We start from the raw sequence: 60863 nt of genomic DNA on the forward strand, positions 1-60863 counted from the left end.
GGTGTAGCGGTACAGAGATGCATGTTGCGACAGTCCAAGTTAAACGATCGCACAGACGCTGGGTCACTATTTGGGAGGCTAAACGACCATCTGTGATCTTGCAGACACAGTCTGGCGTAGTCCCACCACCTCCCTCTCTTCTCTCTGTCTCTGTGTCAGAGGAGGCTGGTGGGAGGAGCTATAGGAGGACGGGCTCAGTGTAATGGCTTGAATGGAATAAAGGTAACGGTTTCCATATGTGTGTTTGATACCGTAGAATTTATTCCATCCCAGCCATTGGAATGAGCCCGTCTTCCTATAGCTCCTCCCACCAGCCTCCTCTGGACTCTGTGTCTATCTGGGGATAGATGTGCACTCAACCAGCAAGTGTAATATCTATAAGCAATCAATGGGACGAGGAGTATAGAGATGTTTTAATGTTTTATGCTGCGGTTCAGCTCTTGCGTTATCTACATGGAAAAAAATATAGTAAAAATACACATGACATAGGCCCTCTTGAGACGGTGCAAAAAGACAAACAGAAACGCTGGCGCTGTAATAATGGGACTAGAAGGAAATACCATTGAGGCTGCACTCTGATATGTGATTAAGACCTAGCTATTGAAAGATAGTTCATGTTCTGACAGGGAGAGAAAGAGATATTGTACAAGGATGGAGGAATCCGGGCCAACTATAAATAGCACTTAAGAGACGTAGGGAGAGGAAAGGCCACAGAGAGAGAAAGAGAGAGAAGAGACAGAGAGAGAGATGTAGAGTACACATCACTGTTACTCGGTCTTGCTCAACCCAGTAAATCGTATTTTATTCAAACAATTGAATTCATACACAACAAATGCATGTGTAACATTCATGAACTGAAATGAACCCCAAGAGAAGTTCATGTACACTGTGATTCGCCAGCCACTTTGAACACGCCAATCCATTACATTTACATGCTCAGAGAAAAGGTATCAATACCGCAAAGAAGCAGTAGCATTTGCCCAGCCTGTCATCAACAATGACATAGAAATGCCTTAGAAAGCAAGTATGTGGGAAGAGCACAGTGTAGATCTAAACACAACTAGATATGCTAGGAGGGAGTCTAAAAAGCATACACACGTTCTATACCAATACTTCTCTTGTATAGAGGTGAGTAACAGCACTACGAGTCACAATACTGTGCTTACTTTGCTCTCTTAACATATTTCTAGAATACCATGTTATCAGATTCAGAACATACAGTATTCTCCAAATACAATGTACATTATAAATACAGCAGTGATAATCAAATGCAAAAGTGATTACCACGTAACAGAATCATAATAGCCATAGTAATAATACTTTCAGAATTAAACTTCAAACACCATAATACAATATTCAAATAAGTTATCATGGTCCTTCACAAGAAACAATACATTCTCAATACTTCTGACCAACTTCATTTTCTTAAAAAAAAAAAAAAAAAAGCATTATCATAGGAATTGAAAACAGAAGATAAAGGACAAGCAGATTAGAGATATGTTGAGAATTACAGTCCCAATTTTGCAATGGACAGCAGAAAGAGAAACAGAGAGAGAGAGGGGGCTTGGGGTAATAGAAACAAGTCGAGGAGAGGAAAATGCCACAATATATATTAGGCATTGATTTTTTTCTCTCTCTCTCCTCAGAGACATTCGTTTTCAGAGCCACCATCAGTATTTCTGCTCCACTGATTCCGGCTCAGGTCATTTCAGCGCGTACTGTCCCACAACAGCCCTCTTGGCTCTCTATAACATGGGGCAACACACCTCATAACGTGATAGGCTAGATTAGAGACCAAATGTGTTTGACGCAACCCATATTATCAGCGAAGGAAATTAGGGAGGCGTTTAGCTGAGAGAATTGTAATAATGGTTCACAATGGCGTGCACAACAGAGTTTTTGTCTGTATCCTATAAGTCCTTTGCCTACAACCTTTTTACACTGAGAAACTATTAACTAAGATAATACTCTTGTACTGCCAAATATGACCGTATTCAATATTTGCAAAACATTATTTGCAAAAGCAGCAATTTCTCAAATGTACACCTCACTAGCCCTATGTATAATTACATACCCTTTTTAATATTGCGTCCGTCCAAGCACTTTCCATTAATGTGTTGCTTTTTGTCTTAGTACTGCAATACTTTACGTCTGTGACATTAGAAAATGGGTCAACCACTTTAATCAGGCAAGCAATTGTTGTTTTAAATGTGTCCATTTCTATAATTCTACCCTTTTCTATTGAATTGTATAAAAACCTAGTAGAAAGCAATTCTAAGCCTACTGGAAGTGCAAATCATCCCAAACATCATCCAATTTCCTCTAGTTTCAAGGTTTGTAGGCTAATATGGGTACAAGAAAATATTGATTTCAACTAAAACATAATGGTCGGCAGGTAGCCTAGTGGTTAGAGCGTTGGACTAGTATCCGAAAGGTTGCAAGATCAAATTCCCGAGCTGACAAGGTAAAAATCTATTGTTCTGCCCCTGAACAAGGCAGTTAACCCACTGTTCCTAGACCGTTATTGAAAATAAGAATTTGTTCTTAACTGACTTGCCTAGTTAAATAAAGGTAAACATTTTAAACAGGGTGACATTCAAAAAAGCTATGAAAAAATATATTATATAAATAAACAAATGAATAAATTATAATATAGATAAATACATACAGAAATAAATAAAGTGAACAAGTATTATACAGTCTTATGCTACAAAATATATTAATACATACATAAATAAAGTGAACAAGTATTAAATAGTCTTATGCAACAAACATTTTGTCAACAACCAAGTTTCTCTCCATCAACACAACTTTAAATAGAGATGTCATTCATCTCAAAAGAAAAATCTCAATATTTTTTCATCTTATTCATAGTTTGATCTCATAATTAGTCAACTATATCATGACTTGATTTACTTTCCATTTGATTGTGTATAAAATGAATGGCAATGTTTGGCAGTCTGTTATACTGTAATTTATTCTATCCTTTAAATAAATATAAAATATACTTTCACTAGATGGCGCATGTTTCTGAAAATCATAATAAATCAAAAACTATACATGACTACAAAAACAATTCAATAAAAGTATTTATTTTTGAAGTAATTCAAAACAATCTCTTCATAAAATACTAATTATATAGGGAAGTCATTTCAGCTATGATTTGTGATCTATTTGGCAGTTTTGTGATACAGTGTGACCATGGTTTAGTCTACCTAGGTTCGAGGGGACCATAAATTAATCAGTAATTCATAAATAATTCATAGTTAAAAGGCAATTCCACCACTTTTCAACCTCATTTTCATTATCTCCAGCATCATACCAGTATCTATATATGTGAAAATACTGCATTTCTATGATCTGTGGTTAAAAAAAGAAGAAGAATAGTCCTAAAAACATGCTTTTCTGGAACATCACAAGCTAGGATTAAAAGTAAACTGCAATGAGTTTCTAGCCAGATGGAGAATATTTTCATACTCCCCACATCACTGAGAATCTGATAGTGTTTGAAAATCACTGTTTCAATGTTTTAACTTTTGATGACGTCAGGTGCTCTTTTCACATATGACACTAGTATTGTTACAGGAGATCATGAAAATTAGGTTGAAAAGTGGTGGAATTGCCATTCAATTCCTCTGTGTATGTACTCTGTTTTCCCCCATAAGCGCTATGGAGTACTATTATATCTGAATATAAATGGTTACAGTGGTAAGTAATACTGGCCCATAATGGGCACCTATTTGTTTTGGCATTTGAATATTAGCTGTGATTGTTTCTCAGCCTGTAAGTAGTCAGTAGGTCAGAACTGTATATACAGTACACAGGGTGCATATATACACATATATACTTCCAATATAACATACCAGTATCAGAGTGTGCATTTCAGTGCCCTTATTCTTCTATCTCCACCCAAAACTACATATCCCATGATGCCACACTGAGTTATGTATTAGGGTTCCCAGTCGTCGTCATGGTGTTGGGAGGCAATGATGACTACCACGGTGAGGATGGTACACAGAACGATGGAGGCAATGCCCACCGCCAGGCTGATGAAGGAGAAGTTACGCGCCTCGCGGGACGCTATCTCTGCCATCACCATGTCCCCCCTGGCCACCGCCGTACGCACCTGAGGGAGGGAGAGAGAGAGAGAGAGAGAGAGAGAGAGAGAGAGAGAGAGAGAGTTTTTCCCCCCCCTCACAAATATGGTTTTTGGAATGCTTTGGCCATATTTATAGAATGTATTTCATGCTATTAAAGCAACTTCTGAATTTAGTTGAGAGAGAGAATGAGAGAATGAGAGAGAGAGAGAGAGAGGTGTTGACAACAGCACATGCCCACACAAAAAGCAACAAAACACAATTTATCAGGCCTTAAATTAATCAAACATACTAATGGTTAAAGCTCTAAGCTTGCAGGCCTATCTACGCCTTGTTGTCAGCTTAGCTCAACAAAAAAACACATCGGAAGCAAGCCCAAAGTGAAAATCTATTTTAACCTGTGTAAACAATGCTGCAATTACATAATGTAGGCTGTTGTAGAGTGTTGTGCATAATGATCAAGCTAACTAACAAAGCCAGCATATAAACAACGAACATAATACTTTAATACACATAGAGATACAACAAAATACTCAATAAATCATTCCACTAAAACTGACTGGCTAGCTAACAAACATACTGTGCAGACTTATCTACAAACGTTTAAGTTTCATACAACATTTGACCCTATTCGATGAGTTTCTAGAAGGAAGGTTTGCCCTGACCCTGATGGTTGTCTTGTTATCCCGTTCCTGGGATGCCAATGTCCATTCTAGTGTTCTGTATGATCATGTGCTAGCCTAATACCAACCTGTACTGCCTTGATGATGGCTATGATTCCTGTTGGCCAGAAGCAGCAAACGGTGGTGAGCACAGCGATTGGCAGGTAGTCGTGAGGCGGGCGCCGTGGCTCCATCAGGGCGATGCCATGGGGCATCTGCATGCCCATCTGGCCCTGGGGCATCCCCTGGTAGGGCTGCCCCTGAGGAGAGAGAGAGAGAGAGAGAGAGAGAGAGAGAGAGAGAGAGAGAAAGAAAGAAAGAAAGGGTGCAAGAGATAGGGGGGGAAGATAGAGAGAGGGAGAGAGAGGACACACAAAGGTATCATATAACAGTGGCTCCCGGAAGTTGTTGTGACCTGGGCTGTATGTACTGTATCAAGCGTCTCAGATTAGGAGTGTTTATCTTGGATCAGGTCCCCCCTGTCCATGTAATCTTATTCACTGTGATCTAGTAGGCAAAACTGATCCAAAACCAGCACTCCTAGTGTGAGATGCTTGATCTCTTTACAGCCACTGACCTTGGAAAAGCCTTTTGAATTTTCCTCTACCCCTCAAGAGGAGCAAACCAATGTTTTCTTTCTACAGCCTTAATCTAAGAACCAGTGCACATTGGCTATGTGGGTGACTCATTCTCCACTACATAATCTATCATGGTGAGGAAGTAAAGGACTGGGGAGCAGTATTATACCTTGTGCGGGCCTTTCCGTTCTTGTATATTTTTGCCCACCCAGCACCGGTTTTCTACAGATTTGGATGAGCATATCATCCTCGTACGCTTTGTTGTCTTTTCGACAAACACAAAATGCTTTGCAATGCAATGACGTATTACATATCATCCATCAATGAAACATTTCTTGTGTTCAAACGATGACTGCTATTGTAGTTGAAGTCATTGACTCACCGACGCCACGGGGTAGACAGGAACGTAGGCTGTGCAGGGCTGCAGCTGGAGAGGGTATCCTGGTTGAAAGTACCCCACAGGGGCATGTGGGACCCCCCCTCCCGGGCCCTGGGTCTGGACTGTGTAGCCCTGTGGGGCCCCTGGGTGTCCGTAGGAGCCATTGTGGAACTGAGTCTCCTGGTAGCCATCGGAGCCAGGGGGCGGGGGTGGAGGGGGGTAGTTGGGCTGGGGGCCACAGCCGGTCTGAGGGGCCATGCTGGGGTGCTGCATGTTGGAGTGTTGCATGTTGGAGTGTTGCATGTTGGAGTGTTGTTGGCCCATGTTAAGATCCTGGGAGGGGAGGTATGGAGGGGGCTGCATTTGCTGCATGGGTTGGGACATGGCCTGGCGATTGGTGTCCTCCAGACCTGAGAGAGGAAGAGATAGAAATTAATTAGCGAGACAAAAAATGAAAGAGAAAGAGAGAGAGAGAGAAGAGTAGGCAGAAATGTTATCTAACTTGCCATCACTTACGTTGGTCTCCGCTTCCGCAATACAAGCACTAGGGTGCAAAGGGTTGGAAACTTTCCAGTAAATTTCCGGAATATTTTCAGAATTTTTCCATGGGAAGTTAACCTGTTTAGGATAGGGGGCAGTATTTTCACGGCCGGATAAAAAACGTACCCGATTTAATCTGGTTATTACTCCTGCCCAGAAACTAGAATATGCATATAATTATTTCATTTGGATAGAAAACACCCTAAAGTTTCTAAAACTGTTTGAATGGTGTCTGTGAGTATAACAGAACTCATATGGCAGGCCAAAACCTGAGAAGATTCTATATGGGAAGTGCCCTCTCTGACCATTTCTTGTCCTTCTATAGCCTCTTTATCAAAAATACAGGATTTCTGCTGTAACGTGACATTTTCTAAGGCTCCCATCGGCTCTCAGAAGGCGCCAGAACGTTGAATGATGACTCTGCAGTCCCTGGGCGAAAAACAGTAGGGGTTTTGGAAAGTGGTCGGTCTGAGAACAATGACACTGGCGCACGCGTGCATGTGAAGACTCCATTTTCTATTTTCAGTGTTTGAACGAAAACAAGGTCTCCCAGTCGGAATATTATCGCTATTTTATGAGGAAAATCGCATAAAAATTGATTTTAAACAGCGTTTGACTTGCTTCGAAGTACGGTAATGGAATATTTTGAAATTTTTTGTCACGAAATGCGCCGGAGCGTCACCCTTCGGATAGTGTCTTGAACGCAAGAACAAAACGCAGCTATTTGGATATAACTATGGATTATTTGGAACCAAAACAACATTGGGTGTTGAAGTAGAAGTCCTGGGAGTGCATTCTGACGAAGAACAGCAAAGGTAATCCAATTTTTCTTATAGTAAATCTGAGTTTGGTGAGTGCCAACTTGGTGGGTGTCAAAATAGCTAGCCATGATGGCCGGGTTATCTACTCAGAATATTGCAAAATGTGCTTTCACCGAAAAGCTATTTTAAAATCGGACACCGCGATTGCATAAAGGAGTTCTGTATCTATAATTCTTAAAATAATTGTTATGTTTTTTGTGAACGTTTATCGTGAGTAATTTAGTAAATTCACAGGAAGTTTGCGGTGGGTATGCTAGTTCTGAACATCACATGCTAATGTAAAAAGCAGGTTTTTGATATAAATATGAACTTGATTGAACAAAACATGCATGTATTGTATAACATAATGTCCTAGGAGTGTCATCTGATGAAGATCATCAAAGGTTAGTGCTGCATTTAGCTGTGGTTTTGGTTTTTGTGACATTATATGCTAGCTTGAAAAATGGGTGTGTGATTATTTCTGGCTGGGTACTCTCCTGACATAATCTAATGTTTTGCTTTCGTTGTAAAGCCTTTTTGAAATCGGACAATGTGGTTAGATAAAGGAGAGTCTTGTCTTTAAAATGGTGTAAAATAGTCATATGTTTGAAAAATGGAAGTTTGGGGATTTTGAGGAGTTTGTAATTCGCCCCACGCTCTATCATTGGATATTGGCGAGGCATTCCGCTAGCGGCACATCTAGATGTAAGAGGTTTTAAGCCCTGGAATTTGGGAATTTGGCATAAATTCATCAAAAAAGTTACCTAATAACAGTGAACCTTTTTTTGTGGGATACACATAAGGCAATTCTAGGTCTTTTGGCATATTTTGGTTAAACTATCCCCAATTCAATGGAATTGCAACCCTCTGCATGTACAGTGCATTCTTCCATCACATGTGCAGTGCAGTCTTCCATCACATGTACAGCTGATTCTCAAGATCTTGCACACTAATGAGATGCTATTAAACCCACACTACTACACTCTCTGAGCCAAGGACTACATGCATTCTGGTAAGTTTTGATTATAATACTAGGTGGGGTGAATATATTTTATTTGACATACATGATTTTTTGTTAACTAGTAAATAGTAGCCTACAGCAAAGTGTGTTTAAATCATTTCTAACTTGCTAACAATTTCTGCTAGTTAGTTTTTGCTACCATGTGGGTTTTAACTTGCTTGAGCCCGCTAACTGTGGAATGTTAACCTGTTTGGGATAGGGGGCAGTATTTTCACGGCCGGATAAAAAACGTACCCGATTTAATCTGGTTACTACTCCTGCCCAGAAACTAGAATATGCATATAATTAGTAGATTTGGATAGAAAACACTCTAACGTTTCTAAAACTGTTTGAATGGTGTCTGTGAGTATAACAGAACTCATATGGCAGGCCAAAACCTGAGAAGATTCTATACAGGAAGTGCCCTGTCTGACAATTTGTTCTCCTTCTAGGGCATCTCTATCAAAAATACAGTATCTCTGCTGTAACGTGACATTTTCTAAGGCTTTCATTGGCTCTCAGAAGGCGCCAGAAAGTGGAATGAGAGCTCTCCAGTCTCTGGGCAAAAAACAGCAGGAGTTTTTGTGAGTGGTCCTGCTGAGAACAATGACACTGGAGCGCGCATGCACGAGACGACTCCATGTTTTTCTTTCAGTGTTTGAATGAATACAACGTCGCCGGTTGGAATATTATCGCTATTTTACGAGAAAAATAGCATAAAAAATTATTTTAAACAGCGTTTGACATGCTTCGAAGTACGGTAATGGAATATTTTGAAATTATTTGTCACGAAATGCGCCCGCGCGTCACCCTTCGGATACTGACCTCAACGCACGAACAAAACGGAGCTATTTCAATATAACTATGGATTATTTCGAACCAAAACAACATTTGTTGTTGAAGTAGAAGTCCTGGGAGTGCATTCTGACGAAGAACAGCAAAGGTAATCCAATTTTTCTTATAGTAAATCTGAGTTTGGTGAGGGCCAAACTTGGTGGGTGTCAAATTAGCTAGCCATGATGGCCGGGCTATGTACTCAGAATATTGCAAAATGTGCTTTCACCGAAAAGCTGTTTTAAAATCGGACACCGCGATTGCATAAAGGAGTTCTGTATCTATAATTCTTAAAATAATTGTTATGTTTTTTGTCAACGTTTATCGTGAGTAATTTAGTCAATTCACAGGAAGTTTGCGGTGGGTATGCTAGTTCTGAACATCACATGCTAATGTAAAAAGCTGGTTTTTGATATAAATATGAACTTGATTGAACAAAACATGCATGTATTGTATAACATAATGTCCTAGGAGTGTCATCTGATGAAGATCATCAAAGGTTAGTGCTGCATTTAGCTGTGGTTTTGGTTTTTGTGACATATATGCTTGCTTTGAAAATGGCTGTGTGATTATTTTTGGGACGGTACTCTCCTGACATAATCTAATGTTTTGCTTTCGTTGTAAAGTCTTTTTGAAATCGGACAATGTGGTTAGATAAAGGAGAGTCTTGTCTTTAAAATGGTGTAAAATAGTCATATGTTTGAGAAATGTAAGTTTTTGCATTTTTTAGGTATTTGTATTTCGCTATACCATTGGATATTGGTGAGGCATTCCGCTAGCGGAACATCTGTCCCTAACAGGTTAATTCACCTGTTTCCATACATGTTTCATTTTAAAACATGTATCTTACAAAGGAGTTGTTTAATCTAACTGCTTAACTACTTATCTGTACATGGAATTGTATTTGTTGTTTTTTTACTAATGTTTTTCTAATCTTTACAGGAAAATGCCACGGGCACTATCTGATGTGTGGAGACATTTCACTGCAGCTAATGTAGAAGGAAAAGCTGTGTACATTTGCAAATACTGTGCCAAATCATATGTGAAGAATGCAACAAAGATGCAGAATCATCTGGCCAAGTGCATAAAGTTCCCTCAGCACTCACAACAAGCAATCTCTGACAAAGTCCTTCTACTTCTATTCGAGATGAAAATGATGAATCAGACACCTTATCGATAGCAACAGCTCATGGTCCTCCTGGAATCAGAAGTTTTTTTGACTCAACGGAGGAAAGTAGTCTGATAAATGCTGATGAATGTCTTGCTCGAGCTGTGTATGCAACTAGTTCACCTCTGATCCTCACAGGCAATGTGTATTGGAAGAGATTTATGAATGTTCTTCGCCCAGCATACACCCCTCCAACCAGACATGCTTTATCTACTCATTTGCTGGATACAGAGTTCAACAGAGTTCAAGTGAAGGTCAAGCAAATCATGGAGAAAGCAAACTGTATTGCAATCATCTCTGATGGGTGGTTGAATGTTCGTGGGCAAGGAATAATTAACTACACCATCTCCACCCCTCAATCAGTATTCTACAAGAGAACAGACACAAGGGACAACAGACACACCGGTCTCTACATTGCAGATGAGCTGAAAGCAGTCATCAATGACCTTGGACCACAGAAGGTATTTGCACTTGTGATAGACAATGCTGCGAACATGAAGGCTGATTGGTCTAAAGTGGAGGAGTCCTACCCTCACATCACACCCATTAGCTGTGCTGCTCATGCATTGAATCTGCTCCTCAAGGACATCATGGCTCTGAAAACAATGGAAACACTACAAGAGATCCAAGGAAATTGTTAGGTAGGTGAAGGGTCATCAAGTTATAGCAGAAATCTACCTCACCAAGCAAAGTGAGAAGAATAAGAGCACCGCATTGAAGCTGCCCAGCAACACCTGTTGGGGTGGTCTTGTCATCATGTTTGACAGTCTCCTGGAGGGGAAGGAGTCTCTCCAAGAAATGGCCATATCACAGTCTCCCGATATGGACAGCCCCATCAAGAGGATCCTCCTGGATGATGTAGTTTGGGAGAGAGTGGTAAGTAGCCTGAAACTCCTGAAACCTATAGCAGCACCCATGCTACGAATTGAGGGAGACAATGTCATCCTGTCTGATGTTCAGACTCTGCTTGCAGATATAAGAGAAGAAATACCTCAAAAAGCATGAAGACTTCTGCCTGAAGCCCATACACGCCGCAGTGTACATGTTGGACCCCAAGTATGCTGGCAAGAGCATTCTGTCTGGCACATAGATCAACAAGGCCTATGGTGTCATCACTACCGTGTCTCGCCACCTTGGCCTGGATGAGGGCAAGGTTCTTGGCAGTCTGGCGAAGTACACGTCCAAGCAAGGGCTTTGGGATGGAGATGCAATATGGCAGTCGTACCAACTTATCTCATCAGCCACCTGGTGGATCTGAGGCTCTTTCCCCTGTTGCCTCCATCATCCTCCAAATCCCACCAACATCAGCCGCCTCAGAGCGCAACTGGTCCTTGTTTGGGAACACACACACCAAAGCACACAACAGGCTGACCAATACAAAATTGGTGGCCATCCGGGCAAATTTGAGGCTTTTTGAGCCTGACAACGAGCCATCCTCAACAAGGTTGGAAAGTGACAGTGAAGATGAGGCCTCAGAGTCTGATGTTCAAGAGGTGGACATTGAAGAGGTCCAGGGAGAAGACATGGAAGCCTGAGAGGAAGACAACCAAAGCTTTCATTTCTAGACTACCATTTTACAGATGTATGTTGAAAATGTTTTTGGGAGACGCAATGGATCATTGGGGATCATTCAATATTGCCTTTCTTTTGTTGTTCAGTGAAATCATCCCATGTGAAGAGTCAACTAATTAATTAAAGTTCAATTCGTAACTAAATTCTTTTTTTATTTCTATTGGAAGGATTTAATCATTTGCAATTATGTCTACTTATGATAAGGTAAAAGGTTTAAGTTTCTGTCTCTATATGATATGGTAAATATATCCAATCCAAAAAAACATCTACATTTAAATGGTATTAATATTAATTCGCATATATTTCCGTTAATTCCCATTTATTCCCACGGAAAGTTTCCACCTCTGAATATTCCCCAAAATGTGCAACCCTAACGAGCACTGTAGTTTTTTCCCCTACCGGTATGTAAACCACACAGACATGTATAGCGTGGGAAAATGTTGAATACATTTCACGCAGAGAGAAACAAAAATCCCCACGTTCACACAGTAGCCAGGTTCACTTTGTACAATACAGGAATTCACAGCATGCTGACTAGCCTATTCAGCAGTTGATGAGGCAGACAGAGAGAGAGAGAGAGAGAGAGGTGGGGAGAGAGCGAGAGAGAGAGAGAGAGAGATGGGGAGAGAGAGAGAGAGAGAGAGAGAGAGAGAGAGAGAGAGAGAGAGAGAGAGAGAGAGAGAGAGAGAGAGAGAGAGAGGTGGGGAGATAATGAGTGATGAGAGATGAGTTGTGCTTGTGGACACACACAGGCATTACATAACCCACTAACACTGTCACCACTGTGAGAGTAAGACCACTCAGACACAGAAGAAGAGGGATTGGATGCTGACACAGAAGGAGGGACACCTGTTAAAGGGCACATGGCACTCAACAGGGACTGAATGCGAAACAGAGAAATCTGATTAATAGGATGAGATGGGAGACATAGTAAAATGGGTGAAAGATAAAGGACAACAGTGAAGAAAAGAAGGGGAATAGTGGATGATTGGGGGACATGTGATACACGGCCAGTTCACTATCAGATCCAAATGAATAATAAGCACTAATGTATACTTTCATTGGCTGTTTAAATTAATGGCCCATTCACAACTAAGCCATACTTTATACCAAATAGACCATTAGGTTCAGTATAGGCCTGCATGAAACCCAGTAGTCTAATGGTGAACTAAAACCAAAGAACATATATAGTTTGATCATTCAAAATGTCTTATGTTGTATACTGAACAAAAATATAAACGCAACATGTAAAGTGATCTGAAATTAAAAGCTTATTTCTCTTAAATTTTGTGCACAGATTTGTTTACATCCCTGTTAGTGCGAATTTCTTCTTTGCCAAGATAATCCATCCATCTGACTGGTGTGGCATTTTAAAAAGTTGATTAATTAAACAGCATGATCATTACAAAGATGCACCTTGTGCTGTGGACAATAAAAGGCCACTCTACAATGTGCAGTTTTGTCACACAACACAGTCACAAGTTTTGAGATAGCATGCAATTGGCATGCTGACTACAGGGATGTCCACCAGAGCTGTTGCCAGAGAATTTAATGTTCATTTCTCTACCATAAGCCACCTCCAAAGTCGTTAGCTCAGGACCTCCACATCCGGCTTATTCACCTGCGGCATCATCTGAGACCAGCCACCCGGACAGCTGATGAAACTGTGGGTTTGCAAAAACTGTGGGTTTGTACAACCGAAGAATTTCAGCACAAACTGTCAGAAACCGTCTCTGGGAAGCTCATTTGCGTGCTCGTCATCCTCACCAGGGTCTTGACCTGACTGCAGTTTGGCGTTGTAACCGACTTCAGTGGGTAAATGCTCACCTTCGATGGCCACTGGCACGCTGGAGAAGTGTGCTCTTCACGGACGAATCCCGGTTTCAACTGACTGCTGATGTCAATGTTGTGAATAGAGTGCCCTTTGGTGGCGGTGGGGTTACGATATGGGCAGGCATAAGCTACAGACAACGAACACAATTGCATTTTGAATGCACAGGGATGCCATGACGAGATCCTAAGGCCCATTGTCGTGTTATTCATCCGCTGCCATCACCTCATGTTTCAGCGTAATAATGCACGGCCCCATGTCGCAAGGATCTGTAATTAATTCCTGGAAGCTGAAAATGTCCCAGTTCTTCCATGGCCTGCATGCATGTCAGCCATGAGCATGTTTGGGAAGTTCTGGATTGACGTGTACGACAGCGTGTTCCAGTTCCCACCAATATCCAGCAACTTCACACAGCCATTGAAGAGGAGTGGGACAACATTCCACAGGCCACAATCAACAGCCTGATCAACTCTATGCGAAGGAGATGTGTCGCGCTGCATGAGGCAAATAGGGGTCACACCACATACTGACTGGTATTCTGATCCACACCCCTACATTTTTTTAAAAGCCATCTGTGACCAACAGATGCACATCTGTATTCCCAGTCATGTGAAATCCATCGATAAGCATGATGAATTTATTTCAATCGACTGATTTCCTTATATGAACTGTAACTCAGAAAAATCTTTGAAATTGTTGCATGTTGCATTTATATTTTTGTTCAGCGTAGATCTATAGGCAAATCATAATAGGTCTCCTTTGGGTATGTTTATTATTAAGGGGAATAGGCTTGTCTATATCTGTTGCCATATCTCCAGTGAAAAATACCTTTTATCTGGCATGTCTTATCATCCATATTGGATTACATTATTCTGTCTATTCTGATACATAAAACAAAACCTCAGAGGTGTGTTTGTGTGTCCAGCACGTGATGAGGCTATATAGCCTATGCACTTCATTCATTGAGATGTGAGAATGTCATGAACATGCACTGTAGGCCTCTCTATACAGGGAGGCATCTCACTCAGTGACATGGCGCTTACCTTGGTAACCTCCTAGGTTACAGTGAATCCAGGGAAGTTAAAAGGGACAAATGAAGCAAATTATTGTAGTGCATTTTTTTATGTTAACATCACACCCTGATACACCGTACACACGCACACGCACTGTCCGCACGCAGGGAAACAACCACATGCACGCGCAAAACGTTACTTCATTGTAGTCATTTAAATAAATGTGCATGCATAGGTGATGAAATAGAGAGAGCTGTCTATTTTGGGGGGGGGGGGGGGGGGGGGGGGCAGTGTACTACAGATGCAGCGCATGCAGATAAGTAGGATGAGTTTGTCGGAGATGTTGACATGGGGAGCTGAAAATGTAGAAGATGGAAACAGAGATATCGTGCGTCACCATGTAGCCAATTGTTACAATAATCCACCTCCAAAATCACCAAAACACCCTATAGCCAAACAATTATCCGAAATATACACATTTATCACAATGCAACGGAGAGAATAGACAGCGGAGGAGTGGAAGAATTGGCTCAATTATCAATTACAGTGCTGACATAAAAGACGCAACAGAACCAGAGAATAAAAGCTTACCGTGTTTTTCCGACATTTCGTGCAGTCAGAATAAAACTCCCCTCCAAACAATTTAATGTAAATATTCTTATTTCTGCAATACGACTTCTGGTAAATCCTCTAAGGGAAATGTGAAATTATTGAGACTTCAATTTCCAGCAATTTTTTATTTTTTTTATCTCCACATCCGTGGCCTATAGTAAAGGTATCACTGGATAACTTTATATGTTAACGGCCAATTGGATTATCCGATTATAACGACCAATTAGGAAAGAAATGTACAGTTTATTCACACTCCATCTGTAGCTGGTACATCCACCTTAATAGCGGAAAGTGGGTTTCTCCAATGCATCTCTAGTTACATTGAATTAATCAGACACAGCTATCGTTGTCTTAAAGAGACAGTCGAGACTGGGAAATACATATGCCACTGAGATGGAAAAGCCGAAACAAATCTATTTTGGAGGCGACCCGATATTGGATTTGAATACTTCGTATACTATGCTGAAAACCTTTCCCTCTTTATCCTCGTGGATGCTGGAGAATCATCTTGCTGTCATGACATGCAACGCTTTTGCTGGACATGGGCATGACTCTAAAACTGATGATAGTTTTGATCAGGGTTAGATGACTGTAAATGACATGAATAGGATTGTTTTACTGTATTTTATAGAATAGGATATGCACCGATTTTTGTTCCTACAGTATACAGCAAGAGCAGTAGTTCACAGTGTCATCATTTAAACCAATGTTAGACTCAAGCATACACACACTTAGACATCACACAAGACCTTGGGGGACAATATATGAAGAAAAAAAACTGTCAATTGGTAGTCTACAGTTGATTTTATTACTGTGCAATACATTACAAACCATTTCCTTCATGTCATTACTATTTTGGTCTGATTTGTTTAAGCACATTCCCTTTCCATGTCAAGCAATTTCATCAGGACTCATGTAAACAATAGTATGTCCATACATACTCACACATACACACCCTCACTTTCATCACAAGCACACTAACTGATCCCTTCCTCACACACTCACCCTCTCTTTCACCATAAACACACACGCTGACCGAGCTTGGTACTTGGCTAAGGCACCTTGGCACTCTCTCACCTATACAGTATCAACACCCCACTTTCTCACCTATACAGTATCGACACCCCACTCTCTCACCTATACAGTATCGACACCCCACTTTCTCACCTATACAGTATCGACACCCCACTCTCTCACCTATACAGTATCGACACCCCACTCTCTCACCTATACAGTATCGACACCCCACTCTCTCACCTATACAGTATCGACACCCCACTTTCTCACCTATACAGTAACACACACTGACTCGCCCTCTCTTACTCTCCACTCCCTCCTTTCTTCCTTCGCTCCGTTGGCACACTTTCACCTACAGTACTATACAAACACTATCTACACCCTCTCTCTCCCTTTTCCTCTCCCCCTCCTTCTCTCCCCTCCCTATCTCAGTGTGTGTAGAGTGAGGCAGTGAACACGATGTCTCTGCGGATGGCCAGGGAGGCCTTCTCCATCTTGCTGCCCAGGACCGAGTCTCCCACGATGCGGGCCGCCTGGCGCACCTCCTTCAGCACCTCGTCTAGTCTCTGGATGCAGCGCACCACCGTGCCCTCCTGGACGTCTGTTAACTGGGCAATCTCTGCAAATGGCTGGGACAGGAAATAGGAAGGGACAGCAGTTTGTATAGACAGAGTGAGTTCAGTACAGGACTGCTGCCTTCTTGATCTCCCCTGTAAAAGAGACTGTGTCTCAATGAGACTTTCCTGATGAAATAAAAGGTTAAATAAAATAAAGTACAGGACAGGAGGTATGGATATCAGTTAGTTTCAACTTTAGATACAATATAGCATGTGTCCCCATACTTTTTTGTCCCGTGACCCCATTTTGAAATTAAAAAAGAAATCCCAGACCACACCATTTTATAAAAGTGATGTAATCAACAGCCAATGTTCACTTATTTTGAAGGGGGCTATGACAGCCTATTACAAATCAGTCTGACAGTACTTTTGACAGTATTTCTATCTGAAGGAAGTATGGTTTGAAGTGACTGAATTGCATCAGAAACTTATTGGGAAGTTCAGAAGATCATCAGGCAATAATTTTGCATGATCTTCTAGGTAGAAAATAACATAAGCATTGATTGTTATTTTTCCCCCAGTCTGATTTAGTGCCTGGTCTTGTCCACTCTCTTCTAACGAGGCTAGTGGGCAGAGTAGAGGTAAACAGAAGACACATTCCTGAGAGTCTTATCTTTCAGTGATAGTGTCGTAATATTTTGTTGCTTAAACCGTTCAAAAGATAGTCACATTTGCAGGAAGAAAACAGAAACCACTCTGTTTATTAAAACCTCGTCTAGTGGCTACCGGAGGCTACTGACATAATCCCGGGTTCTATGAACCAAGCGTGCTTTTTAAAAATGTTTTATTTCAGAGTTCTCTCTCGCAACCCCACACGTGGTCGTGACCCCTAGTTTGGGAAAAGCTGCAGTATAGTTTAGTACAGTGCTTTCATAACTTTGAGAGGCCAGTTTCCACGACCCAGACTAAGCCTAGTTCTGGAGTACAAAGCACTTGAACATGAACATTTAAAAAAATGTGTTTATTCTGTGTGCGGGAAAGTGTTCACGAGTGTCTTGACTGAAACGAGGTCAATCAAGAAGTCCAGCATTTCAGAGATGGCGTACGCCACTCACCATGCCTCTGGCCCAGCAGTAGACCACCTCGGTCAGGCCAAACTTGAACTGGCCCACAAATTCTTCCACTGTCTGGGTTATCCCACAGTCCCTCTGCAGCTCCCCAATACGCTGGGCCACCGCCAGCACTCTCTCAATACCCTGTGGGAGAAAGGAAAGGAGAGCGGGAGGGAGGAAGGGAGAGATGGGGCGAAATAAGAAAGTAATGGACAGGGGACACAGCCAGAGTGGGGTAATGTAAAGAGAAGGGCAAAGAGAAAGCGAGAGGGAGGGGAGGAGAGGGAGAGAGAGAAATGAAGTGGTAGTAATGAAAAGGTGATGGAAGAAAGTGGGGTAATACAAGGAAAGAGAAGAGTTGAGATTGAGAAAGAGATAGGGAGAAAGATAGCAGGGACAGACACAAAATGCAGACACACAGATTAGTCATACAGGGAGCACTTAAACACAACACATTCCAATCACATCTACCCTACTTTTCCCACTGCAACCTCAGCCTCCTCTCTGTTAAAGGGATGTTCCGGTACTTTTGTATACTTTTTAGCCAGTAGTTTGTAAAGTAGCGCTCACGAGCCAAAAGTGATCCCGAAAATTGCACTGTGTCACATATGTGCAGATAAGTGCACGTCATTGCGCTCTCCTCTCTCTCTGCTGTTTGACCATCTTGCTAGCTGTCACTCATATAGTGAGGGGCTGAAGATCATTGGTTGAACTCAAATTGCTTGGGGGCTGGTCCACGTGGGGGAAAATGCAGGGAAATTGGGGCAGCACAGTTTCCCGAAAATCAAGGAATTTCGTGGCCAATTGAGGTAAGACAGTAATTATACGCATAGATTACGCATGTATGAACTACACATCCAGCTCAAAGCGGGAGATTTAAAAAAATTAAACTTTGTAGTGGCCAAAGTTCCGGAGTGTTATGCTGCAGGTCATCAGAAACCCTACTCGGAGCCCTGTCACCAGTGTTGGGTGAATGTGTTCCTGTCAGTGTTCATTGTTCAGTGATGCTCGCCCCTGGATGGCACCCCTATAAACCACTCCAGACAAGGCTCTCGCCTTGGTCATCACTAATTCAGCCCTCTTTAGAGCACTTCCATGTAGTGGGGCTGCTTGACAACACACACTGTGTGTGTGTGTGTTCAGGAGAGTGTGTGTCAGGTGTGGTGGGCATGCTGCGGGTAAGGTAGCCGTGAAGTCTAGCCTGAGCTCATGCGACCGACCGACCGACCGACCGACCGACCGACAGACACTACTACAGCCCAGAAGACAACATATCCATCCATGTACATTAAAGATGACACACTGAAATGTACAGTTAGAAGAACAAATGTATGTACTGTATATGTCAGTTAGAAGAACAAATACAGTTAGAAGAACAAATGTATGTACTGTATATGTCACAAACCTTCACAATTATAACACATAGGGAACAGACACAAACACACAAAAGTGTAACCTCAACTCTTCCCAAGTAGACATCAACAAAGCACATTCTACCACCCCAGCATACACACACACACACACACACACAGGGAGAATCTCAGTTGCATTTCCTTGATTCCCTGCGTCCTCTCTCCTCGCCTCCTTCTTAAAACCCATTGGATGACAAGGTCAGAGGGGAGGGACCTCTGACCTTGTCATCCAATGGGTTTTGAGAAGGAGGCAAGAAGAGAGGACCCAAAGAATCAAGGAAATGCAATTGAGATTCTCACACACTCTCATCCCCACCCCTCTCCCCCCAACCCACCCACCTGCCCCCAGTCCCCCATACCTCCTTCAGTGTGTTGGTGATGTGAGGCTCCACCTGGGTCTTCTGTTGAAAGACCAGACAGGACAGTAGGGCGGCGCTCTCCTCAGGGGCCAGGGGGCTCAGGGCATTCTCAAACAGTAGCTCTGTGAGAAGCAGCTCATGGCTACTGATCTGGCAGGCCACCCTGCCCTTCAGCTGCACCGCACCACTACTGTCCACGTACTGCAGGGATTGGAGCACCTGGGGATGGGGGATAATGCCTTTTTAACACTGGTGTTACATAGTGATGGTTTGTTCGCATACTAAAGACTATATTTAAACATATTTTTGGTGAACGTTGGGAATCGAATCCCATCAGTGAAAAAGTTGTTTATATGGTTCCCTGATTTGCATACTGCTACTACTGATTTTTGAGCCCCAGACAACAATTATATACAGATAAGTTATAAAACATCTCTGAAGACCAGTAGCGGTCGCTACCGTTTAAGATGAGGACGATAAAAAAAATGATGAGCATGGCCTTATTATTATTATTACAGCATATTGGATGAGTGTCATTAATATTCCATTCACCCAGCTCAATGTAACATCCATAGGTTTAGGCTACTACATGATACTCAAATTTTCAGAATACCCATCATGAGGTTTCTACAACCTAGCCTATGAATGAAAGTTTACAACGTAGGTGCACATGTGCTGAGGAAAATTAGAGTAATCAAGTTGACAAACAGTGACACATTCAATACCGCTGATAGGTTTGGATTTCTGAGCTTTAAACATTATTAATCATTAGTTATATTATTAAGCATTAGTTACAATAGAGGCATGAGGGGTGCCATACTTAAGCTGGGAGTTTTTGCTTCCATTTATGAAAATCTTTTCCAACAGAATCGGCGGAATGAATTAACCCCTAATCACACGCAAACACAGTTCACTTTCATAGCAGCCACATAGAAACAGCATTATCAATAATTCCTTGCATCTACGCGCTCTCCTCCTCTCACCTTTCCCGTCGCTTGTGGACTTCAGTGCACAACAAATCAGCTGTCGGTGTGTTTTAATCAATTATTTGGTGACATGTGATCATATTTAGTATAGTTTTATATAAAAAGAACAACTATTGTTTCAGTATTTTCTAGAGGTCGACCGATTAAATCGGCATGGCCGATTAAATAGGGCCGATTTCAATTTTCCATAACAATCGGTAATCGGTATTTTTGGACGCCGATTATGGCCGATTACATTGCACTCCATGAGGAGACTGCGTGGCAGGCTGACCACCTGTTACGCGAGTGCAGCAAGGAGCCAAGGTAAGTTGCTAGCTAGTATTAAACTTATCTTGTAAAAAACAAATCAATCTTAACATAATCACTAGTTAACTACACATGGTTGATGATATTACTAGTTTAACTAGCCTGTCCTGCGTTGCAAATAATCAATGCGGTGCCAGTTAATTCATCATCGAATCAAAGCGTACTTCTCCAAACGGGTGATGATTTAACAAGGGCATTCATGAAAAAAGCACTCTCACCAATGTACCTAACCATAAACATCAATGCCTTTCTTAAAATTAATACACAAGTATATATTTTTTTAATCTGCATACTTAAAAGAAATTCATGTTAGCAGGCAATATTAACTAGGGAAATTGTGTCACTTGTCTTGCGTTCCGTGCAAGCAGAGTCGGGGTATATGCAGCAGTTTGGGTCGCCTGGCTCATTGAGAAATGTGTGAAGACCCTTTCTTCCTAACAAAGACCGTAATTAATTTGCCAGGTTGAGCAATGTAACAGCAATATTTAGACTTAGAGATGCCACTCGTTCGATAAAATACGGACCGGTTCCGTATTCACTGAAAGAATAAACGTTTTGTTTTCGAAATTATTCAATTTGACCATATTAATGACCTAAGGCTGTGTGTGTATTATATTATAATTAAGTCTATGATTTGATATTTGATAGAGCAGTCTGACTGAGCGGTGGTAGGCAGCAGCAGGCTCGTAAGCATTCATTCAAACAGCACTTTCCTGCGTTTAACCGCATCTATTCGCAATACTTGAAGTACAGCGCTGTTTATGACTTCAAGCCTATCAACTCCCGAGATTAGGCTGGCAATACTATAGTGCCTATAAGAACATCCAATAGTCAAAGGTATATGAAATACAAATGGTAGAGAGATAAATAGTCCTATAATTCCTATAATAACTACAACCTAAAACTTCTTAACTGGGAATATTGAAGACTCATGTTAAAAGGAACCACCAGCTTTCATATGTTCTCATGTTCTGAGTAAGGAACTTAAACGTTAGCTTTTTTACATGGCACATAATGCACTTTTACTTTCTTCTCCAACACTTTGTTTTTGCATTATTTAAACCAAATTGAACATGTTTCATTATTTATTTGAGACTAAATTGATTTCTGTATTATATTAAAGTTAATAAGTTAAAATAAAAGTGTTCATTCAGTATTGTTGTAATTGTCATTATTACAAATATATATACTGCTAAAAAAAATAAAGGGAACACTTAAACAACACATCCTAGATCTGAATGAAATAATCTTATTAAATACTTTTTTCTTTACATAGTTGAATGTGCTGACAACAAAATCACACAAAAATAATCAATGGAAATCCAATTTATCAACCCATGGAGGTCTGGATTTGGAGTCACACTCAAAATTAAAGTGGAAAACCACACTACAGGCTGATCCAACTTTGATGTAATGTCCTTAAAACAAGTCAAAATGAGGCTCAGTAGTGTGTGTGGCCTCCACGTGCCTGTATGACCTCCCTACAACGCCTGGGCATGCTCCTGATGAGGTGGCGGATGGTCTCCTGAGGGATCTCCTCCCAGACCTGGACTAAAGCATCCGCCAACTCCTGGACAGTCTGTGGTGCAACGTGGCGTTGGTGGATGGAGCGAGACATGATGTCCCAGATGTGCTCAATTGGATTCAGGTCTGGGGAACGGGCGGGTCAGTCCATAGCATCAATGCCTTCCTCTTGCAGGAACTGTTGACACACTCCAGCCACATGAGGTCTAGCATTGTCTTGCATTAGGAGGAACCCAGGGCCAACCGCACCAGCATAAGGTCTCACAAGGGGTCTGAGGATCTCATCTCGGTACCTAATGGCAGTCAGGCTACCTCTGGCGAGCACATGGAGGGCTGTGCGGCCCCCCAAAGAAATGCCACCCCACACCATGACTGACCCACCGCCAAATCGGTCATGCTGGAGGATGTTGCAGGCAGCAGAACGTTCTCCACGGCGTCTCCAGACTCTGTCACGGGCTCAGTGTGAACATGCTTTCATCTGTGAAAAGCACAGGGCGCCAGTGGCGAATCTTGGTGTTCTCTGGCAAATGCCAAACGTCCTGCACGGTGTTGGGCTGTAAGCACAACCCCCACCTGTGGACGTCAGGCCCTCATGGAGTCTGTTTCTGACCGTTTGAGCAGACACATGCACATTTGTGGCCTGCTGGAGGTCATTTTGCAGGGCACTGGCAGTGCTCCTCCTGCTCCTCCTTGCACAAAGGCGGAGGTAGCGGTCCTGCTGCTGGGTTGTTGCCCTCCTACGGCCTCCTCCACGTCTCCTGATGTACTGGCCTGTCTCCTGGTAGCTCCTCCATGCTCTGGGCACTACGCTGACAGACACAGCAAACCTTCTTGCCACAGCTCGCATTGATGTGCCATCCTGGATGGGTTGTAGACTCCGTCTCATGCCACCACTAGAGTGAAAGCACCGCCAGCATTCAAAAGTGACCAAAACATCAGCCAGGAAGCATAGGAACTGAGAAGTGGTCTGTGGTCCCCACCTGCAGAATCACTCCTTTATTGGGGGATGTCTTGCTAATTGCCTATAATTTCCACCTGTTGTCTATTCCATTTGCACAACAGCATGTGAAATTTATTGTCAATCAGTGTTGCTTCCTAAGTGCACAGTTTGATTTCACAGAAGTGTGATTGACTTGGAGTTACATTGTGTTGTTTAAGTGTTCCCTTTATTTTTTTGAGCAGTGTATATAAAAAATAAAAATAATAATAATAAAAAGAAAAAGAAACGGCAGACTAATCGGTATCGGCTTTTTTGGTCCTCCAATAAATCGGTATCGACGTTGAAAAATCATAAAATCAGTCGACCTCTAGTATTTTTATTTATGAAATTCACTGAGGAGGATGGTCCTCCCCTTCCTCCTCTGAGGAGCCTCCACTGCTGAAGATAGTAATTCCTCACTACATGAACAATACATTGTGAGGAGAGAGCCTCTTTCTGGTTCACACACATTTTTGCAGTGTGTAAAAAAACTATTTTTTTGCAGGCCATCTAATAATTTGGTCAGGTAAAAATGTATTTGAACTCAACGTCACGATCTGACATAATGGCAGGCAAATGTGTAGGCTTTACATTAGAGATTGGTTGAAGGTACATTTTTAAGCACTACTGAACGAAGAGATGTTTTTTTCTTCCTGTCGAGGATTGGGGGCCTGCGCTTTATATCCATAAACCATGTTGCGAACCGCTCTAAAACTATTCGCGGGCCATTAACCATTTTGTTTTACACCTTGTCCAGTCATGTTTGTTACCTCATTAGCTAGCTAACAACCTGGTAACTTTACCAGTATATCCAAACATTTGTGGGCACAGAAAGAAATGAAAAGGGATAGGTTCTCCAGGAGATCAATGATCATAGCAATGAATGAATGACAGATCTCTTGCAATGTTGTTACCATAAACTCAACGCTCTTAAAGTGTACAATTTAATGTAATTAATCTCAATAGGAAAATAGAGCTTTTACATAACGTAGAAACCTAATATTCCACGAATGACTAATTTCAATGACAGGTATTTGTATCAACATTTTAGCTTTTTATAATAAACAAATGTATTTACAGGGTTACATATTAGTTTGTAGAGCACAACATGTGCTTCAGAAGCAGTTAGAACTAATATGCTTTAACCTTAATCAATTTTGTTATGCGGTCCTAACTTTTTAAAGTTGGGCACACCAGTGCTACCAACATTTTTTTTACATTTATTTCGAGGCTTGCATGTGTATGAACTAGTTAAATCAAATGTAATTTTACATCAGCAGTTGTAAAAAAAAGTGCCTAAAACCCCAAAGAGCAAGCGATGCAGAGGTTAGAAAAAACTCCCTAGAAGGTAGGAACCTTGGAAGAAAGCTACTCTATGAGAAGTTGAGAGTTTAATATAACGTGCATTAAGATAACGGGAGTCAGACATACCTTGATTCTCTGGTGGTACTCTGGCAGTAGAGACAGGGACTGGTCTGAGATGAGGAAGAGCAGTTTGTCCAGCTCCTCCTGAACACTCATTCTCTCCTGCACCCGCAGAAACTGACAGATGAAAGAGGTCAACATGGCTATTATAGACAATCACTTTATCTATGCACTCTGAACAGTAATAGAAAAGGTCTGTAGAATTACTTCCTATATAGTGCAACCATTTGATCGCATAGACTGTAAAGCAATTTCACCTCATTTACAATACATTTACTGTAGAGACAAGGTTGTACATGGATCTAGGCTATCACTCGCACATACATTGAATTCGGAAAGTATTCAGACCCCTTGACTTTTTCCTAATTTTGTTACGTTACAGGTTTATCCAAAAATTGATCAAATTAATTTATTTCCTCATCAACCTACACACAATACCCCATAATGACAAAGCGAAAACAGGTTTTTTGAAATTTTAGCAAATTTATAAAAAACAAAAAAACAGAAATAGTATTCAGACCCTTTGCTATGAGACTCGAAATTGAGCTCAGGTGCATCCTGCTTCCATGGATCGTCCTTGAGATGTTCCTACAACTTGATTGGAGTCCACCTGGGGTAAATTAAATTGATTGAACATGATTTGGAAAGGCACAAACCTGTCTACATAAGGTCCCACAGTTGACAGATGTCAGAGCAAAAACCAAGCCATGAGGTCGAAGGAATTGCATCATGCTGTGGGGATGTTTTTCAGCCGCAGGACTGAGGGACTAGTCAGGATCGAGGGAAAGATGAACGGAAAAAAGTACAGAGAGATCTAATATCTCTGGAGCGACCTGAAAATAGATGTGCAGCGATGTTCCCCATCCAAACTGACAGAGCTTGAGAGGATCTGCAGAGAAGAACGGGAGAAACTCCCCAAATACAGGTGTGCCAAGCTTGTAACGTCATACCCAAGAAGACTCGAGGTTGTAATCGCTGCCAAAGGTGCTTCAACAAAGTACTGAGTAAAGGGTCTGAATATTTATGTACCGTAAATTCCGGACTATAAGCCGCAACTTCTTTCCCAGGCTTTGAACCTCGCGGCTTAAACAATGACGCGGCAAATATATGGACTTTTCCCGCTTTCCAAAAAAATGTATACAAAAAAAAACACATTCTGTGACGTGCTCAATTTTTTGGCGGCATGAAGCTTTCATTAGACCAATGAAATTGCCGAACGGGTTAAGGTCAAACAACTTTTTTGTTTACTGTTTAGAATAAATCGAGCGCTCTCAAACTTCCCATCATTCTGATTACAGTAGTCATTTTGTCACCCTCATCATGGCAAAGACACAGAGAAATGCATATGATGCATCTTTCAAGTTGAAGGCGATTGATCTGGCTGTTGGAAAAGGAAATAGAGCTGCTGCACGGGAGCTTGGTCTTAATGAGTCAATGATAAGACGTTGGAAACAGCAGCGTGAGGAATTGACTCAGTGCAAAAAGACAACTAAAGCTTACTGCTAATTTTTTTTTTTTTGTTACAAGCCGTGTTTCGTTAAAGCCTATTTATGTTTGTTACAAGCCATGTTTCGTTAAAGCCTGTGTAAAGTTCATTTGCTTCAATGTACCGGTAGGCACCTGCGGCTTATAGACATGTGCGGCTTATTTATGTTCAAAATAATATATATTTTTTTAATTCAGTGGGTGCAGCTTATATTCAGGTGCGGCTTATATTCAGGTGCGCTTAATAGTCCGGAAATTACGGTAAATGTGATTGTTGTTTTTTTTATATACATTTGCAAAACATTCTATAAACCTGTTTTTGCTTTGTCAAAATGGGGGATTGTGTGTAGATTGATGAGGAAAAAAAGCTATTTAATACATTTTAGAATAAGGCTGTAACGTAACCAAATGTTTAAAAAAGTCAAGGGGTCTAAATACTTTCTGAATGCACTTAAGTTATTGGACCCTTTGATAAAGATGAGCAAAAAATACTTTATAAAAGAAATAATACAAATACTGAGCTATATCGTACACTACAGATAATCGAAAAATGATATTGTATACTAATACAATTGTTTAGAGAAAGAGATTTTGTTTAACAAGTAATATATATGTGACAAAGACAGGAGTTCTAAATAACTACATCACATACAACCATCTCACCTCCTTATAAAATACCCACGTTGGACACTGCATGCCATTAAAGACAGAAGATAGCTCACACACACTATCACCCGAAGAAATTAGAGTCCAGCAGAAGTAGCACACAGGCTACTGTCTGACTGAGCGATGGCTCTAATGATACACAGTCCTAATGTATCGCCTCAGTGAGACAGACAGTGGTGATGTGTGACTCTGCACTGCCTACACAGGTAATTATAGAACTCCCTGCTCTGCTGTTCTCATCTCATCCTTCTCCTGGAACAAGGCAGTAGACATGCACGAGCCTTGGCTTGTGCGAGCCAGAACGGCTCATTGGAGCAGGAGCCAATCTTCTGGTTCTGTAGCGTGATGCAGCTTGATGTACAGGTACTTTGCTAGTCTATCGCAGGGCCTTACCCCCAATCGATCTCCTTAATGCTGTGTGGCAAGCAGAGACGCAGCGGGTCCCATTTTTACTGTCTTTGTTATGACTTGGCTGGGGATCAAACTCCCAACCTTCTAATCTCAGGGCTGACACTAACCACAAGGCCACTGAGTTGGCCACTGAACAAGGCAGGGAAATATCTAACAAGGCTTAGTTTTACAATGCTTAGTGCAGAACCAAATAAATGACAGTCTGATGTAATTACTATGAGAAATCAGTATAGAAAGAGGCCAGGGCTTGTATTCAGAAAGAGTCTCAGAGTAGGAGTGTTGATATAGGATCAGGTCCACCCTGTCCATGTCATCAAATTCATGAAGGGATCCTATATCAACATTCCTACTCTGAGACACTTTGTTAATACGGGCCCTGGGCTATAGATTGAAACAAAGAAAGAAGGGAGAGAGAATGAAGTGGAAAAGATAAAGGGAAAGAGAGGCAGACAGAGGAGGACGCAGGTGTGTGGAGACAGTCTGTCAAACATGTCTCTGTTCATTACATGAGTGCTCCAACATCATTACTGCAATGTCAGGACAGCATTTGGAAGGGACACACACACACACACACACGGTTTTCGTAAATCCAGAGCCTGTATAGATCATATCTTCTTGGACTGTACAATAATCAGAAATATTTTACAGGGCCTCCCGAGTGGCGCAGAAGTCTAAGGCACTGCATCGCAGTGCTTGAACGTTCACTACAGACCCGGGTTCGATCCCAGGCTTTATGGAGATTTTTTTTTAAATGTATTAATGATATTATGAATAGAAACGGATATTATTGAAAATATTTGGGAATATCTGCTCAATCCAAACTTACAACCAACTGATTGTAGCACTACCACAAAAATGGAGGCGGCAAGTGGAAAAGGGAGAAGGAAGGGAACTTGTTTGCCTGGAATATACTAAAAACACAAATTGCCTGAAAGGAACTGGTATAAATAGAAAAATATACCAGTTTCATTTGATGACAAAAATGTTGACAGCTGAGACATACAGGTTGCAAATTAAATGTGAAGAGATTTTTAATGTACCAATTACATGGCATATGGTTTATGAACTGGTACAAAAAACTACACTTGATTAAACACTTAAGAGTTTTTCTGTTTAAATGATTATATAAAATTCTTGCCACCAACAAAATGCTATATATATGGGGCATACAACAATCTCTGCTCTGTAGATTTTGCTGCGAAGAGACAGAATCAGTGGAGAATTTATTCTGGTATTGCCCCTATGTAGCTTGTTTCTGGTCACAGGTTCAGGAATGGTTAAAAAATCACAACATCCAAAATTAACCTCACAAATAGCAGTGTTGGGCAATTTGGAAAGCCATAGTCAGTTAATAAATAATATAATAATACTCGTAGGAAAGGTTTTCATCTTTAGCTCAGAATCTGTGGATACTATACGATTAGAAAGGTAAAAAAAAGATGTAAAACATCACAGCCAATTGAAAAATATATGGCACATGGAAACCAAACGAAGTCTATGGTGATAGGTGGGATGGGCTGAGAGTGGCTGAGGAGTGGGATTAAAGAGCTTATGTTTGGTAATGTATTATTGTTATGCGACTGTTTTATATAAAAGTACCATGTATGTAAAATGTATATGTTGCAAAAAAGTCGTAAAAAAACAAAGATATTTGTCCTCTGAAGAGGATGGTGGTGGAGGGGTTAATAATAAGGAAAAAATAAACATGCACGCACACAGGCGCGCACACACACACACACACACACACACACACACACACACACACACACACACCTGTTCTGAGAAGGTGGGCGAGTGGATGCAGCTGAAGTCTTTGAGGCTGTCCTGCAGCACACGCAGCCTCATGGTGCCCTCCACCACATCCACACTCTTCAGCTGGAAGTCGTTCACTGGGTCAAGGGTCATCACCCCGCCTGGGTTGGCCTCCACCAATCGCAGGAGTTCCTGGGTTGCCGTGGAGATGGCTTGACCCGGAGGATCAAGCCTGTGAGAAATGGAGCGAGGGAGAAAGGATGGAAGGAAGGAGAGAAAGATTAAAATAGACTCAAGAGAGGTGGCGCTTTTTTCTGTGCATTCAATGAAATGTAGAGTGCTGTTCAAAAGAGGAAGGTAGATGGATAGACACTTGAGTGGTCATGATGACATAACACATATAAACACCTCATTTGCCTAGATAAACATGGTTGTGTTGGCTCAGGGGAGCAATAATGTGCAAAAAGGCTGAAACATACTGTATACGCTACATAATAATGCATTAATTCACACACACCTGAAGCGAAGCTGCTGCCTCTTGTTGTAGTTGTCGATGATTCGGTCAGGGATCACCTTCAGGGTCTTGACTGTGATGGCTGAGATGTCCTGTAGCTTCAGCTTCTGGACCGTGTGACTGCAGGGACCTAGCCACGGATCATACAGAACGTACACAATCGTTATTGGTTATTCTGTTTAAGCTTATGTGAACTTGTTAGTTAGTGTTAGCATGTTTCTGTGTGTGTTCAAATAGCCGTGTGTGTGTTTAGGCAGCGGTGTGTGTCTTTATTGGTAAATGTGTACAGTACCAGTCAAAAGTTTGGACACACCTACTCATTCAAGGGTTTTTCTTTATTTTTACTAATTTCTACATTGTAGACTAATAGTCAAAACATCGAAATAACACATATGGAATCCTCTAGTAAACAAGAAAATGTTAAACAAATCAAAATATATTTTATATTTGAAATTCTTCAAAGTAGCCACCCTTTGCCTTGATGATAGCTTTGGATACTCTTGGCATTCTTTCAACCAGCTTCATGAGGTAGTCACCTGGAATGCATTTCAATTAACAGGTGTGCCTTGTTAAAAGTTAATTTGTGGAATTTCTTTCCTTCTTAATGCGTTTGAGCCAATCAGTTGTGTTGTGACAAGGTAGCGGTGGTATACAGAAGATAGCCCTATTTGGTAAAATACCAAGTCCATATTATGGCCATATAACAGTTCAATAAGCAAAGAGAAACGACAGTCCATCATACGTTAAAACATGAAGGTCAGTCAATACGGAAAATGTCAAGAACTTTGAACATTTCTTCAAGTGCAGTCGCACAGGGCTTTGATGAAACTGGCTCTCATGAGGCCACAGGAAAGGAAGGCCCAGAGTTACCTCTGCTGCAGAGAAAAAGTTCCCTGCACCTCAGATTGCAGCCCAAATAAATGCTTCACAGAGTTCAAGTAACAGACACATCTCAACATCAACTGTTCAGAAGAGACTGCGTGAATCAGACTTTCATGGTCGAATTGCTGCAAAGAAACCACTACTAAAGGACACCAATAAGAAGAAGAGACTTGCTTAGGCCAAGAGACACGAGCAATGGACATCAGACCGGTGGAAATCTGTCCTTTGGTTTGATGAGTCCAAATGTGAGATTTTTGGTTCTAACCGCCATGTCTTTGTGAGACGCAGAGAAGGTGAACGGATGATCGCCGCATGTGTGGTTCCCACTGTGAAGCATGGCGGAAGAGGTGTGATTTTTTTTTACCTTTATTTAACTAGACAAGTCAGTTAATAACAAATATTTATTTACAATGACGGTCTACCAGGGCACAGTGGGTTAACTGCCTTGTTCAAGGGCAGAACGACAGATTTTTACCTTTCGGTTACTGGCACAATGCTCTAACCACTCCGACCCAATGATCTACCTTCCGCCCTATGATGGTGCTTTGCTGGTGACACTGTAAGTGATTTATTTAGAATTCAAGGCAAACTTAACCAGCATGGCTACAACAGTATTCTTCCACGATATGCCATCCCATCTGCTTTGCGCTTAGCGGGACTATCATTTGTTTTTCAACAGGACAATGACCCAAAACACACCTATTTGACCAAGAAGGAGAGTGATGGAGTGCCGCATCAGATGACCTGGCCTCCACAATCAACCGACCTCAACCCAATTGAGATGGTTTGGGATGAGTTGGACCGCAGAGTGAAGGAAAAGCAGCCAACAAGTGCTCAGCATATGTGGGAACCTCTTCAAGACTGTTGGAAAAGCATTCCAGGTGAAGCTGGTTGAGAGAATGCCAAGAGTGTGCAAAGCTGTCATCAAGGCAAAGGGTGGTTACTTTGAAGAATCTCAAATATAAAATATATTTAGATTTGTTTAACACTTTTTTGGTCTTCACTATTTGGTCTTCACTATGTAGAAAATAGTAAAACAAAATTAAGAAAAACCCTGGAATGAGTAAGTGTGTCCAAACGTTTGACTGGTACTGTGTGTCTCTAATAGGGAGAGGTTGAGCATCAATCAGTGTGTGTGTGTGTGTGTGTGTGTGTGTGTGTGTATGAACTGACCTTCAGGTGTAAAGAGGGCAGTGTTGTAGAGGTGGGGGAAGGCACTGCCGTTGGGGCTGTCCCCTCTTCCCTCCTCATTGCCTTTCTCACAGATGATGAGAGCAGTAAACGTACGATTCACTGAGTCACTGGAAACCTGGGAGAGAAATTACAGAATGGAAGGACGAGAGGAGGAGTGAGAAAGGAGAACGATAACTGCATTACATGCCTTTGTCACCTAAAAGAAGTTGCAGTCCACACACAGACAGACAGACACACACACCTGTAGGACGACTCCGAGGGCGTTGAAGTGCTGTTTGTTGTTGACCACTACCACTCGTCCCACGGAGAGAGCTTTCAACCCATTCACAGACCCCAGAACAGCACACTGAAAGATGACAGATGGACAATTAACAAATCTTAGTGATGTTTAAAAAAAATTATTAGAATAATTATGACACTTTTGCACATTCAATTATATTCAGTTGTTTTGTGATGTGGTTTGAGCTTGAGTGTTATAAGATAGTGTATGTTATACATAGGTGAGTGTCTGTCTGTGGGCACGTGTGTGTCTTTGTGCATATGTGTGCCTTTACAGTATGTTGTGTGTGTACCTGCAGCGCCTCAGCGGTGATGCGTAGCTCAGTGACAGTGTAGTAGTATGACAGTAGGTCAGACAGCTGACCCTCTGTGTCCAGAGGAGGGAGAGAGGACAGAGTCTGTTTCAACTGACCAATCTGCTGCTCATAGGCCTGAGAGAAGGAGGAAAATAAGATATACTTTTATTATTAGTTCATATGCGCTGGGAATTTGTCTTCTGCTTTTACCCAACCCCTCTGATATACACACACAAATACATACAAACACATATTGGAGAGAGACTTTATGTAGGAAGATCTAAAGGAATGTAAATGAATGTAGATCATCAATAAGCATAAATAGATGTGATATCAAATATGTATATTACAGACAATATTCCTGTTCTGACTCCTGTCATCAAAAGCTGAATGGACCTTTGATAAAGAGCTCAAATTATATATTCTATATATATTTTCAAAAAAGATATGTGGGATTGGAAATGATGCAGACAATTACATTGATGGAAGCCACAATCCATCTGCAATATTAAAGCTGATCTCCATTTTTTTTTTTTAAATGTAGTCCATTTTTAAAAAAACTGGTAGTCCTCAACTGTCATCCATTATCTCTAGAATGTGGTCCCAAGTGCTTGTGGGTAATGCAGTACATTACCTGTGTGTCTCTGTGGCTCTCAGAGAAGCTCCTCCTCATCATGTCGGTGACTCGGAGGGCCTCCACACGCAGCAGGTTGAGGATCATGGTGTAGGTCAGCCTGAACTGGGACTGCAGCACTGTGGGCTTCCCCTTGACGACAAAGAAGAAGTGTCATTAAAATTCATGTCGCTACTATGTTGTGTACACTAAAAAGAAGAAGAAATGGAGGTAATGGAGCAGGAACCTTTCAATGTTGATTGAGAAATGTTAGTGCTAGAACACACAGGGTGGAGGTACGGAGGATGAAGTTGAGCATTTCTAAATCATATAGACAGTTACAGTTAGCATTTAGCAATTAGCAAAGCAAACAACTGTTATAGGGAGCCCTACATTCTTTCCAGATGATCTGATCAGGAAAAACTCTGGGCCATAGTTATACAGTAACAGTTAGCGATTAGTTACCGCTGCTATCGAGCAAATGACTGTTAGCATAAGGCTAAAACAATTTTCCCGAAGATTGATCCAACAGTTGATCCACGATGGCAGTTGGCAGCGAGAGGGTGATAGGGAGATATGCTCATGTTTTCTACAGTACAGTTTAGCGGATTTTCATATCCTTGATCTAGCAACAGGAGGATCAATTCAGGAAGGAAATAGTCCACTCCAAAGCCCCACATTAAAGAGGTTGGTTTAAAATAAGGCCCTTGACAGTTTAATGAGGCACTTGTTTATACTGTACAAGCTAGCGTGCAGCAAACCTAGAGGAGCAGTGAATGGCTGTTTCCCAAATGGCAACCTATTCCCAAAACCTACATAGGGCACTACTTTTGACCAGTTCCCTATGGGCCCCAGTCAAAAGTAGTGTGCTACATAGGCTGCACACCAGTTGGCATCCTATGCTCTATGTTCTGTACAATGGAGGAGCACTTACAGGGCGAGCTAGATGGAAACTGTTGAGGGATTTCGGATTTAAATACGAAATATGGGATTTTTATTATCCTTAGTAGAATAGCAATCCCTTTTTAATTATATGAGCTATCCCCTCACCCTTGGGAAATGTAAGCCAAGTAATACCCTTGTATAAACGAAGTGACTGACGTAGTGCAGCGATTCCCAAAATGTTTCTTTCCGGGGACCACCATATCACTGTCAAATGTTGCAGAATTTTTTTTTTTTTTTACATAAAATATTTTTGCGGTCAAATTTAAAATCCATTTGATATGTGAATGTAAGAGATTAAAGGCCTATTATTACAGATGGATGTTAATTAAACAATTTGTATTGCGAAAAGTAAAAAATCATTAATACTCCCAACTGAGGCAGGTAGCCTAGCATTTAAGAAGAGTATTAGGCCAGTAATCGAACAGTCACGAATCCCCAAGCCAGCAAGGTGGAAAAATCTGCTGTTCAGCCCTTGAGCAAGGCAGTTAAACAACAGCAACAACTACTCCCAGGGCACCGATGACGTGGACTTCGATTAAGGCAGCCTATCTTATTCAGAGGGGTTGGGTTAAATGCGGAAGACACATTTCAGTTGAAGGCATTCAGTTGTACAACTGACTAGGTATCCCCCTTTACCTTTTTGGAAGAAAAAATTTAATAAAAATAGACTTGAAAAATAAATACGATCTGCCTGGTTGTTAAATTGTATATTTTATTTGCAGCTTCCTTCTGCTTTATGTGCTTACAGAGTACCCTGGGGTTCAGATCAAGTATTTTATATTAACAGCAAGGTAAGTCAGGGCATAGTCTTCACCAAATGATATATATTCCTGCTCAAAGCAACATATCACCAATCAATTCAAAACAGAACTAAGATATACCAACAGTAGATATTAACTGGAGTACCGTCAGGTCCAACATTAACATTCTCATCAAGAAACACAAATCACCAAATGACCCACTACCATTTGGCACACGAGTTATGAGACTCTTTTTCAGATGAACATAAATTCAACCCCCGTCTGTATGCTCTTCCCCCATGGTACAAGTCCTGGCACATTCATTCATATGGTCTGGGAGTTCCCATAGGTTTTTTCCTTTTGGCAAATCTGTGGCTTCATCATTATCAAGCATTTTGTCTAAATCCATCCCCAGTCTTCCCAATGTGCTACTGCTTAATGATGACTTCACTGAACCTAACATACAGGCAAAGAAGGATTTGGCTTGCCGGCTTAACAGCAGCCAAGAGAATGGTTGCCTTACACATTCTGCCACATCAGCAACGGATTTCCTCATTCATGGACGTTGCACAACTTAAACTGTCAATCTCACGACTGCATGGTGCAAAATCTGAAAATATTAGCATGTGGACTACAACATTCAACAGTTTAAAATCAGTACTTTGATATATGCACTCAAGTAACCAGGTCCTGCAGGTGGGAAGGGGGATGGGGGGGGGTTACATGTGTATGTGTGTAATTTCTGTTGGTTTGTCCTGTCAACCCAAAAAAATATATAAACTTCATCACAAAAATAGATAAAAAAAAATGTATCACAGACCATTGAATGGAAGAAGACAGTACAGTCTGATGGAAGCCTTACCAGCATCATGACATTTAGGTCCCCCATGTCATGTACCCCTGACTTGCAGAGGATGATGACAGTGCCTGTGGCGTCCAGACCTCTCCTACCTGCTCTACCAGCCATCTGGATATACTCACCTGAGAGAGAGAGCGAGAGATAGAGCGAGAGAGAGAACGACAGAAAGAGAGACCGACAGAGGCAAAGAGGTTAGTCATACGGAACTAAGAGCTCTTAAAACATGTAGAAAAACATCCATTCTATTTTCTCCTTTCCACTCAAATATCAGAGAGAAAGCGAGAGAGAGATTGAAGTGACATCAGATTAAAATACTGCCTGTAAGCATCATGCTCTGCTTTTCTATCAGACCGACAGAGGCAGGCAGAGAGACAGACACAGACAGAAAAAGTCAAACTGACAGAGAGAGAGAGAGAGAGAGAGCCAGAGAGAGCGAGAGAAAGCGAAAGAGAGAGAGAATGAAAAGGATTTTAAGTAGGGCTGTAACGGTTCACCAAACCCATGGTTTGGTAGGTATGGCAGTCATGGTTCGGTTTCGGTACAGCAGGAAAATGAAGTTGATTTTTGAATACCAACACTTTATATTTTCTTAAATGAAAACACAAGATTACTCAACAACAACAACACTAAAATAAAGTGCAATATCTGTGTGAAATCAATATGTAAACATGGCTCAAACATTGTATTGGCCTTTGCTATAATGTTTTCTAACAAAGAGAAAAATATGCGCACTTGTGTGACTCATAAAGGGTGAGTGTCTGTAGCACGGTACTTCTCACTCCCCGTTCCGCAAAAATGTGATGGGCTGTTACCTATAAGTAGCTCTCTGTAGACCTGGACGTCCATCCATCTGAAGTAAGCGCAACACAGGGTGTATTGGCAAATTCATTGACAACTTTAACTTGCTTATTTAGAGGTGGTACGACCCGTTTGCTGAAATGGGTGTGAGAGGGAGAAGTTCGTAACGTGGCTCGAGCACTTTCAAAAGGTGCTGAACCTCTCTATTCTTAACCACCGACAATGGGTGCATATCCGTGGCTATAAACATAATGTTACCTATCGCTCTTTTAATTTTTGGGGGCCTGGTCAGAATCAGCTGCGAAGGGCTGCTTGAATGCAGAGGGGAGACAAATTTGTGTTATTCTTTTTGTGTTTCCGACCTGTTCCGGTGGTAGGAATACTGGGGTGATGTCGGCGTAAATGTGTCAACATGTTTGAAGTATTGGCAGCTGCATAGGTTATTCTCGTTGAGCAGTGGAGATATACTCTCTAGTAAAGAACTAGTAAAGAACTAGATCCCGGCAGCCCCTCGCAAAAGGACCGTTTGAAATGCGCCAAATTAAGATTTGAATTTCGATTACAACTTGCACATAGGCTGAAGTTGCTTTAATTACTCAAGAGACTTAGAAAGTAGAGTAGGCATACCCTATAGGCCTAGTGGGTTTATTTGTATTATATTTTTATTCCGGATAGAGGTCCCCGTACCGAACGCTTCGGTACTAATACGTGTACCATTACACCCTTAATGTTGTGTATATAAACGTGTGAGGAGGGAAGAGAGCGTACCAGGCAGCAGGTTTCTGAAGCCGGTGCCATCGTGTTTCCGTATGCTGTCAAACACCACTGTCCTCGCAGGCATGTTCACTCCCATAGCAAATGTCTCAGTGGCAAACAGAACCTGAGGGAGACACATTTATTGTAAAGTGTGTTAAGACTTTGTTAAACGCACTTTAAACACATTTTGAGTTGATGACATAGGTAGAGGATGTAAGTTGGGACTTGTAATCAGACATGTCATTTCAAGACATTGACAAATCGTCACACTGATTCCAAAAACGGACCAATAACATTCACCTTTACTAGTCCCCGCGAGAACAGCATCTCAATGACCTCCTTCATGATTGGCAGGATGCCACTGTGATGCACACCGATACCCCTCTTCAGTAGGTCCCTCATAAACAGGATCTACAACATAAGAGGGGTTGGTAACAACAACTCCTAGGTTATATGTCCAAAAGTTCAATCTACATGCTACAATTGGCTATAATGTGGAATTAATAATTCCACAGTCCTGTGAGCCGATTTCATTGCATTGCTGATGGTTGCATGAAACATTTTCCAAGGAACAATGGAACATGATAGGCAGGTCTTAGTTCTCCCAGACAACAGGCCCCAGCCAGAGTGCACCCTACCTGGGGCAGCTGGCGGTCCCCTCCCCTGAGGCGTCTCAGGCTCTTCTGGAAAAAGGAGTGGATCTCGCTCTTCTCCGCCGAGCTTGTGAGGTCCATGGAGGCTAGAGAGCGGGCGTTGTCGTCGCAGCGCGTCCTGGAGAAGGTGAACGCCACCACGGGGGTCTGCTGGCGCTGGGACAGGAAGTGGAGGAGGGAAAGCCACACCGCCCGGTCCTGGTGGAGAGAGGGGTGAGAAAATGGAGCGAGAGGGAAAGAGTAAAGAAATGATACAGGGAGAAGATGGCCCATGGAGAAATGGCAAAGTAGAGAAGATGTTCAAAGACTGGCAGAAGTCCTACGATGGGCATGAGTGACAGAGAGGGTAAAGGAGACAGAGAGAGAGGGCTCTATGTTCGGCTGGCATAAAGGCGGTGCTAGTGTCAAACGTATGTTCATTGGCAATTTCGACCTGTTAAAGCCAGCTCTCTTTTATTTTCAAACTTGCACAAGGATTGGTAATTTACCTGTCTTTTATCAGCTCGCTTTTGCTCAGATGGAAGGGGTGGAAATATTTGAGTGCCAAAGTGCTAATTGCAGGCAGTGCTGGTAGGGATGTTTAAGAACCACCAAAAGCTGGTTTAAGCGGTAACGCGGTTGGTTATGGCATGAATTTTGACAGCAGAGGCATCCTATCCAGCTGTGAAGCACACTGCCCATTTGCACATGGAACAAGAGTAATGTGCTTTCGGTGCCTGTATACTATATTTTTTCCAATTTCATTTTATTTGATTAAAAACCAATATAGCCTGAACAGCTCTCAATGAAGGCAATTGTTTTGGGGGTCCTGCCCATTGCAATCGCCAAATAGTCAAGACTGTCGATAAATGGTTTGGCTCGTGAGACTGCTTGGAAATGAATCTTAAATCACAGAAGCTTTTTTTAAAACAAAGTTTCAGGGGAGCAAAATTGTGAGCTGACATTCCCTTTCAATCTACAGTGCTTACGGAAAGTATTCAGATTTTGTTACATTACAGCCTTATTCTAAAATGAATTCAATAGTTTTCTTTCTCCTCATCAATCTACACACACCCAGAGTTACCTCTGCTGCAGAGGATAAGTTCATTAGAGTTAACTGCACCTCAGATTGCAGCCGAAATAAATGCTTCACAGAGTTCAAGTAACAGACACATCTCAACATCAACTGTTCAGAGGGACTGAGTGAATCAGGTCTTCATGGTCGAATTGCTGCAAAGAAACCACTACTAAAGGACACCAAGAAGAAGAAGAGACTTGGTTGGGCCAAGAAACACGAGCAATGCACATTATAACGGTGGAAATCTGTCCTTTGGTCTGATGACTCCAAATTTGAGGCAGAGTAGGTGAACGGATGATCTCCGCATGTGTGGTTCCCACTGTGAACCATGGAGGAGGAGATGTGGGGGTGCTTTGCTGGTGACAAATTTGTCAGCGATTTATTTAGAATTCAAGGCACACTTAACCAGCATGGCTACCACAGGATTCTGCAGCGATACACCATCCCATCTGGTATGCGCTTAGTGGGACTATCATTTGTTTTTCAACAGGACAATAACCCAAAACACACCTCCAGGCTGTGTAAGGGCTATTTGACCAAGATGAGAATGAAGGAGTGCTGCATTAGATGACCTGGCCTCCACAGTCACCCGACCTCAACCCAATTGAGATGGTTTGGGATGAGTTGGACCGCAGAGTGAAGGAAAATCAGCCAACCAGTGCTCAGCATATGTGGGAAGTCCTTCAAGACTGTTGGAAAAGCATTCCTCATGAAGCTGGTTGAGAGAATGCCAAGAGTGTGCAAAGCTGTCATCAAGGCAAAGGGTGGCTACTTTGAAGAAACTCAAATATAAAATATATTTGGATTTGTTTAACACTTTTTTGGTGACTACATGATTCCATAGCTGTTATTTCATAGTTTTGTTGTCTTCACTACTTTTCTACAATGTAGAACATAGTAAAAATAAAGAAAAACCCTGGAATGAATAGGTGTGTCCAAACTTTTGACTGGTACTGTATGTCTCAACATCCCTCCCTTCTTATCTCTACATTGCATAAGTCAAAGTATTTATGACACATTTTATGATTTATGCAACCTTAAAAGAAACGTAGCCTAAAACGAAAGGGGCAGTATGTGATGGAGAAGATTTGAATTGAATTTGAATTCAAAGATGGAGGAAGCAGGCTCAAATCAGAGCAGTGCATAATGTCTTCACTATTATTTTACAATGTAGAAAACAGTAAAAATAAAGAAAAACCCTGAATAGGTGTGTCCAAACTTTTGGCTGGTACTGTATGTAAATGAGTTATCTGTTTTATAATCTTGCAAAAAATTCTAAAAACCTGTTCTGCTTTGTAATTATGGGGTATGTATTGTGTGTAAATTGATAACGGAAAAAATCTTTATTGTTTTTTTTAGAATAAGGCTGTAATGTAACAAAATGTGGAAAATGTCAAGGGTTCTGAATACTTTCTGAATGAACTGTATGTATTGTAGGCAGGCCTACATTATTTGAGCCATGCAGTTCCATTTTAGACGTGTGTAAAACCCCCTCCTTGATGTAGGCTACATGTGTCCATGTCCATCGTGAAAAGACAGATGAGAACCTCTGTGAATACCGGTGAACATTGTTTTTAGAAATGATTTTCCTGTAACAATTGCTTGTTTTCCGTTTCATATGTTCAAAACCCAAGCAGGCTGGTTCAACAGCAATGCGTTGTGTCTTTTTTATCCTGCCGATTTTAGAATAATAAAAAAACAGACTGGTTTTAATAAAATTAAACAAAAAATAAGCAAACTTATTAGAATGATTCACCGTCCTAGTTTTAAGGTGATAACACTGGTGGCCACATGTTTTTATTTAACCTTGATTTAACTTTTGACTTGCCTAGTGAAATAAAGGTTAAATTAAAAAAACTAGGAAAGTCAGTTCTTATTTTACAACGACGGCCTACCCCGGCCAAACCCTAACCTGGACAACGCTGGGCCAATTAGGCGCCGCCCTATGGGACTCCCCGATCACGGCCGGTTGTGATACAGCCAGGGATCAAACCAGGGTATGTAGTGACGCCTCTAGCACTGAGATGCAGTGCCTTAGACTGCTGCGCCACTCGGGAGCCCACATGCAATGCAACTTCTAGAGAAGTGTGAATGCGATCTGTAAGATGGTTCTAATATGTTTATAAAATATTATATTTGGAAGCAGTATTAGGGAGAGTGGACATTATCCCTTTCTCCTTATATTGGATCTTTATATGGCTCCTGTGAAAAGTTTGGATGTCTGTAAAACCTTCTATAGTCTGTGTTGCCTTGTCTGTATTATACGCCCACGATTACGGTGCCTGCAACTGTATTTAGACATAGCCTATTTGAAAGAAGTTGTTGTTTCGTTTTTATTTGAATTTGATTGGACTGCAAACATGCTCAAAATATTGTGAAAATATGGGCCAGGCTATTTAACGTACTAGGCTATAAACGGACTAACATTTCGATTGGAGTTGATGACAACACAATACAGGAAAGACCGTAAATACACAACTTGAAGCAACCACATATTTAGCCATGAAGCACGTTCTGATTGGCCAGTGAGGGGGCGAGCCTCGACACACTTACAACTTGTTTACTCATCAGAACCCAGCCGTTTCGGGCCACCGCAAGGAACTGCTCCCACAATTACGGTTGTGAAAATAGCAACAATATTTCTGACACACCACCGAACCTATAGCGCTACTGCCAGCGCTTATATTTACCATCGTGTTAGGTTTGTTAAAATAGAGCCCAGAGAGAGTAGGGGTGATATTCTGTACCTGGTTGGGTGTAGTGTTCTGAGATGGATTTTTCGTGCCAAAGGACTGTGCGTGTTTACTGGTGCGTTCCTTTTTGGCATCTATAGCAGCATAGTACCTTAAAAACAAAGAAGCCACCAACATTAAAAAGTGATCACTACATTACTCTCCATGACAACTAGAGCTGGGCGATCTGGACAAAAAGCCATATCACTATATATTGACTGATTATCACGATAACGATAAATTGAACGATAAGTTTACAACATTCATGTGCACCAGTTCCTTTTTATATTACCTTTAAAACTACTACTGCTACTACTTTGAATGCAGTGGCTATCAATTGTCCTGTTAGCAATAGTAGCAGACATTTCATTTCAAACGTCACATTCCTCTAGTAAAAGGCTACTTATCTTTATTATCGATATCAGTAAAACGTCCTGGATAAATTGTCGGTTCGGTCAGTATGGATAATTTTCGGATTACCATTCAAGCTGTTATGAGGCGTGTGTGTGTGCGAGTGCGTGTACGTACCCTTTGGTTTGCAAGTTGCCCGAAGGGTCCAGCAGTAGGAACATCTCCTTCTGGGTCTTGGTGCTGTTGCCTGTGTACAGGTAGTGCTCCAGAGGCACAGGTCTCTTCGCTGTGCTGATCACATAGATGTGCTTCTTTTTAATGCGCCTGGAGAGGAGATAGGAAGGGAGTGGAGAAACTAAAGCATCCGTACACAACTCAAAGACATCATTCCATTCATAGACTACAGGCCAACCACAACACACACTGTACATGCTCCATACTGTGGCCATAGCAACGGCTATTACTGTACTTTAACTAGGGTCAGGAGTTTTTTCTAACCACATGACTTGACCAACAAATACTCTGGGTCCTAGTTTTAGACTCAGTAGGTCATGTACTCACAAAAACATGCATGGTTTAACAGTGTCTTTCCCAACATACACTAAGGGGCCTACATGACCAAAAGTGGACACCTGTTCGTCGAACATCTCATTCCAAAATCATGGGCATTAATATGGAATTGGTCCCCCCTTTGCTGCTATAACATCCTCCACTCTTCTGGAAAGGCTTTCCACTAGATGTTGGAACATTCAGCCACAAGAGCATTAGTGAAGTCGGCACTGATGTTGTGGGTGATTAGGCCTGGCTCGGCGTTCCAATTCATCCCAAAGGTGTTCGACGGGGTTGAGGTCAGGGCTCTGTGCAGGCTAGTCAACTTCTTCCACACCGATCTCAACAAAACAATTCTGTATGGACCTCGCTTTGTGCTCAGGGGCATTGTCATGCTGAAACAGGGAAGGGCCTTCCCCAAACTGTTGCCACAAAGTTAGAAGCACAGAATTGTCAAGAATGTCAATGTATTCTGTAGCATTAAGATTTCCATTCACTGGAACTAAGGGGCCTAGCCCGAACCATGAAAAACAGCCCCAGACCATTATTCCTCCTCCACTAAACTTTACAGTTGGCCACCTGCCTTCCTCACCATCTTAAATAAGCATGCCCCATTCAAGAAATTTAGAACCAGGAACAGATATAGCCCTTGGTTCTCTCCAGACCTGACTGCCCTTAACCAACACAAAAACATCCTGTGGCGTTCTGCATTAGCATTGAACAGCCCCCGTGATATGCAACTTTTCAGGGAAGTTAGAAACCAATATACACAGGCAGTTAGAAAAGCCAAGGCTAGCTTTTACAAGCAGAAATTTGCTTCCTGCAACACAAACTCAAAAAAGTTCTGGGACACTGTAAAGTCCATGGAGATAAAGAACACCTCCTCCCAGCTGCCCACTGCAATGAGGATAGGAAACTCTCCAATAAATCCACTATAATTGAGAATTTCAATAAGCCTTTTTCTACAGCTGCTGGCCATGCTTTCCACCTGGCTACCCCTACCGCGGTCAACAGCACTGCACCCCCCACAGCTACTCGCCCAAGCCTTCCCCATTTCTCCTTCTCCCAAATCCAGTCAGCTGAAAGAGCTGCAAAATCTGGACCCCTACAAATCAGCCGGGCTAGACAATATGGACCCTTTCTTTCTAAAATGATCTGCCGAAATTGTTGCAACCCCTATTACTAGCCTGTTCAACCTCTCTTTCGTGTCGTCTGAGATTCCAAAAGATTGGAAAGCAGCTGCTGTCATCCCCCTCTTCAAAGGAGGGGACACTTTTGACCCAAACTGCTACAGACCTATATCTATCCTACCCTGCCTTTCTAAGGTCTTCGATTGCCAAGTAAACAAACAAATTACCGACCATTTCTAATCCCACCGCACCTTCTCCGCTATGCAATCTGGTTTCAGAGCTGGTCATGGGTGCACCTCAGCCACGCTCAAGGTCCTAAACGATATCGTAACCGCCATCGATAAGAAACAATACTGTGCTGCCGTATTCATTGACCTGGCCAAGGCTTTCGACTCTGTCAATCACCACATCCTCATCGGCAGACACAATAGCCTTGGTTTCTCAAATGATTGCCTCGCCTGGTTCACTAACTACTTCTCTGATAGAGTTCAATGTGTCAAATCGGAGGGCCTGTTGTCCGGGCCTCTGGTAGTCTCTATGGGGGTGCCACAGGGTTCAATTCTTGGGCCAACTCTTTTCTCTGTATACATCAATGATGTCGCTCTTGCTGCTGGTGAGTCTCTGATCCACCTCTACGCAGACGACACCATTCTGTATAGTTCTGGCCCTTCTTTGGACACTGTGTTAACAACCCTCCAGACAAGCTTCAATGCCATACAACTCTCCTTCCGTGGCCTCCAACTGCTCTTAAAAACAAGTAAAACTAAATGCATGCTCTTCAACCGATCGCTGCCCGCACCTGCCCGCCCGTCTAGCATCACTACTCTGGACGGTTCTTACTTAGAATATGTGGACAACTACAAATACCTAGGTGTCTTGTTAGACTGTAAGCTCTCCTTCCAGACTCACATCAAACATCTCCAATCCAAAGTTAAATCTAGAATTGGCTTCCTATTTCGCAACAAAGCATCCTTCACTCATGCTGCCAAACATACCCTTGTAAAACTGATCCTACCGATCCTCGACTTCGGCGATGTCATTTACAAAAAAGCCTCCAACACCCTACTCAACAAATTGGATGCAGTCTATCACAGTGCCATCCATTTTGTCACCAAAGCCCCATTTACAACCCACCACTGCGACCTGTACACTCTCGTTGGCTGGCCCTTGCTTCATACTCGTCGCCAAACCCACTGGCTCCAGGTCATCTACAAGACCCTGCTAGGTAAAGTCCCCCCTTATCTCAGCTCACTGGTCACCATAGCAGCACCCACCTGTAGCACGCGCTCCAGCAGGTATATCTCTCTGGTCACCCCCAAAGCCAATTCCTCCTTTGGCTGTCTCTCCTTCCAGTTCTCTGCTGCCAATGACTGGAACGAACTACAAAAATCTCTGAAACTAGAAACACTTATCTCCCTCACTAGCTTTAAGCACCAGCTGTCAGAGCAACTCACAGATCACTGCACCTGTACATAGCCCATCTATAATTTAGCCCAAACAACTACCTCTTCCCCTACTGTATTTATTTATTTATTTTGCTCCTTTGCTCCCCATTCTTTCTATTATTTCTACTTTGCACTTTCTTCCACTACAAATCTACCATTCCAGTGTTTTACTTGCTATATTGTATTTACTTTGCCACCATGGCCTTTTTTGCCTTTACCTCACCTCATTTGCTCACATTGTATATAGACTTATTTTCTACTCTATTATTGACTGTATGTTTGTTTTACTCCATGTGTAACTCTGTGTTGTTGTATGTGTCGAACTGCTTTGCTTCATCTTGGCCAGGTCGCAATTGTACATGAGAACTTGTTCTCAACTTGCCTACCTGGTTAAATAAAGGTTAAATAAAAAAAATTACAAAATAAATGGAACACTAGTCACTTTAATAATGTTTACATATTTTGCATTACTCATCTCTACGTATACACTACCGTTCAAAAGTTTGGGGTCACTTAGAAATGTCCTTGTTTTTGAAAGAAAATCATTTTTTGTCCATTAAAATAACAGTGATGGTTGCTGATAATGGGCCTCTGTACGCCTATGTAGATATTCCATTAAAAATCAGCCATTTCCAGCTACAATAGTCATTCACAAAATTAACAATGTCTACACTGTATTTCTGATCAATTTGATGTTATTTTAAATGGACAAAAAAATTTGCTTTTCTTTCAAAAACAAGGACATTTCTAAGTGACCCCAAACTTTTGAACGGTAGTGTATACTGTATTATATTCTATTCTACAGTATTTTAGTCTATGCCGCTCTGACATTGCTCATACAAATATTGACATATTCTTAATTCCATTCCTTTAGATTTGTGTGTATTGTTGTGAAATTGCTAGATATTACTTGTTAGATATTATTGCACTCTTGGAGCTAGAAACACAAGCATTTCACTACACCCGCAATAACATCTGCTAAACATGTGTATTTGACCAATAAAATTGGATTTGATTTTGATTTGTATGGCCTACCACTTCGCGGCTGAGCCGTTTTTGCTCTTAGTCGTTTCCACTTCACAATAACAGCACTTCAGTTGACCGGGACAGCTCTAGCAGGACAGAAATTTGACGAACTGACTTGCTGGAAAGGTGGCATTCTAAAAGTCACTGAAAGTCACTGAGCTCTTCAGTAAGGCTGTTCTGCTGTCCATGTTTGTCTATGGAGATTGCATGGCTGTGTGCTCGATTTTATACACCTGTCAGAAACGGGTGTGGCTGAAATAGCCAAATCCAGTAATTTGAAGGTCTGTCCACATACTTTTGTATATATGGTATATATGCTTTGGGTTTGGTGATGACAGGTGTAGGCAATAGTTGGCAACGTACCCGATCCACTCACTGAACTCCACAGCGTTGGGGACAGTAGCACTCAGAAGAATAATGCTGACGTGGTCGGGTAACATGATCAGAACCTCCTCCCACACCACTCCTCTCTAATAGGGAGAGATAGACAGAAAGGGAGGGAAAGAAAACGGAAGAGAATGAGATTTAGCCACACGTGTGCTTGACTAAAACAGCGAGAGAGGAAGGTTTTGAGAGTGAGGCTTCTCCGTTACCTCAGCATCATTGATGTAGTGAACCTCATCAAAGATCACCCACTCTAAATCTCTGATGACCTCCGAACCGTTATAGAGCATGGACCTACAAGAGAGAGCGGGAGGGAGGGAGAAAGTGTCAGTCAAACAAACAGTACATGGGAAAGAATCACTCAGTGTTACATAGTTAGTAAGCTGATGTATAGGCCTACATGGATAGGGGTATGTAAAAATATAACCATGGTATGCGTTCAATTAGACAGTATAAAAACAGTGTTCCATAGGGTTAATGTGTGATATAATGTGTCATTTTATATTATAATGTGTAATGTTTGGTGTATATGATGTACTGTATATGTTACAATCCCCCATAGAGCGGAGCTTGGTCCTAGAGGCGTGGAGGTATAACGTGACAGTGTGATATAATGTGTACAGTTATATAATAATGTGACATGTTTTCTAAGTGATTGATATGATGTACTGTATATGTTACGTCACCTCAATATCTCAGTGGTCATGATAAGACAGGAGGCTTCAGGACTCAGCTGTACGTCACCGGTCAGAAGCCCCACGTCCCCAAAGGTGGTCTTGAAGTCCCGGAACTTCTGATTGGACAGCGCCTTGATGGGGGAGGTGTAGATGGTCCTATCAGAAGGTGCAAATAGATGGAGAGGTTAGATTGCACCAGAGGCGATTAGATGGCCTAACATGGAAAACCAGGAACAACTCAATTTCCTATTCGTCCATTTCAATGATTCAGGTCAAAACATCAGGAATTTCTAATAAATCCCATATTTTTACCCTGTTGGATTAAAGATTTTAGAGAATATGACAAATGTGTAAATACACACACCTGGTCATGTGCTTCTGTGAGAGTGCTATGGCGTATTCTGCCACCACGGTTTTGCCTGCTGATGTGTGAGCTGCCACAAACACAGAGTCATGGGCCTCCAGCCTCAACACTGCCTGCTTCTGGAACACGTCCAACTCAAAGGGATACTGGGAGAGGTGGGGATCACATTAGTATTGTGGGATGAACAAGGTTCTGTGCCAATAAGGGATTAGACTAATGTCATAACACTACAAAATAAAACTACATGGGACTAATCAACACATTCATCATCGACATATTCAACTTCATTTATCAAACCAACAACATATTTTGTCATTACAGCACAGTACCTTGAAGGCAGGGTTAGGGATACGTTTGTAGAAGTCACCGCAGGGGGTGTTGATGTTTATTGGGATTGCCCATCTCTTCTTCTCCTCCTGGCCCTCTGCTGGTTTGGTCGTTCCTCCATCTTTCTTCTCTGTAGAGGTGGTCCCAGGTGTAGAGGGAGAGTCCTACAGGAGGAAATAAACAACCACCTTTTAGTATATGAACATGATAAACCACAGAAGCTAAGTTAGAGGGGAAACTACATTTGAGATGTAGATTGTATTTGTCAATAAACAACAGAAAAAATATATATATTTATTGAATACCTTGATCCCCAGGTCTTCCAGGCTGTTGGTTCTGGGCAGTTTGGGTGCGTTTCCACTTCCGTGGCCTTTCTCCTTCTCCTCTGCCTCAGGCTGGGAGTCTATGATGTCATCAAAGGTGGACAGCAGGGACAGGAGATTGATTTCTCCCTTTGTGGTTTTGGCATCTTCATAGAGAATTTTAAAAAAAGAAAGAAAACGTATTATATATTTGTCCAAGCCAAGAGGATAACCTTTAGGAACAAATGGCCATTCAAACCTTTGTCACTGAAGTCCATCCCAACTTTCAGTCCAGGGGGCACTGTGAGTAACCCTAAGGTAAAGGGAAATACATACTGTATATTACTTACATACACATGAAATAAGCCAAGCAAGAAACACATATGCTCAATAACAAAAAGATCTGTCTAATCACTAAAATCTGTATTCTGATTTTTGAAGAGAACCATTTGGTTCCTAGGGAACAGCACACACACTGTTTTTTTTTTACTTCAAAGATTCCTTCAGTCTGCATTTTCATTGTAAAGCAAGCATCCCGCCTCACAATAACCCCCCTCACTGTGCACAGGCAGTCTTTGGTATGACAATTGCCCCTTCACCATTTCAACCCCATAAAAAATGTAAAATCACCGTTCTCAAAGTCTATGTCCTCCTCCAGCTCGGATTTCTTCTTGATTTGTTCCAGTGTCAGCTCCTCCATACCACCTATGTGACAACATAAAGATATAATATTTATATTCTATATTTGACTAAAGGGAAGATATAATTTACAACAAACATTTATTATACATCTCAGAGCCATATACACATACACTACATGACCAAAGGTATGTGGACACCTGCTCGTCAAACATCTCATTCCAAAATCAAAGGGGATTAATGATTCTGCGAAGGCTTTCCACTAGATGTTGGAACATTGCTGCGGGGACTTGCTTCCATTCAGCCACAAGAGAATTAGTGAGGTCGGGCACTGATGTTGGGCGATTAGGCCTGGCTCGCAGTCGGTGTTCCAATTCATCCCAAAGATGTTTGATGGGGTTGAGGTCAGGGCTCTGTGCAGGCCAGTCAAGTTCTTCCACACCGATCTCAGCAAACCATTTCTGTATGGACCTTGCTTTGTGCACGGGGCATTGTTATGTTGAAACAAGAGAGAACCTTCCCCAAACTGTTGCCACAAAGTTGGAAGCACAGAATCGTCTAGAATGTCATTGTATGGTGTAGCGTTAAGATTTCCCTTCACTGGAACTAAGGGGCCTAGCCCGAATGATGAAAAACAGCCCCAGACCATTATTCCTCCTCCACCAAACTTTACAGTTGGCACGATGCATTCGGGGCAGGTAGCGTTCTCCTGGCATCCGCCGAACCCATATTAGTCCGTCAGACTGCCAGATGGTGAACCGTGATTCATCAATCCAGAGAACGAGTTTCCACTGCTCCAGAGTCCAATGCCGGCGAGCTTTACACCACTCCAGCCAATGCTTGGCATTGCGCATGGTGATCTTAGGCTTGTGTGCGGCTGCTCGGCCATGGAAACCCATTTCATGCATCTCCAGACGAACAGTTATTGTGCTGACGTTGCTTCCAGAGGCAGTTTGGAACTCAGTAGCGAGTGTTGCAACCGAGGATAGACGATCTTTACACGCTACGCGCTTCAGCACTCAGCGGTCCCATTCTATGAGCTTGTGTGGCCTACCACTTCGCAGCGGAGCTATTGTTGCTCCTAGACATTTCCACTTCACAATAACAGCACTTACAGTTGACCGGGGAAGATCTAGCAGGGCAGAAATTAAACAAAGTGACTTGTTGGAAAGGTGTCATCCTATGACGGTGCCACGTTGAAAGTCACTGAGCACTTCAGTAATGCCATTCTACTGCCAATGTTTGTCTATGAAGGTTGCATGGCTGTGTGCTAAATTATATACACCAGCCAGCATGGATGTGGTTGAAATAGACAATAATTTGAAGGGGTGTCCACATACTTTTGTATATATAGTGTATATGGCTCTGATAATATACTTAGGTAATGAGTCAGACCCACCGGGCATAAACGGGTAGTTGGTGTTGCTTCCTCGTAGGCTCTCAGAGGGATTAGGGTTTGGTGGACGTTGCAGGGACATAGAATTCTTAGCAGAGATGCCTGTGTCCCCCAGTAACACCTGGATAGAGAGTGACATTTAATGACACTGGGTTTCAAAATGTGTATGAAAATCAAAGTAGACCTTTCAATAAGATTAGTAGATCCCCACTCAGGGAAGTGCTACAATTTTGAATGTTCCCATTGAGTCACATCATGATCATAGCTGTATGATTAGGACACACAGACTAAGACAGCATAGCTAGGTAAGATCTGACTCCTAGTATGTACCTCAGTGAAGTCCAACAACATTCCTGTTGTTGGATCTCTGACTACTGAGATGCCAGAGTGCAGAGGAGACAGAGCACAATGGAGAAGAGAGTCTATATGAACATCTCTCTCAGCCAGCCTAGAGGAAAACAAGTCTGTTACCGCAAGTTAATTCTGTGACCATTTGGTACCACAGCCTCATCTGGACCACTGAATTCCCCTTATAAACACCACTTCGAAAGAAAGATTTACATTGCATCAAAGCAATAAAAAGTAAAGAAGTAAAAACCCTAATAAGAAATGTAAGCAGACTTACTTCAGAAACCTGTGGAAGGCAGCGTCGGTATCGTGTATGGGAAGCCAGGCAGGGTCGCGTAGAAAGCGCTTCTCTACCTCTGTCTCCAGGCTCACACTAGTGGGAGGGAGTCCATGAGGGAGCTGTAGATAAAAGAATGATAGAAATACATAAGGAATATAATGGGCTGGAGAGATTGGATAGTTTTCAACCTTTCCTCTAAACTTGATGGCGGGCCTTTGCGGATCTGAAGGACACGGGTAGGTAGGTAGGTGAGACCTACTGTAAAAACTTAACTTAGACAAATAGATAGGTAGATGGAATATATTGCTTGGCAGTCCTTTTCATATCTGTAGAAATGGCAGGGCGAGTTTTCAAATAAGAATCCAACCACACACTGAGACTCTCATACTGACCGAACTTTGTGGAGGCAGGGGCTGGTCATTGGGCTGTGGATGTGTGATGAGCTCAAACCTGCCAGAGCAACCCATCTCCAGCAGGGATATAGGGAGGTCTGTGGGGCCCACAGCGGGCAGATCTATGGAGAGAGAGAGAGAGAGAGAGAAATGGGATTGGGATGAAGAGCCTAGTTTCTGTGGACTGTCCTCTATCATACAATACAATAGAGTCCATTGTATATATTAATGCACATACACATATTGCAATGTCATCATGTACTGCTTTAGCTGATAAGATTCTGCCTATAACAGGTTGGACATATTGGGAGTGACTACATTTCTGCTACATGAATGACAGCTGAGCTGGCTACTGTAGTTAACGTTAGCTAGGCTAACCAAAGTTGTCATATTCGCCAGTAAACTGTACTGCTAGCAAGTTTAGTGCAAGTTACTTTAAAGCAAAGCTTACAGCAATGGTCTTAAACGTATGTCTAATGCATTAACTGTAAATATTATCTAACGTTTAATTGTCCTTTACCTATTCTTTCCATTTCTCCACCGCAGATGAAAGTCGGAAATGGCCAAGTTTGGTATGCGGAAGTAGGTAAAATTGCCAAACGTAATATAAATATCTCAATATTAATGCATTATTTTACTAACTGTTGTCAAGTGTATGCCATGCATTTCTTATAATTGACTTATTCCCGCAATTTTAGCAGGTTAAATAGTATTTTTTCTTATTCATGCACCCCTACCAACATTATACGTCATATTCATGCGCCCTTTGTTTTTGTGTTCATGAAGGAGCGAGTGATTAAAAGTAGCTACAATAAGGTTACAGAGGTAACAACGTAATTAAATTTCTAAATACAGTAGTGTGAATGTAGTATATTTATTAATTGCTGTAGTCTGAACGCTACATTACCGTATTGTTGATAAGCAATGTAATACTTTCCACTGCCCTGTGTAACACATAATGTAACTAGCTAGAAGTAGCTAACTAGCCTTAGCTAACAATCTAACGTAACGCTTAAAATGTTGTCAGATGCATGCAGAATGTAGAAAGAGAAACTCCTGTGGTCGTGAACAACGTGTATATTATCGTTTTTGAGTTCATACTATAGAGTTGAATTCAACCACACTTGTGTATTTATGTGCATTGTGTTGTGCAAATGTGTCCACTATTCTGGTCCTTTTTCACAATGCTTTCCAGCTGGGTTCAACATGGTGGTGTTCCCAAGCTCCTTGACAGAGGAAGAGGAGTCTCTGCAGAAGAAATATGCCAAACTCAAGAAAAAGGTGAGAAACTCAAAGAATCTCCTCACTCCACTTGATTAGAGAGAACTCTATCCATGTAACTGTATCCTGCTGCTGACAATGAGATGTGACACTGCACCCACATTTGCAGATGTGATTAGGGGTAGGCCTTTATTAAATCAATATTCACCTGTCAGCCATCATCATCATCACACTCATAATGTTGAAAGTTAGATATCATCATTATAATGTTACCAAACTCTGATTGTTCACCTCTTACTCTCGCTCTCTCCTCACCTATAGAAAAAGGCCCTGCTGGCTTTGAAGAAGCAGCAGAGTTCAACCAGCCAGACCAATCAGAGTGGATTGAAGCGCAGTATGGGCTTTGTCTTCACTTTTTAAGAAGTTAACTCTTTAAAACTGTATTACTAAGCAGATATTTGGTCTAAGTTGATTAAGTTGCATCTACTTTCTCTGTCCTCTAGCTTTGTCAGACCAGCCTGTGCTAGATACAGCGACAGCTACAGAGCAGGCGAAGATGCTGATCAAGTCTGGGGCCATCAGTGCTATCAAGTCAGAGAACAAGAACTCTGGCTTCAAGCGCTCTAGAACGCTAGAGATCAAGCTCAAGGTAAGATACAACATGCAATATGTAAGGATGTGTAATGTAGTAGTAGGAATTGATCATAGAATAAATTATTTATATAATGAATATACATTAATATGTATAAAGCTGAAAGGTGCAAATGCCTCTTAAATGTGACACATACACTAGTCTGATGGAACTCAAACTTATAAATGTATGGTCTAGTAATGATTTGTTATATTTTCTTTCCGTTTACCAGGATCCAGAGAAAGTCCCAGGCCCTGTGGCTTTCCAACCATTCCAAAGGAGCATGTCCACAGATGATGAGCTTTCTGAGGTAAAGTGAGAATGACATGACATCCCATTTTAAAATCATCGAATGAATTGATGTACTTTACCTACAAAATGGCATGCTTTTACAGTATTTTACCAATGCTGTCTGACTGTATTGTGGCCACAGAACCAGTGACTTTGAAAAAATATGTTCTTGAGAACTGATGCTGCTACTTTACATTTGACATTTCTACTTCAGGCTGGCAAAAGAGCCCACAGAAAATCTCTGTACGAGAGGTAAGCCTAAAAGCTCTGATGAATAATAGAGTAGGTCATGTTTTCTACACTGGTTCTCTGTATAAGGCGGTTTAAAATCTTTTCCTCTGTGGCTCTCCAACAGCTTCATCACTCCAGGCGACCGGGCAGCTCGTGATGAGGAGGAGGAAGGTGGCCTGTCCACCAGCAAAGACATAGAGCGAGAGAGAGACAGAGGAGACCGAGAGATGGACAGAGAGAGAGAGCGTGACAGAGAGAGGGAGAGAGACCGAGGCAGCGGCGACCGGGGCAGGGACAGAGAGCTGCGAGACCGCGAGAGGAGCGAGAGAGACAGGAGCCGGGACAGAGAGCGTGACCGGGAAAGGGGAGGAGACAGAGAGTCACGTGAGCGAGACGGACCATTCAGACGTGAATATTCTTTTACTGAACTTCTGTCTTTTATGTCTTTAATCACTGGCATACTTAAAAGGATGTTCCAATCAAAATACAAGTTCAAAGAGCGAATAATGGTACTTTTTTTCTTCCCCCTTATCTTCTCTCTCTCTCTCTCTCTCTCTCTCTCTCTCTCTCTCTCTCTCCCTTTCCCTCTCAGGATCAGACTCATACCCGGAGCGGAGGGGGGTGAGGAAGGGGAATACGGTGTATGTGTATGGAACTGGCCTTGTGGAGGACAGCCTGCGCTTAGCCTTCTCCCAACATGGCACCATCATTGACCTGTCCATGGACTCCCAACGCAAGTAGGGCTACATAACTACAATGTTGAGATTTTACATCCATGTGACAGTGTGTGATTGTGTTTTTAAATGTTTTGTAATTGAAAACTAGTCCAGTAAGTCCCTTACTGTTTTGTTGTTTGATGGCTAATGAACACAACCCTGTTTTTCTCTTTCTAGCTGTGCATTCATCACCTTTGAAAAGATGGAGTCTGCAGACCAGGCTGTAGCAGAGGTAAGTATAGCTCTAGCTCCCTCTCCCAACTTAATTCATTATAGTGTAAAACCTATAATCTATACACTCTTCTCCCAGTTGAATGGAAGCACAGTGGGAGATGTCCCCATAAAAGTCAGCATCGCTAGGAAGCAGCCCATGCTGGAGGCAGCCACCGGCAAATCTGTCTGGGCCACTCTGGGTAAATATCAGAGTCAAACACAGATCGGAATAACAAGCAGTGTGACAGTGTCAACTCTGGATTCATGTATTCTTTCTCTCCCAGCTGTGCAGAACAGTGCCAAAGGCTCCTACCGAGACAAGAGGAACCAAGTTGTGTACAGTGAGGATTTCCTATGAGCTGGGGGGCGTGCTGCATTGGAGATCTGTAAGGAGTAGTAATCAATGATTTAGTGTTAGCTTTGTTTGTATGCTTTTTTCTATATTGCATTTTGAGTTTGTTGTTGATTGCCTGTTAGTCCGATACAGCACCACGTGTCAGTTGTTCTGAGTAGGTGCTACATTTCTATTCATGGCCAGGATGTGTAATGGCAATGACCACGTGAAAAGAGATGTGGTGGTTGGCATGGTGGCCTGGTCTTGCTCTTGTAACCAGGGGATTCATTGTTTTGGGGAGCTCAATAAATCACTTCAATACATTTGTTCATCTGGTTGTCTTGCTTTGAATCAAAGGGGCCAATTAGATTTGGCACTGTATCAATGTAATACAGTGTAATTGTGTTATCAGTCTCATAGTTGTAGGCCTCACATGTATCCATTATATGGTTCCTTTGGAATAGCACATGATACAGTGCAGAGATATACTTACATTAGCATGTCTGCTGAGCACACCAAGTCACATGTAATTTCATGCACAACAGTACACAAGTGTCTCACGAGTCATATGTGTAAGCGTGCATTGCACAAAGTGTATGGCAAATTACTATTTGTCCTTTGTGATGAACATGACTATGGAATAACTGAGCCTACTGTATTTTGGATCCCTCTTTAAATGAAGTGTCTTAGTAGTAAGTACACGTTGTTACAAATAAGTGTGTAGCTGTAATTACACATTACGAATCAGATTGTATGCACCAACATCCAGTGTTTAATAAGAAGCTCACCTTCTCAAATACACAAAAATATGTTATTGTTCAGCCAGTGAGTTAAAATGAGACAGATCTAAAACTGAGGTTTACACAACTCCAGTCCTCCAGAACCACGGTCGTGTAGGTCATCGTTCCCCCCTTCAATTAAATAAGATAAAAGATAAATAATCAATCCATGTCATTGACTGGCCAGATAAAACCAGCATACACGTCGGCCCATTAGGAGGACCAGAGTTGTGCACCCCAGGTCTAAAAGGAGGGGTTTTCCCTTTCAAGTTCTTAGTTGGTCCCTCCAGCACACACCTACCTCTTCTCCAGCCCTCAAATCTGAAGGCACACTCCAAACCACTCTTGGCCATTAGGGCAAAAGGCACACAGGCACATATCTGCTTGCTTGAATAACCCCTCTTTACCTCCAACCGCAACCTGTAATGCTTAGTCAATGAGAGTACACTTTGGCCAGTGTTCTTGTCAAAAGTCAAATCTGTCCTGAGTGTCTCCCTCTCCTTCCCCTGGCCCTGCCACTCTCTCCATCTCAACCTGTGCCTCCAGGCTGTTCTGAGCGGTTGTCTTCCCGTGCTGCTCTTTGAGGTGGCGCCGCAATGCCGGCTTGTGAGCAAAGCGTGAGTGGCAGTAGGTGCAGCAGTGGGGCCGCTCGCCGCTGTGCAAGTTCATGTGATCGCACAGCGTGGACTTCTGCGTGAATGTCTTGTCGCAGAGCTGGCAGCGGTGGACTTTGGCACCGCGGTGCACGGTCATGTGGCGGTTGAGGTTGCTGGAGTGGTTGAAGTGCTTGCCACAGCAGGGGCACACGTACAGCAAGTGGGTGGCGCGCGAGTGGACGGCCAGGGAGTGGGCAGAGGGGAAGGTCAGGCTGCATTGCTCGCAAGCCACCGGCCCCGCTGTGCTGGAGGTGGAGCCTACCTCTGCGACAGACTCATCCCCCACCTCGTCACCACCTGTTGGCACAGCCGACATCCCCATATTACCCTCCCCTCCATCACCACTGGGGTCGTCCAGGCTGTAGTGGATCGGCCCATTCCCATCCCGGGGCACCAGCTCCTCTCCCTGAGAGTCCCCCATCCCGTAGTCTAGTCGTGGGAGCTCGCTCCCCGAGAGGAACGCTGACCTCGTGGCTTCCTGGCTGAAGTCCAGGCCGAAGCTCTGCATCATCTCTGCCCCGGTGGGCAGACGCCATGCCTCCTGGTACTGCATACCTAGAGGCCTCCTCTCCCTCTCACGGTACGATCCACGCTTCCTCTTGAAGCCCCTCCCCTGGCCCACTTTCGGTGAGTCGGCGGTGAGTCGCCGCCTCCAGGCGCGGAGCCCTTCCCTCTCGAAGCTGCTGATGCGGATAGCCATTTCGGCTGGGGTCACGTCGTCCCCCTCACCCCCTCCCACTATGACACTGTCTGCATCTGGGTACTGGCCCCCCTGATGGCCCTCTGTGGCTTCCTCACCGCCCTCCTCTACCTCTCGCCTCTCTTCCGGCTCCTGCTCCTGTCCATCCTCGATGCAGACCCGGAACACGTCATAATCGTCCCTGCCCTCGTCCTCCTCTGTTACCCTCACCTGGAACACAATTGAGACCGATTTGAGTGTGCTAGTAATCAATGTCCTTGGTAGCTACCAGACCTGGGTTCAAAAACTATTTCAAATATCTCAATTACTTTCACATACATTCTAAGTATTTATTTGTATTTGAAAGGACAGTTGAATATTTTAATGCATTTGGAAATACTAAAATACACCGACTCAAATACACTCCCATGCATTTAACTCAGGGATTTAAAAATAGTATTTGAAACTACTCTCAAATACAATTTGAAAGACTATTTGGTTTTTACAAATAACCATTAAAATACTAAACCATGTATCTTTTTTTGGGCAGTGTATTTGAAAATACAATATTTTAAAAATACTCAAATACATATACTACTATTATGTTGACACAATACAGTAACTCTGCTGTTGTAGAGAGTACATGATTCTCACCCATTTATAGATCCAGAGATGGATGCACTGGTAAGTTTTGTTCCTGACTCTACTTACCTTGATCTCATCCAGAGTGTTATGTTCGTCATCGTGTCGTATATCTGTCTTAGTGTTTGAGTCTGTATGGTCATCAGCCTGAGACTGTATAGGGCTGTGAGGCTGCAGTGAGGGGGAATGATCAGTAGAGGTCGACATAAGGGATTGACTGCTGCCACTGACTGTCACTGGCAGTGAGTGACTCTCTTCTGACTTGATCTGAAAATGAGCGGTGGAGAGAAAAAGAATGAAGTCGAGCCGATTGAATGTCGTCACAGGTAGAACAATCTGACAGTCAACACTGCAAATCCAGCCTTTGTTGAATCACATAGTAGACTAGTATTTGCTTTCTACAACTGAAATGTATATTAACGTTTTATGTTGTGATTGCCAACCAATGCTTCAATAGGGTGCCTACGACTAAACACCAATAAACACTAACCAAAATAAGTAACTAACCTTTGGTGAGCTGGGGTTCCTTGGCTGCATGTACTTTCCCAGGGCTCCCCGGCACTTCCCCACAACATGCTCCATCTGCAGGTAGCTAGCGGCCGTCAGGTAATTCACTATCTCCTTGGGGCTGAACTGCAGCACACCGGTGTAACAGGACTGGAGCAGCTCACATACCACCGAGGAGCTGTGAAGGACTGACACCTAGAGGGCAAAATAGGACAAAAACATACCAGTTATTTTGCTGTTACGTCTCAAGAGATGTTTCCTATGATCAATCGTGTTAGCCATAAGTGTCATATCCTGCAAGACTTGTGATAGTATCTACTCGACTGAACCATAATGAGGACTGGAACCACAGCTGGCGTGATACATCTGCGAGCTTCCCAGGACAAAGATATGCCTATTAAAAACAGTCAGATCATTGAAAGGGCATGTGACAAGAAGTGTCAGGGGCTAGTATATCAGCTGAAGCTGACACAACATTTATCAGACATAACCCAAATAGTGTGTATCAAGGTGGCTTTCACTGGCATCCACCTGCAGTTCAGAGGAAGGGTTAAGCAGGAACTGGTCCCTGAGGAAGGGGGAGCAGGCAGCCAGGACCACTTTGTGTCCCCGGAACGTCTGCCTGCCGCTGGCCACGATGGTGATGTCACAGAACTGCTGCCTGGACCTCAGAGAGTTCATGCTCTTTAGGGTGGCGTCACCGTGACCAGGCAACCGGAAACACAGCACCTCCATCTTAGCTACTGTGGTGCCTATATGAGACACGAAGAGGACATTCTTGACATTATGCAATTATCATGTAAAATATGTAGTACCAGTCAGGTTTGGACACACCTACTCATTCAAGGGTTTTTCATAATTTTTTTTATATTTTCTACATTGTAGAATAATAGTGAAGACATCAATACTATAAAATAACACATATGGAATCATGTAATAACCAAAAAAGTGTTTAACAAATCAAAATGTATTTTATATTTGAGATTCTTCAAAGTAGCCACCCTTTGCTCTTTCACACTCTTGGCATTCTCTCAACCAACTTTATGAGGTAGTCACCTGGAATGCATTTCAATTAACAAGTGTGCCTTGTTAATTCATCATGAAGCTGGTTGAGAGAATGCCAAGAGTGTGCAAAGCTGTCATCAAGGCAAAGGGTGGCTACTTTGAAGAATCTGTTTAACACTTTTTTTGGTTACAACATATGTGTTATTTCATAGTTTCACTATTATTATACAATGTAGAATGTTTGACTGGTACTAATATATATACAATGTTTGACTGGTACTAATATATGTAAAAAATGTAGCATCTGGATCAACCTAAGGGAAACTTGGCACTTTTGGGGGTCTGGACATTTCTCCAGCTTGTCATACTGGCCAAATTCAGACCAGAAAGAGAGCGAGAGAGACGCAAAGTTGTACAAGAGGCATGGTGTTGTCTACTATTCTTTAAAGAGTAAAAGCACAACAGCTTCCATATCTCGGGTTGACAATCAACATTCCCTGTGATTCTGAGCTGATGGTCATGTTAGACAGAGAAGGTCAAGTCATTGTTCACTTGTTTTGTTTTCAAGTCAAACAGGTCACAACGAGTAACTGAAATCAGGCATATGATATGGCTCTCTATAACAAAGTAAACAATCAAGCTACTACTAGCCTAGGTTGAAGATAACCATTAATGTTATATATTTTTCGACCTCGCTACATACTACTGCTAACGTTACTAGGTAGCTAGTTAGCACTAGCAGCATGTGCTTAGGTCAATTGTGCAGGTTGTAAATTTCGCCAACGGTAACGTTATTGTGTATCCAACCCCTCTCGTAGCTACCCAGCTAACTTAGTAGTACCAAGCTAGTTTGTTGCCCCCCTTGCAGGCCAATGTCAACTAGCTAGCAACAAGACCCTTGCATTAAAAGCCAATAAATCCGACATTAGCTAGTTTAGTGTTTCCTTACCTGCTATTACTGTAGATATCTTTATATCTCCTTAATATATGTTTTGTTGTGGAGTAACTAGGCACTCATTCGTTGTATGTTAGCCAACACGCTACAGAGCAAGCTAGTATGTTTACTTTGTTTAACTAGCTAACGGTCGTCACTAGTTACCAAAGCCACTATGTCATAAACCTCGCCTCTACTCTATTTCTACAAATTATCTTCTTAAAATTGTATTAATAAACCTAACCTTAACCACACTGCTAACTTTATGCATAACATACAATTAAGCCCCCCCCCCTCATTTTAAAATTATTTTTTTAAATTATTTTTTAAATGAATTTTATGATTTAGTTAGCGATTTCTTTACGTGAGTGGACCATCACTTCCCCTGACTATAGCTCGCCAGGCATTTTTTTAAAGGGAAAGACACAAAAAGGAACGTCTGAAAACTTAGCTACAGTTGAAGCCCGAAGTTTACATACACCTTATCGAAATACACTGCTCAAAAAAATAAAGGGAACACTAAAATAACACATCCTACATCTGAATGAATGAAATAATCTTATTAAATACTTTTTTCTTTACCTAGTTGAATGTGCTGACAACAAAATCACACAAAAATAATCAATGGAAATCCAATTTATCAACCCATGGAGGTCTGGATTTGGAGTCACACTCAAAATTAAAGTGGAAAACCACACTACAGGCTGATCCAACTTTGATGTAATGTCCTTAAAACAAGTCAAAATGAGGCTCAGTAGTGTGTGTGGCCTCCACGTGCCTGTATGACCTCCCTACAACGCCTGGGCATGCTCCTGATGAGGTGGTGGATGGTCTCCTGAGGGATCTCCTCCCAGACCTGGACTAAAGCATCCGCCAACTCCTGGACAGTCTGTGGTGCAACGTGGTGTTGGTGGATGGAGCGAGACATGATGTCCCAGATGTGCTCAATTGGATTCAGGTCTGGGGAACGGGCGGGCCAGTCCATAGCATCAATGCCTTCCTCTTGCAGGAACTGCTGA

The 60863-nt window shown here is 42.2% G+C and overlaps 4 protein-coding genes across 7 annotated transcripts; 1 reads left to right on the forward strand and 3 right to left on the reverse strand.

Moving 5' to 3' along the window:
- Positions 1-750: 750 nt before the first annotated feature.
- Positions 751-15440, reverse strand: LOC106570058 (proline-rich transmembrane protein 1). Of its 2 annotated transcripts, XM_014142001.3 has the most exons (5): positions 15066-15440; positions 14505-14516; positions 5720-6126; positions 4849-5019; positions 751-4126 (listed from the first exon to the last, which is right to left on the reverse strand). In XM_014142001.3, exons 1-5 carry the CDS (start codon positions 15079-15081, stop codon positions 3950-3952), a joined length of 783 nt encoding a protein of 260 aa, XP_013997476.1. In that variant the 5' UTR covers positions 15082-15440; the 3' UTR covers positions 751-3949. The 2 variants fall into 2 exon arrangements, with proteins under 2 accessions (XP_013997476.1, XP_013997477.1); XM_014142002.3 differs by lacking the exon at positions 14505-14516 and having other exon boundaries at positions 15066-15439.
- Positions 15441-15871: 431 nt separating this feature from the next.
- On the reverse strand, positions 15872-51656 carry LOC106570056 (superkiller complex protein 2). Of its 2 annotated transcripts, XM_014141997.3 has the most exons (29): positions 51526-51656; positions 51006-51127; positions 50611-50732; positions 50316-50433; positions 49989-50106; positions 48581-48655; positions 48210-48263; positions 47954-48117; positions 47651-47812; positions 47322-47467; positions 46967-47113; positions 46490-46574; positions 46260-46366; positions 41924-42070; positions 41411-41507; positions 37592-37804; positions 37254-37364; positions 36966-37077; positions 35403-35521; positions 32877-33008; positions 32240-32377; positions 31909-32013; positions 31647-31782; positions 29595-29721; positions 29099-29309; positions 24770-24880; positions 19544-19762; positions 17776-17916; positions 15872-16732 (listed from the first exon to the last, which is right to left on the reverse strand). In XM_014141997.3, the coding sequence occupies exons 1-29, from the start codon at positions 51536-51538 to the stop codon at positions 16532-16534; spliced, it is 3753 nt and encodes a 1250-aa protein (XP_013997472.1). In that variant the 5' UTR covers positions 51539-51656; the 3' UTR covers positions 15872-16531. The 2 variants fall into 2 exon arrangements, with proteins under 2 accessions (XP_013997472.1, XP_082817229.1); XM_082961103.1 differs by lacking the exons at positions 50316-50433; positions 51006-51127; positions 51526-51656.
- Positions 51657-51712: 56 nt separating this feature from the next.
- On the forward strand, positions 51713-54965 carry nelfe (Negative elongation factor E). Of its 2 annotated transcripts, none has more exons than XM_014141517.3 (11): positions 51713-51830; positions 52201-52286; positions 52548-52620; positions 52730-52875; positions 53090-53167; positions 53363-53400; positions 53504-53763; positions 53972-54116; positions 54273-54327; positions 54406-54508; positions 54593-54965. In XM_014141517.3, exons 2-11 carry the CDS (start codon positions 52212-52214, stop codon positions 54664-54666), a joined length of 1047 nt encoding a protein of 348 aa, XP_013996992.1. In that variant the 5' UTR covers positions 51713-51830; positions 52201-52211; the 3' UTR covers positions 54667-54965. The 2 variants fall into 2 exon arrangements, with proteins under 2 accessions (XP_013996992.1, NP_001140115.1); NM_001146643.1 differs by having other exon boundaries at positions 51786-51830; positions 53504-53787; positions 54593-54964.
- Positions 54966-55391: 426 nt separating this feature from the next.
- LOC106570057 (uncharacterized) lies at positions 55392-60126 on the reverse strand. The gene is made up of 5 exons (XM_014142000.3): positions 59860-60126; positions 58437-58657; positions 57906-58100; positions 57468-57665; positions 55392-56987 (listed from the first exon to the last, which is right to left on the reverse strand). The coding sequence occupies exons 2-5, from the start codon at positions 58638-58640 to the stop codon at positions 55887-55889; spliced, it is 1698 nt and encodes a 565-aa protein (XP_013997475.3). The 5' UTR covers positions 58641-58657; positions 59860-60126; the 3' UTR covers positions 55392-55886.
- Between the last annotated feature and the right edge of the window lie 737 nt (positions 60127-60863).

This window comes from Salmo salar, chromosome 14, assembly GCF_965601325.2.
Source record: "Salmo salar chromosome 14, fSalSal1, whole genome shotgun sequence".
Lineage (NCBI taxonomy): Eukaryota > Metazoa > Chordata > Actinopteri > Salmoniformes > Salmonidae > Salmo > Salmo salar.

Bases quoted from the DNA above. Each gene is read 5' to 3' on its own strand.
- LOC106570058 (XM_014142001.3), bottom strand. The intron at 5,020-5,719 runs GTGAGTCAATGA...CTCTCTCCTCAG, and splicing joins CTGTCTACCCCGTGGCGTCG to GGGCAGCCCTACCAGGGGAT. The intron at 4,127-4,848 runs GTTGGTATTAGG...TCCCTCCCTCAG, and splicing joins CCATCATCAAGGCAGTACAG to GTGCGTACGGCGGTGGCCAG.
- LOC106570057 (XM_014142000.3), bottom strand. From the start codon at position 58,640: ATGGAGGTGCTGTGTTTCCGGTTGCCTGGTCACGGTGACGCCACCCTA. The intron at 57,666-57,905 runs GTTAGTTACTTA...GCTCATTTTCAG, and splicing joins GGAACCCCAGCTCACCAAAG to ATCAAGTCAGAAGAGAGTCA. The intron at 56,988-57,467 runs GTAAGTAGAGTC...ATTGTGTTCCAG, and splicing joins ACACTCTGGATGAGATCAAG to GTGAGGGTAACAGAGGAGGA.
- nelfe (NM_001146643.1), top strand. From the start codon at position 52,212: ATGGTGGTGTTCCCAAGCTCCTTGACAGAGGAAGAGGAGTCTCTGCAG. The intron at 52,621-52,729 runs GTATGGGCTTTG...TCTGTCCTCTAG, and splicing joins TCAGAGTGGATTGAAGCGCA to CTTTGTCAGACCAGCCTGTG. The intron at 54,328-54,405 runs GTAAGTATAGCT...CTCTTCTCCCAG, and splicing joins CAGACCAGGCTGTAGCAGAG to TTGAATGGAAGCACAGTGGG.
- LOC106570056 (XM_014141997.3), bottom strand. The intron at 47,813-47,953 runs GTATTCAATAAA...TTCCTCCTGTAG, and splicing joins TGGAAGACCTGGGGATCAAG to GACTCTCCCTCTACACCTGG. The intron at 46,575-46,966 runs GTGACGTAACAT...TCTCTCTTGTAG, and splicing joins ATGACCACTGAGATATTGAG to GTCCATGCTCTATAACGGTT.